Source organism: Miscanthus floridulus, unplaced genomic scaffold (genome assembly GCF_019320115.1).
Source record: "Miscanthus floridulus cultivar M001 unplaced genomic scaffold, ASM1932011v1 fs_735_3_4, whole genome shotgun sequence".
Taxonomy (NCBI): domain Eukaryota; kingdom Viridiplantae; phylum Streptophyta; class Magnoliopsida; order Poales; family Poaceae; genus Miscanthus; species Miscanthus floridulus.
This window is the reverse complement of record NW_027097184.1, coordinates 1-60000: the sequence shown is the minus strand read 5'-3', so window position 1 is coordinate 60000 and position 60000 is coordinate 1. Positions and strand designations below refer to the sequence as shown.

General features: G+C 44.7%; 2 protein-coding genes, 1 long non-coding RNA gene and 1 pseudogene across 8 annotated transcripts; 2 read left to right on the top strand and 2 right to left on the bottom strand.

Moving 5' to 3' along the window:
• Positions 1 to 7840: 7840 nt before the first annotated feature.
• LOC136532880 (uncharacterized) lies at positions 7841 to 10329 on the top strand (annotated as a pseudogene).
• A 951-nt stretch (positions 10330 to 11280) lies between these two features.
• LOC136532877 (uncharacterized) lies at positions 11281 to 15908 on the bottom strand. 6 transcript variants are annotated; one of them, XR_010778347.1, is made up of 8 exons: positions 14938 to 15905; positions 14713 to 14839; positions 13300 to 13599; positions 13075 to 13201; positions 12268 to 12372; positions 12047 to 12172; positions 11745 to 11816; positions 11281 to 11493 (listed from the first exon to the last, which is right to left on the bottom strand). It is a non-coding gene; the product is annotated as an uncharacterized lncRNA (long non-coding RNA). The 6 variants fall into 6 exon arrangements; XR_010778348.1 differs by having other exon boundaries at positions 12268 to 12366; XR_010778346.1 differs by having other exon boundaries at positions 12268 to 12335; positions 14938 to 15904.
• Positions 15909 to 19428: 3520 nt separating this feature from the next.
• On the top strand, positions 19429 to 34321 carry LOC136532879 (mitochondrial uncoupling protein 5-like). Its single transcript, XM_066525459.1, has 3 exons — positions 19429 to 19749; positions 24018 to 24092; positions 33374 to 34321. The coding sequence occupies exons 1-3, from the start codon at positions 19429 to 19431 to the stop codon at positions 34283 to 34285; spliced, it is 1308 nt and encodes a 435-aa protein (XP_066381556.1). The 3' UTR covers positions 34286 to 34321.
• A 2611-nt stretch (positions 34322 to 36932) lies between these two features.
• On the bottom strand, positions 36933 to 58717 carry LOC136532878 (uncharacterized). Its single transcript, XM_066525458.1, is given in 29 exon segments — positions 36933 to 38106; positions 38323 to 38661; positions 38742 to 38924; positions 39017 to 39271; positions 40589 to 41345; positions 41429 to 41550; positions 41979 to 42095; positions 42464 to 42494; positions 42673 to 42992; positions 43083 to 43142; positions 43235 to 43795; positions 44427 to 44624; positions 45618 to 45788; positions 48302 to 48444; positions 48583 to 48976; positions 49358 to 49990; positions 50394 to 50681; positions 50778 to 50963; positions 51033 to 51503; positions 51589 to 51689; positions 51763 to 51833; positions 53210 to 53332; positions 54155 to 54230; positions 55302 to 55408; positions 55410 to 55477; positions 55479 to 55706; positions 55708 to 57248; positions 57356 to 57549; positions 58592 to 58717. Coding segments are annotated over 28 exon segments (8445 nt in total). The 5' UTR covers positions 57504 to 57549; positions 58592 to 58717; the 3' UTR covers positions 36933 to 37353.
• Positions 58718 to 60000: the final 1283 nt, after the last annotated feature.

Genomic DNA, 60000 nt, shown 5'->3' with positions numbered 1-60000 from the left:
TCCGAGGGTCTCCACATAAAGATGTCTCTATTGGCATAGAGGAAGTCAGCAAACATGCTTTCCTATTTGTAGGAAAGTGTGGTGCCAATGCACACCATTTTACCCTCGGAGCCACTAGGGTCTATGAGGACCTCCTTGGTGCCCTCTATAGGCTCGAAAGACTCGGCCCACCACTTAGGGTCGGGCGCTTCATTGATGACCTCCTCCCTGATGGCCTCAAGGTCTTTGGAGGCGACAATTGCTGCGGCATGTTCGCAGCACTCGACCTTGCACTCATAGACACACTGAAAGAAGGTGCCAATGGTGATGACCCCGCATGGACCCGACATCTTCAACTTCAGATAGGTGTAGTTGGGGACGGCCATGAACTTCGCATAGCATGGACATCCTAGGATGGTGTGGTAGGTCTCGTGGAACTCAACCACCTTGAAGGTAAGGTTCTCCATCCTATAATTGGTCAGATTCCCAAAGGTAACAGGCAGATCGATCTACCCAAGTGGCACGGCACGGCCTGCTTTCCAGGCATGATGCCATGGAAAGGCATCCCAGTCGGCTAGATGCGTGATCCATCGATGCCCATGGCGTCGAGCGTTTTAGCATACATGATATTGAGGCCGCTGCCTCCATCCATCAACACCTTGGTGAGCCGCTTCATGCCGATGATCAGGTCAACCACGAGCGGGTATCTTCCTAGCTGTAGGACGCTTTTCGGGTGGTCGGTAAGATCAAAGGTTACGGCGGACTCCGCCCATCGGAGGAAGGAAGGCACGGCCGGTCGGTCATATAGACCTCGTGGCATGTAACCTTCTGGTGGCGCTTGGTGTCGCAGGCCATAGACCCTCCAAAGATCATGAGGCAGCCATCCAGCGTCAGAAATTCATCGTCCTTCCCCTCAGCGTCGTCTGTGGCCGACTTGGGTTCCTTCCTATGCTCTCCCATGTTAGAACCTCTAGACAAGAATCGCTTCATGAGAATGCAGTCCTTGTATAGGTGCTCGATGGGGAAAGCATGGTTTAGGCATGGCCCTTCGAGTAGCTTCTCGAAGTGGTCCGCGGTACCCTCAGTGGACTTCCGACCCCCCTACGGTCGAAAATGGCCACGAGCGAGCCCTCACGCCGCTACTTGTTCTTCTTCTTGTTGGGGCGGTTGGAGGCATCTTTGCTGACGTCCTCATTTGGCTTTGCCTTACCCTTGGGGCGGTCGAAAATCGTCCCGACCGCCTCCTTGCCCATGGCATGGCTGGTGGCGATGTCAAGAAGCTCCCTGGTGATTTATGGGCCCTTACATCCTAGCTTGTGAACTAGGGATGACAGGTGGTCTCAGATAGGAAAGCTCCTATAACATTAGCGTCGGTGATGTCAGGCAACTCGTTGCACTACTAGGAGAAGCACTGGATGTACCGACTAAGAGTTTCTCCAGACTTCTGTCGGTAGTTTTTGAGATCCCATGGGTTCCTAGGACATGTGTATGTGCCCTAGAAGTTTTCCACGAAGATTTCTTTTAGATCCACCCAACTTTGGATTCGGTTAGGCGGAAGGTGTTCCAACTACGTTCGCGTTGAATCGGTCAGAAACAATGAAAGGTTACGGATAATGAAATTGTCACTATCTGCTCCACTGGCTTGGTAAGCAAGTCGATAATCCTTGAGCCATAGTTCAGGATTTGTTTCCCTGGAGTATTTTAGGATGTTGGTCGGTGGGAAGATGACGTTGAGGATGTGTCGACCAAAGGCCTGAGGGCCCGGCAAGTCAGGGCTCAGGCTTCGGTCCTCGCTGCTGTCGTAGCGTCTGCCACGATAAGGGTGGTAGCCGCGGATAGCCTCCTCCCTCTCATTGTCACGGGCACGCCTACAGGCATCCAGGGTGTCGCGCGCGTCATAGTGGAGGCCAAGACTCTCATGTACCGGGGCCACGGCGTGTGCCCTACCGCCTCGCTGTGCCTGGTGGACTGACACGTCCCTATTAGGTCACTCTGACGGAGCGCGCTGGCTGGCGCTAAGCTCGTGTCATCGGGACAGTGAGTTCTCAGCCTGCTATGCCACCGTACGCTTGAGTAGCGTGCGAATCTCATGATGGGCCCGACGATCCTTGGGCGTCGTAGGACCCGGAAGCCCCTAGAGCAAGGCTGCCACGATAGCGATGTCCTGGCTTGCTCAGGTGAAGTGTGGGAGGGCTTCGTCGTCCTCGATGATCCTCCGGTTCACGTCGCGGGCCAAGGCGCGCGCACGCCCACCGTCTTCGTGGTGCTCGATCTCTCACTCGAGCTCCGTGCGTTCCTGCTCGAGCTAGAGTCGTGCTTTTTCGAGCTCTCGGTGCCACGCCCTCAGCTGCTCTACCCGTAGGCAAGGTGGGGCCCCTACGTCCCTCTCGACCTCGTCGTCGAGGTCGTCTGTTGGGGTAGCCGCTCCCTCATGGATGCTTTCGATGTATCCCTTGGGGGTACCTGCCATGAAACATTCTCGCGAGGGGTGATGGCTCTCCCTGCTGGAGTCAGAGTCGGAGGGTGACTCCGATTCTCCCGCGAGAAGGTCGTGGAAAGATTCCACGACGTATTCGGTCATCCCCACGAACTCGTCGTTCGTAGGGGATGGGGGCGTGCGTTGTGCCACAAGGTGGCCGATGGTCTCTGCGGCATGGCGCAGACTGAACGGGGCCGCTGTCGGGGCGCTCCGGATGAGGTATTCCGGGGAAAGCGGCTCTCCTCCGGCAAGCTGTGTCATGACGTTGGTGAACGAGAAGGTGAGGAGGCACAGGTCCTCCCGGGACGGTCGGGGTCCCAGGAAGGCAGCGAACTGGCGTTCTAGCCTCCCGTAATCGAAGCCGAGGAGCTGGTCGCTCCCGGGGGCACGGGCCTCCGGTGCGTGCAGCTGCAGCTCCTCAAGCGCCTCGGTGATCGTGTCGAGGCCGGCGGAGTGGAGATGCTGGATGGCGGCTGGGACCTGCGCCAACTCTCCATCCGTCGTAACGATGAAGTCCAGGTTCTCGAAGCGCATGTGCACGCCCGGGACCTAGCTGGCGCCGTGACTAGCCATCCGATGCCTGATGTGGACGTCGAGACGCGCAAAAAGCCCCTACCTAACACGCCAACTGTCGGTGTTTTCGGACCACCGACGAGTAATTTTGTATTTACGTGTCTGGCTCTGATGGTGAGGGCATAAGAGTTTATACTTGTTCGGACGGAACGTCCCTACGTCCAGTTCGTTGCTGTTTGTGTTACCGGTACTTGGTTTACAGTAGAGGTTACCTAAATCTCTGATAGAAAAAGTAAACGGACGCTGAAAGCTCGCTTGCGGCTCGATTGTGTGCTCGTGTATGTTGGATCCCCGGCGTGTTGGATCCCCGGCGTGGGGCGCCCTGCTCGTGATTTGTCTGAGGGTTCTAATGTTTAATCTCGCTGGGCCATAATCAGAGTGCATGCTTGATGCTGTAGCGGACTAGTGGCCCTGTGCCCCTGTGTCTGCGTCGAAGTGGGGAATCGTACGGTCTGTTTAAAATTAATATTTTTGTATTTTATCTTATCTTATTATCTTGTGCCTGTAGCCTGTCGGAAATGAGTCTCCCGTGGACAATTTTTTTAACAGTGCCCACTTATATGTAGGAGACTCTTTGTGTCTCGTACGTGTACACAAATTATACTTTTCTACTAAAATATACTACATCCGTTAGCAAAAAAAAAATGCAATTATGAGATGCGTGTCGATCAAAGAAACTCAAGTTTGATCAAGTTTATAGCAAATATTATTAGCATTTATATCTCTAAATAAATTTATAATAAAAATATATTCTATAACTAATCTAATGGTACTTACTTTGTATCATAAATGTTTACACTTTTTTATATAAATTTAGTCAAAGTTTAAATTATTTGACTTCTCAAAAAAAAAAAAGAATTGCATTCTTTCGTGGACGGAAGGAGTAACTAATTTGTTGGGATACTTTCCGCTAAAATATAACTAATTTGTTGCGATTTTATTCATGTGGACTATATTAGTTGTTTTGCATTTACAATGTCCATTACTTCATCATTCATCGAAAGAATGCAGTCTAGCATAGTACTCTGTCAAAACATCTCGAGTTCGACTAACTTCATATAAAAAATTATAAATATTTATATCAGTAGATTTTTTCATCAAATATATTTTGGTAGTATACCTATTTTTGGATTATAATTTTTGGATGGCGGCGGGACCTGCGTCAACTCTCCATCCGTCGTAACGATGAAGTCCAGGTTCTCGAAGCGCACGTGCACGCCCAGGGCCCAGCTGACGCCGTGACTAGCTATCTGATGCCTGATGTGGACGTCGAGACGCGCAAAAAGCCCCTACCTAGCACGCCAACTGTCGGTGTTTTCGGACCACCGACGAGTAATTTTGTATTTACGCGTCTGGCTCGGATGGTGAGGACATAAGAGTTTATACTTGTTCGGGCGGAACGTCCTTACGTCCAGTTCGTTGCTGCTCGTGTTACCGGTACTTGGTTTGCAGTAGATGTTACAAATAGGTGATGGAGGAAGAGAATCCCAAGTCTCTGGTGAAAAAAATAAACGGACACTGAGAGATCGCTTGCCGCTCAATCGTGTGCTCATGTCGTACTCTTACGTTCAGGGGCGGATCTAGCGGTGGGGCGGGGGGGGGGCTCAAGCCCCCCCTACCCAAACCGAAACAGTGCAAATTACTGTAGAGCCCTTATAAATTTTTAGGCAAAGTTCTATAGTATAGGAGAGGCTGAGACTTAAGATCGAGCAGCAGTGTTGTTCAGTCCCCCTAAAATATTTTCTAGATCCGCCGCTGCTTAGGTTGCATCCCCCGGCGTGGGGCGCCCTGCTCGTGATTTGTCTGAGGGTTCTAATGTTTAATCTCGCTGGGCCATAATCAGAGTGCATACTTGATGCTGTAGCGGACTAGTGGCCCTGTGCCCCTGTGTCTGCGTCGAAGTGGGGAATCGTACGGTCTGTTTGAAATTGATATTTTTGTATTTTATCTTATCTTATTATCTTGTGCCTGTAGCCTGTAGGAAATGAGTCTCCCGTGGACATTTTTTTAACAGTGCCCACTTATAAGTAGGAGACTCTTTGTGTCTCGTACGTGTACACAAATTATACTTTCCTACTAAAATATACTACATTCGTCAGCAAAAGAATACAATTATGAGATACGTGTCGATCAAAGAAGCTCAAGTTTAACCAAGTTTATAACAAATATTATTAGCATTTATATCTCTAAATAAATTTATAATAAAAATATATTCTATAACTAACCTAATGATACTTACTTTGTATCATAAATGTTTGCACTTTTTTATATAAATTTAGTCAAAGTTTAAACTATTTGACTTCTCGAAAAAAGAGAGTTACATTCTTTTGTGGACGGAGGGAGTAACTAATTTGTTGGGATACTTTCTGCTAAAATATAACTAATTTGTTGCGATTTTATTTATGTGGACTATATTAGTTGTTTTGCATTTACAATGTCAATTACTTCATCATTCATCGAAAGAATGCAGTCTAGCATAGTACTCTGTCAAAACATCTTGAGTTCGACTAACTTCATATAAAAAAATTATAAATATTTATATCAGTAGATTTTTTCATCAAATATATTTTGGTAGTATACCTATTTTTTCTTCAAGACTTTTTTCAAACTTTAGATCGTCCGACGGATGGGAGAACTATAGTTGCTCCCTTTTTAGGACAGAGGCACTACGTGGTGACGCTTCTCGTACAGTTGTACTGGTTGTTGTGTTTGCCTCAGTTTCATTCTCCATTTCGCTGACGAGTCAAATTTTCTAGAGGCAGTTTGGATCCTATGAATTGAAATCAAGATCTATAAAGTGCTTCTCATCTATATCTCTTATAACGCTAAACTCCACTACAAGTTTTATCTCAGTATGCAAGACATCCACGTCATTTCCACTACCTATCCACATCACCTCCCACTAATAGCCATTTCATCCCACTAATTCTCAATCTCTTAATGCATGTTGTTCACACCATCTCCATTAAGCACAATTTAATTTCAACATATCGGAAATATAGAGGCGTTCATATATTGCTATTTGTTTTGCCATTCATTCGCCTTGCCTTCTCTAATTCGGGTAAGAATGGATGTAAAAATATATAGGTTTAATTCATACATGCAAGAATTTTTTATTTCTAAGAAAGTTTCGCAGCAACGCACGGGATATCCTTCTAGTTTATTATCAGACTACTTTCCAAATCCTCTTATTTCCCGGGAACCAAACAAAGTCCTAGTTAATTTGGCCTATCCACTACAATATTTGGCTACTCTCTCTGTCCAAAAAATACCTTATAGGTTTAGTCCTCTAAGTTAAATCATCATAAGAGTTTATAGAGCAAACTATTAATATTTATGACACCAACTAAATATAATTGGTAACATGAATATCATATTTTTTTGTAAATTTGGTCAAAATTACAACCGTTTGACTTTGACTAATAAACCTCTAAGATCATTCATTTTATTATGGATGGAGTATTTGCAAAGATTTGACATGGGTAGTTGGGGTTCTCTCTAGCATCTCTCTCTCTCTCTCTCCTCTCCGAGCACAAGGAGAGGATATTTTGGGTTTCACTTGCACGTGAGACGCAGCCGATCCGATGGCGCGGAGCATTTTGGCTTTGGTTTGGGCTTGGTGCAGTGTGTGTTTGGGAAAGGTAGGAATAGAGGTGTAGACTCGCAGGCAGAGTACTAGTAGCTAGTAGGGAGAGGTGGTGACTATTCATGGGCCAGGCCGTCCTCGGTGCAACCTGCAAGCACGCTGCTACTCTAATTCGGCTCGTGCCTACGTGGGCCTATGACGGATCGGTGACACCGCACGGCTGAGTTCTCACTTCACTTCTCTCAGCTTTCTGGACAGGCGGCGGTCAAGTTGCATGTGACCATTCTTTTCAGTTTCCAGGTCACACTACCAAGTTCTCACAAGGAAAAAAGGGAAACGCTTGGCTCCAAATCATAAGCAAAGCAAAAAAAGCTTCCGACACGTGCTGCTCTCCTTCTCAAGTCATAGTCCATTTTAGTTCCATTCATTCTAAGTCAAACTCATCAAAATTGACTAAATTTGTAGAAAAATGCGTTAGCATCTATTACAGCAAATTAGCTCCCTTGAATTCTAAAAAAACATGTCTTGATGATGTATTTATTTGAACTTGTACATGTGAATATATTTCTTCTAAAATCTTAGTTAAACTTAGAGAAGTTTGACTTAAGATAAATCAAAGTGAATCATAGTTTAGAACGGATCACTCTCGAAGAAACAAACGGCGTGTTCGCTGGTTGGTTTCTGGGCTGGTTTGGACTGGCTGGTGCTGGTTTGTTGTGAAAGAAAAACACTACTGGCTGGTTGAATAAGCCTGGCTGAAACCAACAAGCTAACAAGGTGAAAGCTAATTCAATAGCATGCTGCAGGGTTTCCGGATAAATTAATTAGTTTTTTTTAAATGGTCTACCAGAAGGGTATTATCATTTGAAGCAAAGTTATTGTTGCTCGCGATTTGGCTGAGCATTCGTATTTAAATATAAGGCCGTGAGAGCCTGTTTAAGTTAAAAAAAAAGAAATATATTATTATTATTATTATATGAAGGAAAGGGAGGAAATGCACGAGACCCATAGCACGTCACCCACCGAGGCGAGGTGTACCTGGGCCGAATCCTCGTAGCAAGTATGAGAGACTCAAAAACTTTTTTTTTTTTTTATAACAAGACTCAAATTTTTTTGATTCGGGCATGTGGCCCACGAAGAGAGAGCGGCATTAGAGGGCCCGAGGCCCGAGGGGGTCTGCTTTGCCTACGGGCGGCCATCCGACACCTGTCCTGCATCGACTTTCTTCAGACTCCACTCTCCCCACTTCGCACACCTTTCCTCCCCTCGCGCGGCCGGTGGAGCGCCGACGGGCGACGGCCACGAGCCCACGCCCTCCGTGCTGCGGCGAGGACTCGCTCTTCTAAGGTCTGTCTTTCCGCCCCCTCAATTTGCACGCTCTACTTATACCTAGTTATCTTAGTATCGATGGGTTCGGCCTTGTAGATTAGGCCACTCTGGTTCCTGTCCCAAACCTAGTTCCTGAGACCGGCTGGTTCGCCGGAGCCGGATTAGGTGGTGCGCTGCTGGTGCGCTAGATGATTTTGGTTACCTTGATTGGTTTGGCGCTTGGGGTTGAGGGCCGTTAAGGAATCGTCGTTTTGTGGTGTTTTGATCTAGGACAGATCAGTGAGGGATTGTGCAGAGAAATTAGCTCTAACCCCTGGTGAACAGTGTGGGGTGTGTTATTTATTGCTAAATTTCTCGAATCATGGGGAACATGGTTGAGCGCCATGACAATGTTTCAGGTACAACATTACCGTGAATTCCTGGCTCCTACAGATGCTGTAAGATTGTATAGGATTGTTTAGGTTATGTTGAATTGTTGTATAGGATTATTCGGGGTGCATACATATGTACAGTTCATTACAGTGTGTTTCTATTGGGATTTATCTTCTTATTCGGGTTGCATACAGATGTACAGTTTCATTGCAGTGTGTCTCTATTGGGATTTGGGACCTAGCATTAGATTGCATTGGTGGAACCTTTTTTTTTTTGGGACTTGACATAGTACTGCATTTTTTTTATTTGCAGGAAGCGGTAATGGAGGAAGAAGAGGAACGACATCTTCCACTAGACATCATCTACACGATCCCAGAATACATATCCGATCCAGTCTCACTAGCGTGAGTTGCTTCATCCTCCAAGTTATGGCGCTCAATCATAAAAGAGACTGCCTTTCTTGATGGCCTCGTGACACGGCACCTCAACCGGTTTCACCTCGTCCCTCCTCCTTGTCTTCTTCTACCAGGACAGCGCTGAGGCTCCCGACCACCTGTGGCAGCATCACAGGGACAAAAATCGCTGTTTGGCACCGAGCTTCATGCCCACATCTGAATTGTTACCATTTGCTGGCTGCAAAGAGGGTTACAATCCAACCAGTCCACTGTCCCTTGGCAATTTCATTCAGGGTATTAATTCAAGCCTCAATTTTTATGAGCCTGTTGCATCCCAAGACAGCTTCCTGGTCCTCTGCCATCACTCGAAAGACGCCGAAGGTGATCCCAAGCCAGATGTGGTATGCGTATGCAATCCTCTCACCGGTAAAGTGTTTCATCTTCCTGGCCTTCCATACAAGCCACCACACCACTATGCTTTGCTTGTCACTGATGATATCAACCTCGATGGGCGGATGACCCAATCCTTCCGACTGGTCGCCATTTGGAACATAGGAAAGAAGTTTATCTATGTGTACTACTGTTCAAAGAGTAGAGCATGGTGGAGGCCTGCAGGCTTCCCTGATCTAATGGCTGGCCTGTTCCTAGTGTCATCATCCCCAGCTGCTGCTTCCCATGGTGCCATCCATTGGATCTGCGGGTGCTGGAGAAGCTTGGCGCCCAGTCATGTTGTGACGCTACATGTCGACGGGGAAGAGCTGTTATACCTGGAGCTCCCATCTGAAGCAAAGCGCAACAAGACACCGTTGCTGGCAAATTCTGTGGACGGGGGCTTCTGTTGCTGCTCATGAAGGGTCTTCACATGTTGGTGTGGAAGCATAAAGGTACTGGTACTGGCAATTGGGTTCGTTCTGAGACGATCAATATGACAAGTTCCTTGCCGATGTGGGTGCTTAAGATGCATGCCAGCGCAAAGATCAGATTAGAGATTTTCCGAGGGAAGAGTGGTGTGGTGGTGCTATGGATCGAGGGGGAAGGTCTCTTCACGTTCAGCCTTGGCAATCGGTCAATGAGGAAGATCGACAACGAGCATGTCACAAAGAAGTACCGGTTCTGCCCAGATGAGATCGATTGGCTATCCTGTCTTGCAGTCACAAACCTTGTCATCGATGGCTCGCTGTCGCTTGACACAGAAAGGGAAAAAGCTCAATGCAGATGGCCATATAATGTCAAGGTATGAGTTACATATGGTCTGTCAGTGGCATGTCAATGATGGCTTCTGCATTACATTTCTAGTTCCATGACAAGAGTCTACTGATTGGAGGACAAGATGGGGTTACCATATGATGTGTGAAAAAGAGACCGCTGCAACGGTTGATGTATTTGCGGGTATTGGCGGGTGGGGTCACTTTGTTCTAGTAGTGGGCTTAGTTTTGTGCTATTCCTTTTAGTTTTATACCTATATGTCAGCTCGAAGCTTTGTAAAATAAAAGGCGGTTAAAGTTGATAGCTGGTGGTTAGGTTGGTTTGTTCTGCTCGTGCGCTAAGGCCTAGTGCTTTGTGAAAATCAGTTTGGAACTGAATTAAAAGTTTAAAACAGGTGGTGACTTCTGTAATTTTGTTGCAATTAAGTAATGATGAAATCCGTTTTACCTGTCCAGGGAATTACGTTTGCAGTTGTTAGCACCAACTGTTTGAAACTTAAATCTTGTGGTACTCTCGGTATCATTAGATTCTTTCACATCACTGCGACTGTGATTGGCTGATTGCATGTACCGAGGTAAGTTCTGTGCTGCATCGTCGTTGTGCTTGGTTAACTCTTGACTCTGCATCCTGGTTTATGATGTCAAGCCTTGGTTACATATGGCCTGTTATCAGTGGCATGTCAATGGTGGCTTCTGAATTACGTTCCCAGTTCCAGGTAAGAGTCCACTGATTAGAGAATGTTTGCTCCAATACAAGGGTAGATTTCTGATTTTTAGATCGGTTATTACGTACCTGTGCAATTGAGTACCTCAGTCAGAGTCATATTGTTAACTCTTCTTTTTGTAGCTAGGCTGTTATAAATTTGTCTTCCTTTTGTAGCTAGGTTGCTATAATTTTGTCATGGACATGAGGAATTCTAAAACTTTATACTCTATGTTAACCGTTTTAATATGGATGGTAAATTTCTTACACCCATACTTTTTTTCTCTCACTCCCACTCTTATCGTTTTCATGGGTGGCAAACATCAACCCACAACAGAGTCTGAGGCCTTAGAGCTACAAAATGTTCGCTGGTGCCATATATCATTCATATGGTGCCCTAGCCACCTAAGCAGATATATCTGATCAACGGGTTATGTTTTCATGGGTGGCTAATTCTGTACTCCCATGCTAAGGGCGTGTGGTTCGCCTTCCACCTTTTTAACCTTATAAAAAACTAGTATAATGTCCGTGCTAACACCACAACTTTATCTTAGGGATCCACCTGAAAACAACCAATGATTTTTTTTCATAGTTCAACTTTTACACAATTGTATTTGAGCATGTCTATAATCCGAGAAACACTTTTGCATAAGAAGGCATAGTAAAGTTATTTATCATATTAACCATTTGAGTTACATTCTGCCTAAGTCCTTAATCATAACTTGGAGATTTTTAGAGAAGCTATCAAAACATTCGTTTGCACGACTCTTCAAAATATCCGCTAAGAATTCTATCCTCAGTGAAGTTGATAGTTGTACATGGCAGATAATAAGCTAAATTATTAATTTCCTCGTCGTAACAGCTCCTGACACCTGTCATTCATAAATCGTACCCATCAGTAAAACTCACAAAGAGCAAAAGCAATGGCAGCGGCGATCCTGGTGCTGCAGGCCGGGCATCCAGCAGGTGCCCGCCTCCACCATAAATCAAGTAGTGTAGTCCTAAAAATTATAGACCAGTCTAAAAATCATTTTTCAGTAGTGTTTAATAATTAGATTAGTATTAGTAATTGTTTATAACTAAACTCTAAGACATGAAAGTCATCAGGGATCAGAAAACTCACATAACCATGAGAGATGGCAGCTGTGAAAAGACATCAAGAATTGAGCCCTCAAACTTATTGTATGATAAATCCCTGAAAATATATCAGAATTCAGAAACACAAATTTATCTTCACTGACTATAATTTACTGCAGAATTAACGTGACTGAAAACATGTAGTTACAAATACTCGAGTGCTTTGAGTTTGACAAAGTAAAATGATACATCCCCGTTCAACCCGCTGAATGAAAGGTGTATGTGTAAACATCCAAAAGTTCAGATGTCATAATTCAGACGACAGTGCTGTTTATACTGAAAGCAAACCTGCGATGTTGGTGATATCGCTTAGCGCATCTCGTGTATCTCCGGGCGTAGACATTGCAAAGGACCAGCGAGGATCTTCAGCCGGCAGTAGCGGCGGGCAGCAGGGTTTCCTCCAAGATAAGATAACTGGGTACAGATTTAAGTGAATATTTGGTTTGGCACAGAACTAATTTGACATTATGTGTCAAATAGAAATTTAACAGACTCGTAAATTGGCATACCTTGCATCAAAATTAAGCCGGAAACATATGTTATCTGTGTTAGCTATAAGCTGTGCTAGTAACTGAATCTGTAACCAGAGTACCAGACAGAGCACATGACTGGAACTTCAAAGCATGAAAGTCAATAAGGACCACATAGTAGGATCTTAAAAAACGTGCAAGAGAGGTATATCTTTTTCCTCTTTCCTTCTGCTTATTTTTCTTTTATATAGACAGACCCCAAAAGTGAGTACTGATACGTAGCTCAAGCATTCATCGTAGTCATGCAATGAAATTCAGAACGATTAGAACAAACCAGGATTATTGATCATGGGATAGTTACTCTTGTCCCATCTGAATACTGAACTTTTGGTTTCGGTAAATTGAGTTGTATATAGAATTCTATAGTACCTCAGTTCACAAATAAAAGGAATTCTGACATTTGCAACACATGAATATTATTTAGTATTTTTTTATATCAGTCAAGTTGTAGTGTTGCACACCGGCACAGGTACATATTGATCTAGAATGAAAAAATATTGATGAAATATGGTAATCCTCTCTGTTTTTAGCTAGAACTAAAACATTATAAGAACATGTGAACTGTAGGCATATAGTTGGCACTTAGTTTACAAAAAAAAAACAGTTTTTTACAGGTTCCTAACATATCTACAGCTCCATCACAAGAATCATTTTCAAAATAAAACTTTAACATATAACATCCATTCACCAAACTCGGAGATCAGAAACCTGACTGCTATCATAATTCCTAAGTACAGAAGACATATGACACCAAAGAAACTCCGGAAAAGAAAGAGGAATACTTACAGTGTTTAATGAAATGCTCGTGAGACAGACTCTCAAGCAGTTGCTTCAAGGCTATATTTTCTAAGTCTAACATGATATTTTGCTGTCCGAGAAAATTCATTTAAGCAGTTACTTCTATCCCATGTGTCTGCAATCATAAAAATTTAAAAATTGTATGGGATGTTTAAGGTTTCTAACTCATGCAACAAACAACTAATATGGTTGGTTTCGGGAAAAAAGGATTACATGTAAGGGCTGAACTCTTCTCTCGAGCTATGCAATATACTGGAGCAGGTCGTCCAGCCACGACGACGCCTTGGGCTTGTTGAGAAGGTTGTTCGGCGACGACGGCTACTCGTCGGCGAGGAAGCTCTCGGACGACGTGCGCTGGTAGCTGTGCCGGTGGTGCGCGTCTCACGGCCGCGCGATCGGGCTAAGATCGGCGTGTGGCGCTGGCGCCGCTACCAGGAACAGGCTCCGCGGCGAAGCATCGCCTGCTTCTGCAGCCTCCCGTTCGCCATGATGGCCTTGGCGTGCTCGCCCAATCTGGACAGAGAAATTGTGATAGAAAATGGTGAGAAAAAAATCCCCAAGATTTGAGAATCCATAGCAATTAAACTACCTCTCCGAAAAGTTAAAATTCAGGCGGGATTGTTGCAGCCCCAGCCACAGATCTCGTCCAGGAACCACAACATGTGCCAAAAATCGAAAACTTACGACAAATTCGCATTAAGGACCTTATCTTCCTCCTCGTCGCGCTCCACTCCCTTCCACGTCGTGCCGCCCTGTGGCTGCGCCGCTCCGACGCCGGCGGTGGCTCCTCCACAGCCCAGTCGAGCCAGCACTTCGCACAGGGCGCCTAGCTCCTCGCCCGCGCCCACCGCGGCCCCCAATCCCTCGGTCGGCTCGCATCGGGAGAGAGGGAGACAGAGATGCGCGCGGGGCATGGGTAAAGGGCTAGCAGCCGCCGGGGCCCATCCACGTCAGAGGGCGGCCACCGCGGGAGCCTGGCGGCGCCGCCGCCGCGTGCAACCCTAGAGCCCCGCAGCCAGGCCCCGTATCCTATCCGCGCGTGCCTTGTGTTTTTTTCGAAAAAAGGAATAAGATTAGGGGAGGTTGGAATCGAATGCGGCGTTTCATTTTTTTCGGTGTTCCCAGGCTTCGATCTCTGGTCGCGACGTGCGTGGGGCGCGTTGAAGCCTACATGCGTGGGATGGAGGGCGTGGGGTGGGAAGCTTGGGGTGAGAAGCCTAGCTTCCCACATCGAATCACGGCCTAATTTGTCTAGGTGTTTTATTAGCCCTTGATTTTAATGGAGACGAATTCCTATATATATTTTCCTGGGTGCACAATGGTTGGAGGCTCTCAGCGGGAGACTTTTTCCTAGGAAGACCTAGTATAATTTTAATTGGTCCATTATAGTAGAGATGTGAACTGTAGGCATATAGTTGGCACTTAGTTTACAACAAAAAAACATTTTTTTACAGGTTCCTAACATATCTACAGCTCCATCACAAGAATCATTTTCAAAATAAAATTTTAACATATAACATCCATTCACCAATCTCAGAGATCAGAGACCTGACTGCTATCATAATTCCTAAGTACAGAAGACATATGTCACCAAAGAAACTCCGGGAAAGAAAGAGGAATACTTACAGTGTTTAATGAAATGTTCGTGAGACAGACTCTCAAGCAGTTGCTTCAAGGCTTTATTTTCTAAGTCTAACATGATATTTTGCTGTCCGAGAAAATCCATTTAAGCAGTTACTTCTATCCAATCTGTCTGCAATCATAAAAAATTAAGAATTATATAGGATGTTTAAGGTTTCTAACTCATGCAACAAACGACTAATATGGTTGGTTTCGGGGGAAAAGGATTACCTGTAAGGGCTGAACTCTTCTCTCGAGCTATGCAATATACTGGAGCAGGTCGTCCAGCCACGACGGCGTCTTGGGCTCGTTGAGATGGTTGTCCGACGACGACGGCTACTCGTCGGCGAGGAAGCTCTCGGATGACGTGCGCTGGTAGCTGTGTTGGTGGTGCGCGTCTCACGGCCGCGCGATCGGGCTGAGCTTGGCGTGTGGCGCTGGCGCCACTACCAGGAACAGGCTCTGCGGTGAAGCAACGCCTGCTTCTGCAACCTCCCGTTCGCCATGATGGCATTGGCGTGCTCACCCAATGTGGACAGAGAAATTGTGATAGAAAATAGTGAGAAAAAAATCCCCAAGATTTGAGAAACCGTAGCAATTAAACTACCTCTCCGAAAAGCTAAAATTCAGGCGGGATTGTTGCAGCCCCAGCCACAGATCTCGTCCAGGAACCACAACATGTGTCAAAAATCGAAAACTTACGGCAAATTCGCATCAAGGACCTTCTCTTCCTCCTCCTCGCGCTCCACTCCCTTCCACGTCGTGCCGCCCTGCGGCTGCGCCGCTCCGACGCCGGTGGTTGCTCCTCCACAACCCAGTCGAGCCAGCACTTCGCACAGGGCGCCCAGCTCCTCGCCCACGCCCACCGCGGCCCCCAAGCCCTTGGCCAGCTCGCATCAGGAGAGAGGGTGACAGAGATGCGCGCGGGGCGCGGGTAAAGGGCTAGCAGCCGCCAGGGCCCGTCCGCGTCGGAGGGCGGCCACCGTGGGAGCCTGCGCGCCGCCGCCGCCGCATGCAACCCTAGAGCCCTGTGGCCAGGCGCCGTAGCCTGTCCCCGCGTGCCTTGTGTTTTTTCAGAAAAAATGAATAAGATCGGGGGAGGTGGGAATCGAACGCGGCGTTGATCTCTGGTCGCGACGTGCGTGGGGCGCGTTGAAGCCTGCGTGCGTGGGATGGAGGGAGCAGTGTGGGAAGCTCGGGTGAGAAGCCTAGCTTCCCACATCGAATGACGGCGATCCGATTTGTCTAGGTGTTTTATTAGCCCTTGATTTTAATAGAGACGAATTCATATGTATATTTTTTTAGGTGCACAATGGTTGGAGGCTTTCAGCGGTGGACCTTTTCCTAGGGAGACTTAATATAATTTTGATTGGTCCATTATAGTAGAGATATGCGCAAAAAGAAACATGAAGACAATTTTTTTTTCAAAGTTTGTCATTTACAAAGAACATGGTAACTGATAGAACCGGTTTTGGCCGGTGAGGAAAACATATGCAGTAGGCAACAAATGAATGCAAATGGAAATCTAGTTGCACAGGCACACAATATTTTTTTGAGAGTATGTTACAAATCCACACATATGAATGTGAAAAGGAAAGAAAGGTTCAGAACCAAACCAATGATAGAATGTATCAAGTTTTAGATTTTTAAATGCTCTATTCCAGGTTAAAGTTCTTTTCAGAAACCTTGAACTTGTAGCAGACGTGGAGCTGTAATCGGACGCTGATGGAGAGTAGGTTCATTTTTCTCCAACACCAGTGAGGCAGTGAGCAAGGAGCGAGAGCAGGTTTACCCCTGGCACTGTGGGGCGATGCTGCCCTGGGCGTGATTTTTTTTTTCAATTTAGCCCTTTTTTTGTTTCTCACAAATAGATCATTGGCGGAAAGAATTCAGAAAATGAACCCTTAGCTCGACGCCATTGATGCTGGTGCCAAGCTAACACGTCTCGGTGCCAGCGTCCCTGGCACTGAGGTCCTAGGCTCGGTGGATGACATGGCAGGGAGCTCGGCGCCAGTCACTATAGCACCGAGCTCGGCGCCGTAGATCTTAGCGCCGAGCTTGGCGCCTACCTATGGGCCCCGTGTCTCTCTTCCTCTCTTCCTCTCCCTCTCTCGCCCGGGCAGAGCCGAGCCGAGGTTCGTCGCCGCCGCCGCCGTCCGCGCCCATGGCTCCACCGGCCACCCTCGCCCGCGCCGCGCCGCGCCCGCGCCCGCGCCCACACCACCGTCGCCCCAGTGGCCGCGCCGCGCCAGTGGCCGCACCACCGCGCGTGCTGGCGTGCCCGCGCCCGCGCCTCGAGGCCGCCTAGCGCCACCACGGCCGCCCCGAGGCCGTCCCATGCCTCGCCACCGCTGCCGCGCCGCGGCCATTGCCCCTCCGCCCGTGCCCTAGTCCCCTCGCCGGTTCCTGCTCCCGCGCCGTGCCCTCTCGTCGCCTTGGCCTTGCCCCACCTTGTCGCCCTCCACCACCGGCCTTGACCGCGGCCGCCGTGCCTCCTACGTCCGTCGAGCCGGACTCGCCGTGCAGAGCCCTGGGCATCCCACGCCCGCCGCGCGCCACCGCTGTCGTCGGCCGCGCCACCGCCGACCCTGCCACCTGCAGCGGCCGGTCGTGCCACCGTCGGCCCAGATCGTCAGCTTGACCCACGCCCATCGTCCGCTGCGACTCCATCGACATCCATGGATCAGTCGTTGGAAAGGTAAAAATTTTGAATATACAATGTACGTACTTAGTTGGCATTTGTTATTTACTAGTTAATGTGATGACTCAGGTAGTTGATTTATTTAGTGATCTAGTGAGATATATATGTAGATAGATAGAAACATAGATACATAGGTACATAGATATAGTTAGATAGCTACTTAGATATGTAGTTACATATTTAGTTAACTAAATATGATCTAGCTATTTAGTGAGTACACTGTATATACATACGTAGTTATTATCTTATTTACTTAGTTTGTAGTTAGAAAGTACTTGTTAGGTACTATCTATCGTCTAATTTGGACTAAAGGACATGTATTTCGTTACGTGTTTGAACTAGATGGACAACCTAGTGACCATATATCATGGAGGCACCGTTGAAAGCGATCGCTATGGATATATTGAGTTTGTTGACATGCAAAGCGTGCATGTGCTATTCAATGATAGGCCTTCATTTAGTAAGATGGTTGCAAGGGCTCGGGGGGAGCTGTATTGCCTTGGAAATGATGACATTGCAGTTGATGGTGTACTACACCTAGGTTGTCCTCTCAACATCTTCAGGCGAATGATCTCAATTAGTTGTGCAGAACAGTGGGAGAACTATGTGAGATCAGCTATAAAGAGTCAGCTGCAATGTTTGGACGTGGTTGTGCGTCGGGTGTTAGTTGATCCCATCCCTTATAGGTTTACCCCAACAATGGATCAGCAGACACACATCGACCCTCCCGTTCCTGAACCTTATCTGTATGTGGAGATTGCACCTACGGTTCCTGATGCTCAATTTGCCCCGAATGTAGTAGTTGGAGATGGTTGCTAGACTCATGTTTCTATGGCAGATCCTCTTTATGAGATTCCTTTGACACAGAATCATCCGAGTAAGTGTCTTAACCGCATGGTTTTTGGGAGCTTACCCCATTCCTTACATCTATTTCTTTTATTCTTTCCTCATTTCTCTACTTATCTTGTAGGAGACATTCCTGAGAATATGGATGTGCCCCCTGTTGCTGCGTAAGTGAACTTTGGAGATGGATTCCGTGGCTCTAATAGTGTTGAAATTATGCATGAATCGGAGCCATATGAGATGGCTAGGGCTCTTGATTCTGATGATGATCGCCCTGTTGGAGAGCTGACAGAGAGTGATGTTGAGATGATGAGGCGTATCTTTCTCGGCCACCGTGATCCTAGAGTTCACGAGTTCAGCGATCTTGCTCATTCCGATCAGGCGTTTGCAGAAGGATGTGATGATGAGCTCTTAGAAGCTCATGAGGCCGGTCCTAACATGGTAATTGAGAATGGGAGGGTGTTCAATGACCTCCCTGCTTTGAAGAGGTAGTTGTAGGCTTTTGCAGTGATACGAAAGAGACCTTACAAGGTATTTGTAACACCTCGGTGTTAGGCCAGCATTTAGACACTACAAATCATGCATATCATGCATCATCAAGCATCCTAATCATACATGCCTAATCATATAAATAATAACTGAAACACTGCTTCGAAACATACGAAACATGCTCGTGAAACATAAATGTTGCATACACTTGTTTAGGGTTGTTTTTGCCCAAAGTATGTTTGCTAGGATTAGTAAAACATGTTTGGCTATGATTGTAAATCATCTAGAATTGTTTAGCATAATTTTTGGAGCAAGGTTTGTATTTAAATTATTGCCAAATTTTGCTTTAAAAATAATTCTCCAAAATTAGGGTTTTGAAGTAATATTGAGTTTAATTTGGTAATCAAAATCTATTTGGAATTTGACTTTGGTCATAAAAGCAAAGTTGTAGATATTGAAAAATGGAACAAATTTCATTTTTTCACCAATTTGTGAAAATGCTTTTAAATGGCTCAAAAATGGGAATTTAATTCTGTTTATTTGGGAAATAAAAAGAATTTTTTTTCATTTTCGCTTAATAGGCCGCCGCTCCGCTTCTCGGCCCACGACCGAAGCCGGCCCAGCGAGCCTCCCGCAGCGCCGCGCGCTTCGCCTCAGCCTAGCCCCGCGCGCGTCTGGCCTGCCTCCGCATGCGTCGCGCCCGTTCCCACTCGCCGTTCCGACCGCGGCAGAGCACGCCCGCCGCGTGGCGGCCATGCACCGTCGACGCCGCCGCGCGTCGCAGCCAGCCTGTGTCCGCTCCCACGCGCCTGTCTACACCTGCCGACCGCGCTACACTCCTCTCCACTCCATCCCGCCCACTCTCTCGCTCTCCCGTGCTCGCCCCTCCTCCCGCGCGCAGCAAGCTCGCCACCGAGCGCCACCACAGCCCGTCGGGCGAATTCGCCGCTCCTCCTCCACCACGGCCAGCAATCAAGCGCCAGCAGCTCCGCCTCGCTCTCTGGCACTTGGTGCTCGCGGTTGTGCCATCTTTTGAGCTAAGGTAGAGCCTCCTTAGCGCTTCGCCGCCATCAGCCATGGCGTCGTCGTGCTCGGCCATCATGGAACTCCCCCTTCCTCCCTTTCTCCACCCTGCCTAGCTGCCTGCCTACATTCGCCAACTCCTCGCGAACCTTATGCGCTCGCCTGCTTGCCCTGACCCGACCGGTAATGGCCGCCGGCCCGCTGGCCGAGCCGCGTCGCCGCGACATCTCGGCGCCGGCGTGAACTCCCTTCGCTCGGTCTGAGCAGGCCGAGTGTGGTCGTGGGCCAGCTGGTTCCCACAGGCCGGCCCAGTAGCAATAGGGTGTTTCAGTTTCAGTTTTTTTCTTTATTATTTGAAAAGAGAAATGATTTGGAAAATGTTTGGATACTCAAAATTTCTCCAAATCTATTGAAATAAATTTTGCTAGGTTCCTTATCACCAGATCTACTTGGGAAAATTATTGCATGTCATTTTGGAGATACTTTTCTGTAGAACTTTATTTAATCATGGATATTGCTGATAACTTGAAAAATGTGTAGAAAAACCTATAAGCTTCAGGAAAATATGATTTCTAAGTTTGTTAATCTTCTTATGTAATGTACTTTCTAAGAAAAATATGTGTCATGCATGTGCTGTAGAAAAATTTTGAGGTGTAGTTCAAGTACCTTTAATGGCTGATTTTTGTTATTTTTGCTAGAGAGCAAAATTTGTATAAAACATGCATGTGATAATTTTTGTACAGTGATTGTATGCTATGAAGAACATAGGAAAAATACTAACTCTGTTGTTTGACACTTTTCACAGTACAAAGTATTTTCATGTTCATTATCATGCCATAGCTTGTTATTTTTGTGTAGTCTAATCCACTCATTCAAATACCATGAAAATCTGATGTTAGACTACTTAGGGTAGTACTGTGCTATGGTAATTTTCTAAGATTTTTCTAAGCAATAAAAATAGATGTTACTATTCAAACCTATTATTAATTAGGGTTTAATCAAGTGTTGCTTTATGTGTGATTAAGAAATTAGTGAAGCTTTGGTGTATCTTTGAAGCATTTAATAAGATGTGTTGACTTAACATATTAGTAGTAGAAGAGAATGCAGTAGATGACATGTGCTTGTAGTATATGTTCTTGGATGATGTTGACTACCTTGCATTCAAGCATATCCCTTGTATTCATCTCATCTGATGCACCGATTGCATAAGCACTTACGCACATTGCATCATACAGGATCGCAAACCGAGAACCCAGTCATCATACCCGAGGAGCCCGAGGAGCAGCTCGAGGTGCAGCCGCAGGAAGTGCCCGAAGCCGACGAGGAGGACATTGAGGAACTTCCGGAGTGCCTCGATCACCGCCCGAGCTCCTTCGAGAGAGGCAAGCCCCGGAGCATTTTCTCCCGGTTTGCAATTATTAATTAAATGCTTTACTTTAATTGATACATTATGTTCAGGAGTTGTTTACAACCGTTGCTGCATTATACATTGTCTACCTTTGTTATACTATATCCTTGTTACCCTGGTATCCGCAGTCGAGTCAATGCTTAGCTGGCTTAGACCGGTAGAAGTCGGGTGATTTCCTGTCAACTGCGAGCTATAGGTGGTTACCTGGATCTGCTTGGATGACTATGAAGTTATGGTATAACTAAGTGTTAAATGAAGTTGAGACCGGACAGAGACTTACAGAGTTTTGGACTGTAGTGCTTTCTGTCTGTGTTGATTAAGGACCGACCGTTGTTGGGCCTCGAGTCATGTTGAACGCATGCCTTACATTTAGCTGGCCGAATAAAGTACCTTTCGACCGCGAAGCTAGGAGATTATTCGGGCCGAGTAGATTGCCCGCAGCGCACTATGCCGGAGCAGGTGTGGTAGGACACGGGGGTGAGATAATAAGATCAAAGTGCAGTCAGTCGGCCCCCGTGTATATGTGGTTCCTGGCAAACTCGAGATTCCTGGATAGTTGACTCGGTGATCAATATCTCACTTTAGCGGGTGAGTGAGGTTTGTGTAAGGAATAAATAACCAGCTGGTTAGGAATCAATTTGAATCGCCATCGCTCCTGGATAGTGAGCACTTGACTTGAGTGACTTCATCGTAGTAATGTTGATGGAACACTTGGACAGTTATAATGAATATGACATTATGGAAGTTGTTTAATGATCATTGGTTATCATTATCTGCTTAATCACATGTTTGCTCTAGTATAGGTGCAAATCTAGTCGACAAGTTAATAACAATTCACTTGACAATAATGCTTTTAAAAAGGGTCTTAAAATGCTAAAAATGCTTCTTTTTGCAAATGAGTCAGCTACCCTACTATAAAGCCCTTTATAATCCTTGGTGTCACTTATTTTCGGTTATGTCGGGTAAGTCTAGCTGAGTACCTTCTCGTACTCAGGATTTTATTCCCACTTGTTGCAGATGGACAGATGTATTACGGCTACTGTATCAACTGCCTTTATCCTACGATAGGTGATGCTTAGGACCATGGGCATGGTCATTCCTTTCGTTTTGTCTGATGCTTTTGTTGGAGATGATCATTTGCTGGTACTGTATTTGAACTCCGTGTGAGTGTGTGTGGTTTGAACAAATGGCTTCCGCTACTTTTATTCGAACTTGTTTTGTAATAACTATGTTTAAACTCTGATGTATCTGAGATGCAAACTTTTATGTAATATGTGATGGTGACTGCTAAACTTATTACGATCTTGGCTGGAATGAAAGTTGGTTTGAAATCCTTCGTGATTTTACGGACTACCGGGTTATACGGGCTTAAGTTTGCTAAATCATCTGCTCTGGCGGATGATTTTTTTACTTAATTTCGTATAATTGGTCGGTTCTGTTACAGTATTGCATTCATATGCGGAGCGCCGTTACACAGTTGTGTGTGACAAGGAACACTGTCCATGAAGGGTTTGTGCAAGGAAGCAACAGGTAACTAGAAAATGGAAGACCACAAAAGTTGTTGGGCCACACAATTGTGCTGACCATGAGCTAACACTGAGACATCGGCAGTTGACATCTACCCTTATTGCCAAGCGGTTGATGGGAATTTTACAGGGAGAACCCAACATGAAGGTGAGGACAATTATCAGGACCGTTGAGGCATTGTATGGATGTTATGTGATAACTTATGGTAAAGCATGGAGGGCTAAGCAGCGAGCGTGGAAGATGATATATGGGGACTGGGAGGATGGGTATGAGCAACTGCCAGTTCTTTTCAATGCAATCAAAGCGGTGAATCCAGGCATGCATTTATGAGTACATCCCAAAACCAAATGCATGGAAGGATGGGAGGCAGATATTCTTTCGTGCTTTCTGGTGCTTCCCTCAGTGTGTCGAGGCCTTTAGGCAGTGTCATCCTATCTTCTCCATTGATGGTACGTTCTTGATTGGCAAATACCAGGGCACACTTCTTATAGCCATATCATGTGACGCAAACAACAAGTTGGTTCCTTTGGCATTTGCTTTGGTTGAGAAGGAGAACGATAACAGTTGGGGATAGTTCTTGAGGCTAGTCTAGATACACATGGTTGGGCCTAACAGGGAGGTTGGCGTCATATCTGATAGGCATCAGGGCATACTTAATGCCGTGCGAGAGCAGATAGAGGGGTATGCACCTTTGCACCATCATTGGTGTACTCGGCACCTTGCTGAGAATCTACTCTAGAAGGATGGTGTCAAGGGTAACTTTGATCTGTTCCAGGAGGCTACTCGACAGCTTGAGAACAAGTACTTTAAGGAAAAATTGGAGCAGGCCAGAACCGCATCAAATGCAGAAGGTAGACAATGGCTCACATGTTTGATGAGGGATTTAGAGAAATGGACGAGAGCTCGCGATGCCGGTGGATGGAGGTACGAGTTTCAGTGCAGCAATATGGCAGTCATTCAATAAGTTGCTATTGGGGATACGTGGTATGCCCGTGAATACAATCATTCAATTCACATTCTATAAGCTTGTTGCCTGGTTCAATGATAGACACGCCCATACATTGTAGTTGCGGAGTGATGGAGAGATATGGGCTCCGAAACCAAAGGCACACCTAGAGAAGGCAAGAGAAAGGGCTGGTATACATGAGGTTATATGCTTTGACCACGCCACAGGGACTTATCAGGTCGAGCATAGGGGCGGTACAACGTCCGACGGCGAGGTCCGAGAGTCGAGGATATATGTGGTTGTCCTCCAAGATTTTAAGTACACTTGTGATAAACCAAGGCTGTACCACTTTCTATGTTCTCATTTGGTGGCAGCAGCTAGGCATCGCAACTATAATATCGAGAGGAGGATACCTCACAAGTTTAGTGTCGACATGCTTGAGCACACATGGAGCCCTCGCTTCGTGCCTTTCTAGGCCCCTGGAGAGTGGCCTCCATATGATGGGCCGAAGTACATTGTGGATCCAGCTTACCATTGGAACAAGTGTGGATCAAGGCAGAGGACGAGGCACAGGATGGTTATGGATCAGATACTCAGAAGAACGAGGCGTGGGAGAGGAACTCCATTTGTTACTGACCCCGAGCAATACGAGTGCGACAAGTGCGGTAGACTTGGCCATAATTCATGAAGTTGCCATCGGCAGATTAGTGAGGTGCGACTATTGGTTCATTTTATTATTTTATATTTATCGTCTTCATTTAATGAATTATGCATGTCTCTTTTTATGCTTGTATTTGTATCAATTACTTATACATTTCTAAGTTTATGTTTCATTGTATATTGAAATTCGAATTCATTCACTTTTTTGTAGGATGGAGCAATTCCACCTGCTCGACCCGACATACGAGGCGACCCACCGAGGACGTCTCATAGCATTGGGGCAGGTAATAATCTATAAGTTTTTTTCAAAATTTGGTGAGCGTACATGTGTTCGTGAAGTAACAGGAGACTGTTTTATTCGATGCAAGATCTTTCGCTCCTTCGTCCTAGAACCCACAATGGGTTCTTGGACATGCGGTACGATGATAGGTACACTCCTTTTCTGCAAAGAGCTGGCCTGGATGTTATCTCTTTTCAGGTTCGTCGTGGGTTGCCTAAGTTCAACTCAACGGCCATAACTGCGTTGGTTGATAGGTATTAAATTGAATCATTGCCTCCATTTATGACCATTTGTTCATGTGATTGACTTTTTGACAATTAATATTGCTTTGTCTTAAATATAGGTGGTGCCCGGAGACTCACAGCTTCCACATACCTTTCGGGGAGATGACAGTCATGCTCCAGGACTGTCAGAAGAAGCTAGGCCTAAGGATTCACGGCAACCCAGTCACCGGCAGTGCAGGTTAGAGGGCTGGAGAGCACGGGTGGAGGCCTTCCTTGGGCGTGAGCTTGGCGAGCAAGTGGCTCGCACTTCTGGAGTTCCCATCTCCTGGCTACGGGAAGAGTTCGCACAGTGCCCTAAGGAGGCAGATGAGGAGATCAGGTTTGCTAGCTTTTTCCATGTCTTGGCATCATCCTACGGTTGTATAATACATATATTGAGGGATAGAATGAAACGCTAAGTGATGACGATTATTACGTTCAAAAATCCGACTAATATACACCGAATCGATGCGAAAAAAACTAGGAGGGGAGCGAAGATACCTTGCTCTCGAAGATCTACGGATTAAATCAAGGTTTTCAAGGTCCAATATACCGATTCGTGAAGTGGAGAGAGAGAAAACCCGAGAGGGAGGAGAAAGAAAAGGAAGAACGCTCGGGCAGGAAGGTTGGGCCGAGGTTAAATGGCAGGGAGCTCGGTGCCAGTCACTCTGGTGCCGAGCTCGGCGCCAAGATCTAAGGCGCCGAGCTCGACGCCAGAGTGACTGGCGCCGAGCTCTCTGCCATGTCATCTACTGTGCCTAGGAGCTCGGTGCCAGAGACGCTGGCGCCCAGACGTGTTAGCTCGGCGCCAGCATCAATGGAGCCGAGCTAAGGGCCTATTTTCTGAATTCTTTCCACCAGGGGTCTATTTGTGAGAAACTTTCAAAAAAGGACTAAATTGTAAAAAATTCGGCCTTGGGTCCCTTTCATCTTGAAACCTTGGCAGTAATAGCTGCCTTGCCCGCTCTTGGGTCTGCACAAAAGAATTTAAATCGACTTTTTTACCAGACCATGAAAAGAATGTAACTGCCATCAATTCCAAAATGATAAGAATATGTAATAGCGAAGATTACTCAATCATGCATTTGGTACCATATGGCCTAATATTGTTGAAATAGCTAAGATGGATTAGTAAATAAAATCATAAACCTTTCTTTAAAAAAGAGAACCCTTATCTAGTAAAGTAATGCTGCCAAGTGTGTATATGAATCCCCATGGTTGCAAGTCCGCTATAACATGAAGGAACTGCCCCCAAAATTCAGCGGCCCACAATTGACGCATTTTGCTATTTTGTAGCAAGAATCTATTATGAAAAAGTGACAAACTGTATTTTCCAATGTCAGATATGGTATCCATGATCCTACCACAAATCTAAAGATGTGAAAGCAATTTGCTGTTGTTATTGTTGTTGTTGTTGAAAGCAATTTGTTGAATGAAGCATTGGAATAATAGGAAAGGTAAACCTGCTGGCCATATACTCTGAATAAAGTGTCAGGCTGTGGGCATCCTCCGTGTCTTCCTCTTCTTCCTCAAAATCATCCTGAAGTGCACTTCTTCTCGGTTGAGTTTCAGCATATGGGCTTTGCACCTTAGAGCTGAGCACGTATGAGTGCACCTGAGAAAGAGCCCATCTGTTCAAACAATCCAGAAAATGCCATACATGAAACAAAATTGATTTTTTCGAGATTTTTTAAATATGAGCATGCCAATGTAAAATGCCAAAAGCAAAATAATTTTCAAGAGCATGCCGTTGACCCACTGAAATTTGAGTATGCCATTATGACAATGTAATCTGGACAGATGGTGGCAGGAACGGAGGGGCTATACCTGAAGGAGCAATGGCAGGATAGGTCGCCGTCGTCCACGGCCGGCCGCCGTCCTGCTCGTACGGCCATATGCCACGACGGAGGGGCCGAGGATGGATCCCTTGTCGTGCTGCCGTGCGGGGGCTCAGCAGCGGCGGAGCGGCGCAGTAGCGAAGCTAGAGCCGAAACGAGGGGGGTGCATTACTTTGGTACTACATAACCTTATATGCACATATTTATATGATAAAATTCGATTTTTTAAGAGTCAAATGCATCAACCGTCTTTGAATTGTCTACATAGGTTCAAATGGTGCAATGCACATTCCTAAACTTGTAAAATGGTGAATCGTAGGTCTATTTCTGTACTACCCGACCACTGCGGTGCATCACTTAACAAGTTTAGGGATTTAGAAAATGTGTTTTTCAAAGTTTATGGACATGAGTGACATCTCTTGACAAGTTTAGGGGTCATTAGAACATTTTAACTTTTTTTCAAAGTTTGACCCAAGTGACATTCCTTGAAATGTGTGTAAAGTTTGTGTATAGAAAATTAGATGTTGACGATTATTTGCCACATAATCAAATGGCATTAGTGATCCAAATGGCATATTACCATGACCAACCCATTTAAAATAAACTTTTATTGAACTTAATAGTTTGACAAATCAAGGCTATAATATAATCGGAGCTCCTAATAATTATGAAATATTGAAAAATGAATCTCAACTTAGGGTCTGTTTGGATCCTATAGGTTAAGTGGCTAACAACTTCTAGCTAAAATTTTGCTCTAGTTCATCCAAATAGTAGGGCTAATTTTTAACAAGCCTTGACTAGTTGTTAGCCCATTAGCGAAGGATACAAACATGCTCTGGCTAATAGTTAGATGGCTAATTTTTTAGCTAGCTTCTTAGCTCGATTAATAATTAGTCTTAGCCGATCTGAATAAACCTCACTATTCTTTTGTGTACTTGGTATCGAGGCTATCTGTACCTCAAATGAAAAAAAAAATCTCCACAATACAAATCTGATCGCTGGTTTATATCTATTCCTATGATAGAGATAATCTGCAAACAAGCAATATTTACTTGTTTGGCATTGTTCGACTCAAGCTTTCATGCTACCATGTTGGCTCGTGGGGGGTGCATGAACCTTGATTGAGGGGGGTGCACACATGGTGAATATGAGATGGTTAGTGCTAAATTTCGTTTTTGTTGTGGGTGCATTTGCACCCACTAATGGATACGTAGCTTCGCCAGTCTCCTCTTTGGTAATAGTTACAGACTATTTTCTCTAAAAAAGTAGTTACAGACTTAATAATTGTTGAAAATTGTGATCCACAGCAGTAAAACTGGTGTATAGCAGCACAGCCTTGAAACAAGTTGCTAATTGATGTACTGTGCCTCCTCTTTGGACTTGGATGCATTGTTGATGCCTTGCGCTTTTGGTCTTTTGTTTGTTGAATGAATACACACCAAATTTAGAATCTTGGGTCGGCACACCCTAAGCTAAAATTCTAGATACGCCTTCGAGGTATATCTAGCAGTGTTCATGATACGCTATATTGCTAATTTATTTTGTGATCCTACCATGGATTTTTGCTGACGTGTTGATCACTATATCTGCTTGCAACTTTGCTAGTGAAGTAGTTACCCTTTGAATTGAAATTCATGCACTTGTTCACTGGATGCAGGCCCCTCAACAGATGTGGATCTTCGTCAGCACCCTCATCGGGGGGAGACCATCCGTCTCGAGGTTCTGGGTTCAGACACCATCAACGTGGTGAAAGCAAAGATTCAGGATCGGCACCGCCCCATTTATGATGGGAAGTGGCTGGACGACAGGCATACTTTGGACCATTACGAAAACCACAGTGGATGCAGCCTCATCCTAGATCTCAACCGCGGAGAACCATCACCCTTGATGTCCAGAATACAGATACCATCAGCACTGTCAAGGCTATGATCTATTATATGGATGACATTCCATTGGACCAGCAACGCCTCACGTTTGATGGCAAGCAGCTGATTGACGGATGCTCTTTGGCTTATTACAACATTGGCAGGGAATCAACCATCTGTCTGGCACGGATGCAGGTGCAACTTATCGTGAAGAACCCCAGCGGTGGCAAGCCACTGAACCTCGAGGTCGCCCCATCAGAAACCGTTCGCAATGTCAACGCAAAAATTAAGCAGCAGTTCCAACTCATCCTTGATGACCAGCTCATGGAGGACTCTCGTAGTTTAGCCGATTACAACACTGAGAACCAATCAACTCTGCACCTTGATCTCCACTTCCAGAGCGGCACGCCGATGCCGATCTTCATCCAGAGGCACGGCAAGGAGAGAATCAGCCTTGTGGTCGCGAGCTCAGATAGCATTAAGGACATCAAGGCAAAGATTCAAGATAGAATCGGCATTCCCTCTAACAGTCAGCTCCTCACCTATCATGGGAAGCAGCTGAATGACGCATTTACGTTGGCTGATTACCACGTTATGAACGAATCAGAAATCAAACTTGAAGATCACTTGGGCACAGGGATGCATATTTTTGTGAAAGCTCTTGCCGGCGAGATCTCGATCCCTCTCAATGTGGACGCATTTGACACAATCAGCGTGATCAAGGCAAAGATTCAAGATAAGCAGCGTCTCATGACTTCCCACAAACGGCTGGAGGACAACCGTACTTTGTCCGATTATAACATCAAGGCTGGAAGCACTATCCAACTCAAACTACGGTCATGGAGTAGCATGCAAGTGTTCGTCAAGGATCTGAGGGGCAACACCATCACTTTTGAGTTCGAGAGCTCAGATACCATTGCTGATATCAAGGAGAGGATTCATTATATGCAGCACATTCCCCCTAGAGAGCAGCGTCTCATCTATGCAGGGAGGCAGCTACAGGACGATCACACCCTTGCGGACTACAACATCTCGAGATATTCCACGCTGCATCTACTACTACGCCTTCGTGGTGGTCGATGAGATTGACGCCAAATTGCTGCCCTTCTCTTTCATCAAGTTCTAGAACATGTGTGGTAGTAAAAATAGTCCAGAGTATTTGATAAGAAGCACTCTCCTGTGTAGTCGTGTTGTACTTTAATTGTAAGTGTTACATACAGTGATTCATACAATATTCCAGTTTGGTTTGCTTCGTGTTATATATGCAGCCGGTCATGGTTCTTGTCCCTAATCTAGTTGCTCAGATGCTGCCGCCGTCCGTGGTGCCTCTGGGCTCTAGCACTTTCTTTTTACTTTTTGTAAAAGAAAGATTTTATTAATTTTCAAGTGTAATAATACATCATGGTTAGCATGCCTCTGAGTCTTGAAAAAGTTCTTACGGCATCTGCTTGATAAGAAAGAATACACACTTTTTTTTTTAAAAAAAAACGGAAGCGCTAGCGTCCGGATGTCCGAGCCTGAACTTCGTTTCCGGCGTGCTTGCTCTCCGTGCCCCCTTAATGCTAGCACGCCTCCCGTCTCCCGTCCGCGCTTCGTTTCCCACATGCGCCGCTTGCGCTCCGCCCGCATGCCTCCACGGCCCTGCGGCACCAGCGTTTTGCGCGCCCACGTAGGGCCCGCACTGCCCCGGACGTTGCCCGCACCGCTAGACCGCGCGCGGGAACCACTCGGCCCCTCCGCCTTCTGTGCTCACTCAGTGGCGCCCCAGCAGCTGCTGTAGGTGGCTGCGGTATGTGGGTCCTATTGCAACATATGCATCACCCAATCTACTTTTGAAACATTTAGGGCATTTGAAACATACGTCTGAAGCCTTGAGACACTTGTAAACAAATCAAAATACTTGAAAACCATTGCAAAACATACACAACATCCAGATGAATCACTTGCAATATATGTGTGAAACATATGTAACATCTAGAAAAATACACTTGCAACATGCGTATGAAAAAACAGATGAAACATTAGAAACAAAAGCTTGGAACATACGTGTACAAGCATTGCAACATCCTCATCTACTTTTGCAACATCCATACGAAACACAACGTACCTATGGAACATGTGAAACACTTAAAACATACTCTTGAAACATGCGTTGTTCGCCCTTCTTCCGAACGACGCAAAGTTCGGCCAGCCAGCAGCTGAGGATAGTGGCGCGACCTGGCAGCGGCCAGCTGCGCCTGCGCCTGGCCTGGGCCCGGCCAGCGATGGCCACTCTCTTGGCCGCCTAGCCACACGTGGCGGCCCGTGGCCAGCGCCTGCGAAGCGCTCGATGAGCGCTGTGGAGAGGGAGGAAGGCGGCTGCCGGCGCTCGGATACGGTGGAGATAGACGATGGAGGAGGGCGCGGGGGAGGCAGAGAGTGCGGCGCCGGGGAGCGGCGTGGAGAGGAGCGGGGCTCGATGGACGGTGCGGGCATCGTGGCGCAGTGAATGACTTGGCGGCGAGGAAGAAAACTACATTTGTTATTTTTAGATGGACCATTAGGGGAAGCAGGCCAGGCTAGTCCGCAGCCTAGGAAGCCAGCGTCCGAGCTGATGGACGATAACTCAAGCATTACCGTTTAAAAAAAGACATACACAACACAGTCTAGTGATACTCACTCCAAATACTAGAATGTCGATGATGTTTTTGGAAGAATATGCCTTTGGTCATTCGTGTCAAGTGTTGCGAAGTCTCCACAACCAAATCCGAGAATATACTTTTGGCCACTGCTCCGAGTGTTGCGAAGTCTCCACAACCAAATCCAATGAATCCATGCTTCTGAAGAATAGTCTATGTAGTCAGTTGATAAATGAGTACGTAACCTTAAACTGCAAAGGAGAGTAATCGTCTTGTTCGCTTAGTTTATAAACTGTACTTTTTCAATCAACGAACAATAATTTTTTCTCACAACAAATCAGTCAACAGTATTTTCAATCATGGCTTATCAGCCAAACGAACATGGCAAATATCTTTTCAAAAACTAAATTATTGTTGTATAACTAAATAGACCAACAAGTTGTGACCGTTCCTAACAAAGACAATAGACTTCAGCACTATGCTAAGCCCTTGTTTAGTTCCAGAAATTTGGATTTTGGGTTACCGTAGCACGTTCGTTTTTATTTGGCAATTAGTGTTCAAACATGGACTAATTAGGCTCAAAACGTTCGTCTCGTAATTTCCCACCAAACTATGCAATTAGTTTTTCCTTTCGTCTATATTTAATGCTCTATGCACGAACCGTAAACATTTGATGTGACAGGTACTGTAGCACTTTTTTTGGATTTTGAGGTCCAACTAAACAAGGGCTAACCTCTTAACCAAGTGCTAAATAGATGTGACACGCTATGACAAATACATAAGCCTGAAGCCACCAGTCTTACTCCTCTTTGTAACAAAAGCAACAAGTTTTGGTACCTTATACTATTTTAGTTGGGCTATAAATTATTTTTTGTAACGTAGAACATTCAAATAAAACTGTTCGATCGACCTTAGAACATGGAAAGTTCTTGCCTTTCAAAGGGGCGAAACTGAAACCCCTATAATCGGCCCATTCGCTGATTGGTTTCTGGACTAATTTGGACTGGCCGGTGCTGGTTTGTTGTGAGAAAAAATATTATTAGTTGACTGGTTTGGGCTGACTGAAACCAACAAGCGAACAGGATGAATTAGTGCCTGAGCAATATGCTGAGACGAGTGATTCCATAAAAAAAATGTTGCGGTGAGACTATTGGGCAGACTAAACTGAGGCCCAATCTAGCTAAGTCCTTGTTTAGTTGGATCCTAAAATCTAAAAAGTTGCTACAGTACCTGTCACATCGAATGTTTGCGGCCCGTGCATGGAACATTAAATATAGACGAAAAGAAAAACTAATTGCACAGTTTGGTGAAAAATTACGAGACAAACGTTTTAAGCCTAATTAGTCAATGTTTAGATACTATTTGCCAAATAAAAATGAATATGCTACAGTAACCCAAAATCCAAATTTCGCGAATTAAACGGGGGCTAAGCGAAAAGTGCTGGGCTCGAGCTTCCGAAGGATGGGCCCACGGATGAAGTGTTTGTTCGAGGGGAAAAAGGAGAACAAAAGATAAGGCAAATTGTTTTTGGGCAAGATTCAAGAACCACGTGTTACTAACCGCCGTCTTCTCTTCCCCCTCTCACCGGCGCGGCGATTTCCTTCCACGTGCGGACGCCCGAGATCACCTCCGTCCTCTACTACTTCTCCGCCCAGGTATCTCTTTTCTCTGGTGGTCCTCCCACCAAAGTGTAGTGCGCACCCATCTTACTAGTTAGGTTGATGTTTCTTCGTTATAGAATTTTCGTCGATTAGGAGTGACATTGACTGCTTTGGTTTTCTAACCTCTGGATTCGTAGACACTGGTTGAGGATTGGATTCTGCTCGAAATTAGCCCTAGCATTGATGCTGGATTAGTTTAGGTATTTTGCGCCTTGTGTTTTTGGGTTAACATGACCGTTCGTTGTTATAGTTCTAACAAAAACGCTGTTATTTATCCAAGTTCGAGTGTGGCTTCTTTGTTAGTTGAAGTACAGATTAATATAAAGAGCATGTCTGTAATGTTGCAGGGCAATTTAATTTATTGCCACTTTTACGGTTGTCACTCCTCCAGCTGCCAGCGTTAAAAGTGCTCCTACGTATTTGCCACTGCATGCAATTCGCCTCCTACGGATTTACCATTTTCGTCGACATGTCGTGCCAGATGCACTCACCAGCGCGGAAGGTAGCCTGGGAGGCCTGTTTGGGCCTGACAAATGACCTTCCTGCCGCTGGACCTCATCAAGGTCCGCATGCAGCTGCAGGGTGAAGCCGCCACGGCGCCGCAGCCAGCGCTACGCCCGGCGCTCGCCTTCCACGCCGGTGGCCACGCCGTCGCGCTCCCGCACCACGACATCCTGGCGGCGCCGAGGAAGCCGGGGCCGCTGGCCGTGGGCGCGCAGATCCTGCGGTCCGAGGGCGCGGCAGGGCTCTTCTCTGGTGTCTCCGCCACCATGCTGCGCCAGACGCTCTACTCCACCACGCGGATGGGGCTGTACGACATCCTCAAGACAAAGTGGACCCCGCAGGACAACAACGGCGTCCTCCCGCTGCACCGCAAGATCGCGGCGGGGCTCGTGGCGGGGGGCGTCGGCGCGGCCGTGGGCAACCCGGCCGACGTGGCCATGGTGCGGATGCAGGCGGACGGGCGCCTCCCCCTCGCGGAGCGCCGGAACTACGCCGGCGTCGGCGACGCCATCGGCCGGATGGCGCGTGACGAGGGCGTCCGCAGCCTGTGGCACGGGTCGTCGCTCACGGTGAACCGCGCCATGATCGTCACCGCGTCGCAGCTCGCCACGTACGACCAGGCCAAGGAGGCCATCCTGGCGCGCCGGGGCCCTGGCGCCGACGGGCTCGCCACGCACGTTGCCGCCAGCTTCACCGCGGGCATCGTGGCGGCGGCCGCGTCCAACCCGGTGGATGTCGTCAAGACGAGGATGATGAACGTGAAGGTGGCGCCCGGCTCGCCCCCGCCGTACGCCGGCGCCGTCGACTGCGCCCTCAAGACGGTAAGGTCAGAAGGGCCCATGGCGCTGTACAAGGGGTTCATCCCCACCGTGATGCGCCAGGGGCCATTCACCGTCGTGCTCTTCGTCACGCTCGAGCAGGTGCGCAAGGTCTTCAAGGGCGTCGAGTTCTGAGACGATCGGTGCCGACGACGAAGATGATGACGACAACCGCCGCGACGGCGTGGCCACCGGCGTGGAAGGCGAGCGCCGGGCGTAGCGCTGGCTGCGGCGCCGCGGCGGCTTCACCCTGCAGCTGCATGCGGACCTTGATGAGGTCCAGCGGGTGCGTGGAGCAGCCGGCCACGATGGAGGCAATGCCGCCCTCGACGAATCCCTTGACACCCATTGCTTGCTTGCTTGTCGCCTCGGTTTCCTCCCTCTTTTTGTCAGGAGGAGTCAGGGAGAGACGACGGATCGGAGAGCAAAGAAAGAAGAGGAAGGAAGGCCAAAATCTAAAAAACGGAAGCTCAAAGCTTAGCTCGAGCAAAACCGAAACGAAAACCAAGGGGAGAAGAGGAAGAAAAAGGTTGCCTGGCCCAGGAAAGAACGTGAGGTGGAGGAGGGGCAGTATGGTCATTTGCCACGTCCAAATCGGGTTCTCAGGCTGCCTTCCACGCTGGCGAGTCCATCTGGCACGACACGTCGGCGAAAATGGCAAATTCGTAGGAGACGAATTGTATGCAGTGGCAAATATGTAAGAGCAATTTTAACGCTGGCAACTGAAGGAGTGGCAACCGTAAGAGTGGCAATAAATTAAATTGCCCAATGTTGCAGTATATTTATGTGAATCCAGATTCGCATTGTGGATTCAACGATACTTTGGGTAAATTAATTAATATATAATAGTTATGTTTATATTTACTCTCGCCTTAGGGTTATGGTCTGGTAAGTATAAAAAATAATTTTAAAACCACAACTTCAAGTATCTAAAATCTTAAATTTTTCTCCAATATATATTTAAGATGTAGTCTACCACAACTTTAAACACGCGTGTGTCGCACGTGCATGGCTACTAGTATAAATAATAACTGATTAATTGACACATGTTGGATCCACGTCTAACGTACAGTCAGCGCGTCACGCCAACTTATAGCGTAGGTTAGACCACATTTGGATCGAGATGATACCACTTGCCAAGTTTAGAGACCGGTGGTGATCAAAGTTCAGGGACCGGGATGACACCCCGATCAAGTTTAGGGACCTATGGTGATCACCTTGAAAGTTCAGGAACCGGGATGACACCTCCGATCAAGTTTAGGGATCTATGGTGATCACCTTAAAAGTTCAGGGACTTTAAAAGTTGAGGGACCTAAATGCCACCGTCGGCGAGTTCAGGATCGCCGGTGAATTTTGCTCCTTTCTTCCTTTCTTCCGATGACACGAGGGCCCATCACGTGGCATAATTGGAGAGGGGTTGGTGGCAATAGCATTGGCAAACAGAGCTAGTGTGCCAGCGACGGGTGCCGGCGGAAGTGGCGGCAGCGGCACTGCTACTAGATAGCTACCCTTTCGTTTTCGAGAAAGAACTCATGGCCGGGGTAGTGAAGGTGGTTATGGTTGGTGGCAGTGGAGCCGCGGAACGGAGTTGGTTACGCAGGGTTGCATGCGTGACAAGGAACTTGGAAACGGCAGGCGAAGGAGGAAGGAATGCCGCAGCCGGGGAGAGGAAGCCGAAAGAAAGGGAAAAGGGGGAGTGCATGCGGATGCGGTGGAGGGGAGTAGAAGGGACGCAAAGCTGCCGAGGTGGAGCGTGAGCTGGGTTCGTGCGGTTGTGCCACTCCCTGTGTCGTGGGCGCTGGCTGAAAGGCGAGTGCACTCGAGAAGGTGGCGGACTGATGACAGGGCGCCTGAGAGCGGGGGCACTGTGGCGCGGCCAAGGAGGGGACGGGACTTAGAACCAGTTTGGCACAGCTCTTGCGTGCTCCGGCTCCGGCACTGTTCACGCACTGTAGCCAGAGCCGCAGGAGCTGCAAAAAAACGAGCTCCGCCGGCTTCGTGAACAGTGCCAGTGAACAGTGACGACGAAAAAGAAGGAGAGAGAAAAACAGTTTCAATGAACAGTGTTGCTACAGTATAGGAGAGAGAAAAACGGCTTCATAAACAGTACCGGTGTGCATGGAAGCCGGAGCCGTCGGAGCCGAAACAAACGAGCCCTTAAAATTTTACTCTGAGTGCTTTGGTTGGTGTGGGTTACTACTGCCCTGTAATAGCGGCGCCGACGGCACACCTGCCAGCGGCCGCCGATCAGTTTTGCAGCAGGCGCGTCGGTGCATGGTAAGGCCGCTTTGGTGCCGGCGGACCTTGCGCGGACAGCGGCGAGCGGCATGCGGGGACCTCGCGCGGACAGCGGCGAGCGGCACCAGCGAGGTTGCGGCGAGGCTACCAGGGCTGCAGGCAGGAGGCAGCGACAAGCCGCACGCAGAGACAGCGGCGAGCGGCGGCAAGCCGCAAGCAGGGACGACCTCAATATCCTGGAGTATACTCTTCTTGCTGCCGTTATACATTCTGTGCAATAACGTTGACAGATTATTTCGTGGAGCTTTACGTGATCGCGTGGCATCATTGCTGGGGCAAGCGCGTGAATAGATAGATCATCAGCATGTCGCGTCACATCCAATTTGAACAACCATGCTTATCTGTCGTCTTTTTGCTCTGTTTTCTGCGAGGAATGGCAGCTCAAAAAAGTTTTACGCTTTCGCCGAACTGCTTAACTTGCGTGTTGTGCGTGAATGGCAGGTGTTCCAAATCATCACGAACATACATACAGCAAATCAGTGACCTATAATGACAAGGCAGCTAGTGCTCACTTGCAAGACAGAAAAAAAGGAACAAAAATACGGGGTGCATCTTCGTACAACAAAGTTTTGGACCAACCCAACTCAAAATTTAATTATTTGGGTACGGTAAAAAAAATTACAAGCATCCATTATATCATGAGTGAGAAAACACCTGCCGGATGAAGCTGCAAAAATCCGACTTCTGCCGGTTTTTCCACTCAAACTGCTGTACATACAATCAAAAAAATCTTCCATGGCATCATCGATGAGAATCCAAGTCGAAGACTACATCCAAGCTTGACTGTCAAGATGCCGAACCAAAGAAAGCTGATACATATAATCTCGCAAGATTCACCTTCCTTTCAAGATAGCCTAACTGCCAAAAAGTTCTGAACCCAATGCATCAAAAAGAAAAGGGAAATATTACATGAGAGGAAGGTATGCCCCGCCATGGCCCTTCCTTAGGATCAGTGGGCCAGCATTGTCCGGGACTTTATCCAAAACTCTATTGCAAATGTCAAGGACATCAATGAAGCCTGTCGCCAGAGTTGCCAACTGCAGCCTCAGCCTCATGTCCCTTGTTCTACGCAGCAGGCTCCTGAATGATCTGCCAAGATGTTTCACCCACTCTGCAGGCAAGCCTCCAGGTGAAAGCCAGACAGAGAAGTGTGATTGCTCTCCCCTGGCTGCCACCTCCGCCCTGTAAAACCTTGCAAGCTCGAGAAGCATTGGTGGCTGCAGGGGCAGCACTGATACAAACTCAGCCACGAATTGCTCGATTAGATCCGGCTTTAGCATTTGATTCCAAAAGACTGGAGCCCATTCTATAGGTTGATTTATGTTGTATGCTTCAGCAACAATAAGAGCTTCCTGGAACCTAGATTGTTCCACAAAAATTCGCCGGGCATTGGTCTCCGAAAGACCAATCCACATAAGATCAGGTATTCGGATCTGAAGTGACAGAAGAGAAGCACGGGCACAAGCACGATGTGTTCTTTGGCCAGCATCAATAGTTGAAAGAACCTCAGCTGTCTCTACAAGGTGATGCATAGCCTCAAGAAGCTCATCATTTCGCCGTTCCTTGTCATATCGAGATAACCAGCTGTTCATGTATTGCTCTGCACGCAATTCAAGGAGAGAAGCAGCCTCATGCTTCATGTCAAAGTGCTTGTATACCTGCATTAGACACAGACATGATAGAGTATAAGGAAACAGAAGGTTAACATTCGTAGTGATAATGTCTATACTGATGATCTTTTGTGATTAATAAATGATTAAATTCTGTTTGGCAATGTGTTAAACCTACTTTTGAACCTACTGTGGGTTGTGGGTTGTCAGATAGTAAATAGATTTGTAGTAGTAACAAGAGGTGGGGGATAGGGGAAGAGAGACCATAGAGAGAGCGTCATCATCATTCGGGTTAAACTGTTTCAGTGATGTAATAACAGCCATCCTAAATCCTCGAACCGATGCAGGCGTCCCTGTGGCTGTGTCAGTGGCAGAGTACTTTTGAAGCAGCAACTCCAATTGGCCATTCTCTACAAGGATCGAAAGAATGAAGCTCAAGGAATGGAAATTGCTCACTCCAGTGATCAAGCGAGCTAAACAAGAAAAATCCCCCTCTGAAACATATGACTCCACTCTATTTGCTGCAAATGTGACGAGAACATCCACTCCATCAAGACAAGAAGATGACACGTAGAAGTGGTGCGACAATATTAGGAGTTCAACCTACAATGACATTTCAAGACAACTTAAGATGCGGGAAAAAATGTTGAAAAGCAAAACAAGGGATCAGAAGATACACCAACCTCGCAAGCATGTGGTACTTCATGTCCAGTCATTACCAAACGCATCAAAGCATGGCCAATTTCTGATTCCGATGGACATAGTTTTGCCCACTTTAAGAAGTCACTTGATCTCCACAATAGAGGTGCAGGACCCTCTTCCTTTTGGGCATCCAAATAGCCTCCACGATGCGCGGCTAAAAGCCCCTGGATTGAAAGCATATCATGTAACATAGCAGTAGCACTGCAATATCACATACCCAAAAAGTGTACTGTTAAAACCTGAGCAATGAACAGACCTTTAGAAACGAATCTGCTAGAATTCTGGCAATGCTAGATGCAGGCATGATGTGTGTCTCCACCAGAAATTTCGCTTCATCAAAAGAATCCTGGGCTTTCAGGGAAAGCAACTGTAGAAGTTCAATTGGCTGTTTCTCAAATGCTTCAGAAAATGGGAGTCCCAGTAATTTAGCAGTTCGAACAATTGCTATTATTCTCCTAATAAGAGCTCGCCCACGGCCCTCACCACATTTCACAGCTAGTATCTCCATAACCTGAGATAAAACATCATTCTTATTTCTGGATCACAGTAACACTTATTAACAACATTTTAACATACATGGAGTGATGAGCATGGACAAAATCAATATCATTTGCATCAATGATTCAACTTGAAGCACTACCTCACACTATAGGTAATAAGGAACAAACATGTAATCAATATTCAATAACCAACCCCAGGTCTAAGAATAACTGTGTCATGATCATGATCTACGAATCTCAAGCAGATAAGGCCTTGTTTGGTCAATCTGGAGGGGATGAGGGGGACTTTGACTTGTAGGGGGATTTAATCCCCTTCCAATCCCCACCAAACTAAACAAGGCCTAAGAGATTTCACAAGCTTGTTTAACCAATAGTCGCAAAAAAAAAGGCTTGTTTAACCAATAAGTTCACAGAAGTAATAAATGAAGTTGCTTTGCCTGATATCAGATTGGTTAGAACCAGTAGCTACCTAACACTTCACAAATAAGTTGCTTTGCCTGATATCAGATTGATCAGAACCAGTACCTACCTAGCACTTCACAGCCAAGTACATTTCATGATACAGCCAGAACTACTTTGATGTACTAAGCAGCTTTGATGTAACAGAATATACAAATCGACCTGAGTTGCACCAACACTTCACAAAATGTAATGGATGCAAGTTTACACACCACCATGGATTGCAAACCTATGGTAGAAGAGAATTATTGTATCACAGCACAAAATGTTTTTTTTGTATGCTAACATCTTGACATAACATCAATAACTTTACAACTATAGTCACTAGCCAATAATTAACAGGAAAGGTGATGCGAGTGCTTTGGATAGAATTATTGTAAATTTGTTATCGCGCATAAAACATTGTAAGCCACATAAACTTGAGAAAATATTTCTTTACACATGCATCATTTAATCGCTGTTCTCACTTTCCAAGGATATGGTTACAATAATATAATGTTACTCCCTCTGTCCTAGTATACAAGGCGTAACTACCTCTTGTCCAAAGACCAAGGAACGTATTTAATTCTCTCGTACTACTGCATGGATGCACGCGCGTCTAGATGGGAGAGAAAGAGAGCACGCCTTGTATTATAGGACGAATAAAAAGTGGTTACGCCTTATATATTAGGACGGAGGGAGTATAATAGGGATAGTTCTATCTAGATAATTGTTGAACAACACCCCAGAATAACCCGCACCACCTGGAAGAAGTGGCAAAAGCATTCCATTATTTTGGTGTAACTACTCATGTAAAAATGGAAATTTCCAGGTGCTCACAGTTTCTAACAGAATCAGTGTCATAAAATGAACGAGATAAATAACCAGACCTGTGATGGGCTAATCATATTGCAGCTATTTGCTACTTCCAGTGACTGAAGTATCGAAAGAGCCTGTGTGTCAAAGCATGACAAACTGATCTCTCCACTACTGCTGCTATTGGCAATTCTTAAAGCAACATCAACAAGGACAAGTTCTTCAGGAATATATGATGGAGACAGCTTTTGTTGGAGTTGCTTAGCAGCAGTTATTTGCCCAAATTCCAGTAAGGAGAGCACAGCCTTCTCCATATCTACAGGCCTAACATTTTGTTCCCAGCCAGATAAAGATGCTTCCATTTTTGCAAATTCCTCTTCAGAAAGTAAATTTCTAGCTTGTTCTCCAATCTTTGAACTATGAAAACTGTTAGAATTGTTATCCAGCTCGTTAGTTCTACTTTCAATATTGTCATTGGCCCCTCGTCTAAGTGGTGAATTTGTTTTCACCCTTCGCTTTGCTCTCATGTTATTTATTGTTGTTGAAGATGCTTCGCTGTTAGACTCAAAGAATTGCACATGTTGGCTTGATAAACTGTCCCGTGTGCCATTCCTTTCTGTAACTTTCATGTGCGGCGAGCTCATATTACTGTCTATTTTTGTGATGACATCAGCAGTCTGTTCTATAATACTGCTACTGTTTCCAACAGCTATGTTTTGAGCAACAGCAGAAGTGGCAAATTCACCATCAGCCTTAGATTGACTCTCTGACTCAACAGCCAGGAGCCACACCCTAGTCTCAATTTCCCGCAAAAGATGAAGAGGATAGACCCTGCAAAAATGGAAGTGCTAATCGGCAAGGAGATGATACGATTGAGCACAATGTGAACATAAATAAGGAAAAATGAAGCTTACGGAGGGGATTTAGTCATAGTTCCACTTAGCCATTGTAGAGAGAGCAATAGTATTTCATGAAGCTCTCGTGCTGGTATCTCTTTTCCTACTGCTTCGGCATGCTTAAGGAAAAATAATCCAGCCTGCATGTACGGCGAATGAACATACAATTTAGTGATTTACAAGGATAAGGGAAAACAAATACTCCCTCCATTTTAGAATACAAGGCGTTTAGGATCTGAGGCAGTTTTTTTTTTTACAAGGCATACTACATTCTCCAAGCATGCATCTATGGGTGTTCCTAATATGCCCTTATTAATGGATTAGCTTTCAATGGAACTGAAAAGCTGCCAGCAATAAACGTGGTCTAACAAATAATGCAAGCAAGATTTTCTCCACACATGCAGCAGCTAGATGGCATTGATCATTTCATGTTTGTTTCTTTGGTAGAAAGAGGAAGGCTACTCTCATCTTAATGCCTCCTTAATATATGTGCATAGAACTAGGACACCTTGCATTCAAATGGAGGGAGTACAGCGTTTCTGTGCATTATACTTATCGAAAAGAATACCTTAAAAGGAGGGAAAGAATATCTCATAAAGAGAGATTGGCAGTGACCCCACAAGGCTGCACGTTCTTGTGGGATATCCCAAAGAAACTCCTTCCATTCAGCAACCATAGCTTCTGCCTACACATGTCCCGCAGATGGATGTCAGCATAACATAAGAAGGCCATACTGAGAATGTCAAAATGTAGTGATGAATGTTAATTATGTAATCCTCAATTGGTTCATGGTGATTAAAAAGATGGTTTTGGGGGTATACGGACGATACATCACTCCGTAGCTGCACATGATTGACCTGACTCACCGTAAATTCCTTACTGTACACCAATGGCAATGTAGTATAGTGATCATGATTGGTTGTGATTCTGTTTTTTTTTTTCCATTATTGTGCATGCAAAACTCATGTCAAGACAAAAATGGAATATCTATTTTTTGTTAAATAAAATAGTTTATTAAATATCAGGTGGACAAGAGTATATTGGTGCACATACACACAAACTAATCTCATCCATCAGATTGAATCTGAACCAGGGAATCCCTTCATGATGTGTTCACTTTTAAATTGGACGAAATCCAATTGAGCCTAAATCTGCATAAGAATAAGATAGACGAGGGGATTTCCCACTCACTCAGGCCAACAATGAAGCATGTGAAATATTGTTAGCAAAAAAAAAAAAACATACTATGCTCAAGTTATTACCTTGCGGCTGTAATCTCAAGCCAAACACTTAAGCATGAGAGAGGAGTTACATCTGGAAAGCATGAAGCAATCATGGCAAGCAAAGACCACTGCATTTGTTTTGCTTTAATCAGGAGTGCCTCCCCAGGGTTTTTTTGCTTTTCACAGACTCCAAGAATGCAGAAAAGTTCCATGGGATTATTGCCATCAACAGCAGAGAAAGATGAATAACTGCTTCCTGAAGGTATATTACCAGATGCTTTCCTTCTAAGTGACATCATATTTTTCAGAACAGTCAGTATGTGAGTCCTCAATCTTGAATCCCTGATCTCTTTGGCTGCCTGAACAGTGAACAAAACACCAACAGCAATAAATTACTATGTGGTATTTGTAACTAAAGTTATGTGGTACAAAGAAATAAAAAAAATTACCACTTCAATAACAACTTCAATAGGAAATCCAACTATCTGAGCTTCTGTTAAAAAGCCAACCTGCCAAAAGGACAATTACAATCAGTGTGGGAACTTATCTAAATAACCAAAAAAAAAAACCATAGCAACCAAGAGAAGAAAAAAATTAATACCCAATCATTGTCATTGGCCAGTAAAGCAAGATATTTTGTACTTAGTGGGAGATGGTGTGCCTGACAGAATTCAGTAACCAAATTCCAGTGTTGACTTGCTTCATTCTGTTGCGATCTGTAAAGAGACGCATTACCAACACCAGTTAAAAGCCAAAATCCACAAGTTTTATCTTCCTCCAATGATGGCAAACTTGCTTTTTCAAGGTGCTGCAGAATAGCAATAAGAGGATGTTGTGGCTGTTCCTTCTTGGGAGCCATAGAGGTTTGAGTCTGCTCCAAAACATGCAGATGATCAGATTGGACATAATCTTCAGCTAGTGCTCGAGCTAGAGCAGGAGCTATGCCAGCTCCATGAGACTGCACATGAAGCTCTGGGGCCCTTTGTGAAGATAGATCAGCATGTTTATTTTCTTGAACTGACTTGTAGTAGGAAGAGATGCGTCGTAGTGCAGCAATATCTAAACGAAGCATGTTGGCACAGAGGCCACAAAGTTCCAACAAGAATATACAGGAAGCAACTAGAGTCAAGTCCTCAAAGTTTGTAATAGCTAGTGGAGCCACCTGTTTTGGAGAAGAGAAAAATGATAAGAAAGTGACACACACATAAAGAGACAAAGCATCAGCCTGCCACCTTCATATAAATTTATGATGCTTCAGACATTACGAATACTACTCAACAGGCAATATATTCGTAAATATTATGACAATATTGTATAAGGGAATAATTTTATGAATAAAATATTAGTATAACTTTTACTCAGTTCGTCACATATTTACTAATATATGGATAATCGAAGTTCAAAACATTTGAAGAAACATTGCCCAATGCAACATAATTTATTTACAGAGTAAGTGGAGAAATGAAAAGTGTATTCCTAAATTAAAAAAATGTACAAAATTTTATGAGGTTAGTATGATTATGACTTTATGAGTGCTATGGTTCTCCATATTGTATCAAATTCAGAAGTGGAACTAAACCTTGTCATCATTTCCAGGAAAATAACTGGGATACTGCCACTTGGTAAGTCGCAAATGGACAATATATGCTATGGACAAATTTGTATGACTATGCTTATCCGTAAAGCGGAACTCAGTATTTCAGTAATGCTTCAGATGCAATGCAGAAACTTGATGGATACCGACAGCATGAACAGTCATTGGGTATAAAATCAATTCAGGTGAATGGACATACCGATATAAGAATTGATCGTTCAGCTTGACTTAGAGGAGCAAGCATCAATTGTACATCTGCTTGAACATTAGACTGTGCAGATATCACTTGACGTGCACTAGCTGATTTCAACTGTGAAGCCCTCTTAGCAATAAGATGCCTGAAAGCAGCTAGGGCTCGACCACGGTGCAAATGGTGTTCCACTCTCACATCTTTCTCCTGAAGAGAGGAATAATGAAAATGCTAGTTTAGACAGGAAGGTCACGATACTTTTTTTTTGAAACAAAAGATCACAATACTATAGCACAAGTCAGGGAGAAGTCGGGCATAAACTTGTAGGATTTATTAGCTTCTGGAAAAGGTTAGGTGAGAGGAGTTTAAGATTACGGAGATTGGTGTTTTTGCCCCTACTTGGAAGGTCAATTATGATTTTATCCTCGTCTTTTCAACTTTGCGATTTTACCCTCATTTTTTTAATCCTGAATCTGAAGCCACTGTTTGCCCTGGTTCTAGACTCTGTTAACCGAAGGACGAATAAATGAATTAAATAAAAATAATAAGTGCAAAAAAAATTAAATGATAACCCCTGACCTCATCCTAACCCTCCCAGCTTCCACTGATGGTTGATTAACCATGCACAACTTGTTGAACTTTGCTTAGATTTGAAATATTTGCAATTTTATTATGTAAAAATTCTTTCAAAATGCTGTCCAAATATTTGATGCCAAAATAGAGGTTAAAATCAGAGAGTACTCAAAAACCTAGGGGCAAATTTACATGGGAAAAGTAGTCTTTTGTAGCTGAACTGACACCGTTAACTCCTCTAAACAGAGCAGATTAAACTCTGCATTCGTTTTGAAAAGGCAGGGGCAAAATTGCAAGGTTAAATAAATGAGTGCAAAATCACAATTAGACTCCAAAATGGGGGTAAGAACACAAGCCCCTTAAGCTTATGCTCATCCACTGTAGGCAGGCTTATGACATATGCATAAGGCATCAAGAAGCCAAGACATTTGGAGGAGCTTCATGGCCTTAACTCTAATACAGTTTTGCATTCTCCATTGTTGTCCTAGTACACATATTAGCATATATCCAAGATAATCTAGAGCTAAGTATTCGACTTTTAACAGATAACAGTATAACATGTAAAGAAGCTGATGTGAGATACAAAAACAAAGAAAAAAGTTTCCAAGATGAGCAAGATTAATGTACCTCAAGGGAAGAATATAATTCTTCTTCGACACTTTTTTGGATCGATGCTTCTAAGGACAATGCATTGGCTTCAGTATATCCAGTGGAATTGTATATATAATCGGTGACATTGTGAGTGAATAACTCTTCAGGTGATGGGACATTTGATAGAAGTTGCATTCCAAAAGGGCCCTGACAATAGATCATGGTGAAGAAGAAAAGTGTAAAAGATTATCCCTGCTACAAATACAACTGGACAATAAACATGTGCACATATACAAATTAAGACAAAACTAGAAGTGAAGTAATTCTCCTGCACATTCAAGGAAAAAGAAAGAAAAAAAAGTGAAGTTAGCCTGGAAATTCAAACACTAATATGGTTTCCTTCATGGTTAGCCAATAATTTTTACAACTGAATTACATTAGGACTTCTAATAGGTCAATAGAATGCATTCGATTGCACATAATGGAAGGGGGATATATTGTGTTGTCAGGCTTGTCCCAACTATCCTTCAAAACATGGTTAGATAACTACCGTGACAACATTTAGTCATTTACAACAAATTACATAACCAAATAACCACATCACGCCACATGTCAGAATTAGTGAACAATTAGGTTATACATTTAAGAGTTAGCTGGAGTATCCTCTTTGCCTAAGCAACCTTCACAATTAAAATCCATACAATTTCAACATTTGCAGAGGAAGATTTTGCATGAACTTGTGCAGAGCTCTAGATATACTACATGAAGCAAGAGTATTTTCTAATGACTCAAGAACTCTCATGGTTTGAGAGTTTCAGCTAGAGTTGCTTTATGGGACATGCAGGAGAGCTGTGTATCATTATATTAAGAAGAAAATGGGGTAAGAACCCAGTACTGCAACCTGATCTTATCTCCTGGTGCTAAGTGAGGTAAAAAGGTTGCTTTGTATGGGATTATTTACCTTTTTTCTCTCTACTAGTATAAAGATATGCAGCTCTCCTGTGTGTTCGAGAAAAAAACTGTATTTTACCATTTAGGCATTTACCAAAACTTTCTTACTACACAGTTTAGAATATGTCTCAATATGGTTGATTTTTGTCAAATGCCATAAGGAAATCAGGAATAAAATCATTTCCGTTCTTGGAGGACTTTGGTGAGGACCTTGGACGATCCCAGGCCCATATAAAGCAAAATCAAGATTGGGGAAGAAAAAAACATGCAGTGTTTTTATCCATATTCCACCAAGGTACTTTGGAATATGCTAATAAGTCATTTCCCAGAAGAAAATTAGGAACCTTAACCACGTGGGAGAAGAACCAATGATTTTTGTAAAAAAATCTTATATGCACTTGTATTCATGTAACTATTCCTATCCGTTAGCCCACATGTTTCTCCACATCAATCCAAAAAATCTCAGCCCAACTCGGCAACTCATCAGCCCAAGAGGCCAACAGACCAAAGTCGCACGTTCCACTGTTCCAGCCCTCCAGAATTGCCCGTTCCCCATTCCTCAACCTAACCTAGATACACCGTACGCGACACTGCGACAACAGCAAATGGTGGCAGGTGGCAGGCGGCAGGCGGCAGCGTGATGGGTGGGCAGTTCAGCGTCGGAGGCTCACACGCTTGTGCCTGCGCGCGGGCTGAGGTGATACGGCACTGGCCGCTGTCGAGGAGCGAAGGAAGGGGAGACAATGAGGCGGTGTCATGGTGACTGGTGAGCAGTGGAGCTGCATCAGTTAGTCATTTGGCAAGTCTACGACAAGGGAAAGCAGGCAATGCCGATGGCCGCACAGGCAAGGCAAGGTATGCACATTGCACTCCATGTGTTTGATGAAAATTCCAAACTCAAGTCTTTTTTATGTTATTGTAATTTCCTTTCCTATTTTGTAATCTTTCAAGTCTTAACTATGAGATATTTCTATTATGCAAGTTGTCAACGTATTGTACTTTGGTTACTATTATGGATTTATGGTCATTGCCTGCACTTTTGGTTATTCTTATGGTCTTGTGATCCTATATATATTGCATTTGCACTGCACAATTTTTTACAATGAATACCAAGGTGCAAATTCCTGGCTACACCACTAATCAAGGGCATAGCCCATCTCTTCTGCCACTGGCTTGGGGTATACGCCTCCTGGCTGCCACTCCCAATGGTACCTCCCTCAAGCAGCCACCTCCCTCCCTCTCTCCTAATTCTCCCCCAAATTCACATGGTAATCTAGAAGCATAACACTCTAGCTTTGTGTTAAGAGAGGGAGGTACATAATCCTTTATGGAGGTACTCACACAACCTGCGAGCACCGAGTTTAGACCAGGAGGGCAGCCTGTGACCTCAAGGCTCTACCAACTGAGTTATAGCTCAGTTCTCAGAAATAATTAGGAACAGCAAGAAAGTTTTTTGTACCAAGTAAGTTGGTGTAGGCCTGAATAAAATTAGGAGTGTTTCCCTAAAGAAGTCTTGTGACTACTTATAGACTGTTACTCTGTTATCACTTCACTACTTATATTTCTAAAAAGGGTAGCTACAGATTCACTTACACATAATAATTCAGCATCACAAAGTCTAGATTTATGCATTGAAAATCTAAATTTAACTGATGCATTTGGCAGAAAACATTTGGGCTGACGGATTTTGGGCTGACAGATATAGAACAAAACACATCAGTAAATTATACTGTGTTAACTGAAATGTGCCTTCCAAAGAAAAGACAAACCTGCTCAAATAATTGAATTAATCTTCTAATAGACTTTGGGACCCAACATGGAAGCATTTGCAACAACGAAGTGTCTCCTCCAGCAGAGGAAAAAATGCTATAGCGCCATCTCAAGTACTCTGAAATTGATCTTTTTCCAAACACTGAAAAAACACATTTCTTTTCTTAGCATAAGGAAATAATGAATGGTCATTTTTTCTTCTCAAAAGCAGAGCCATTTTTTCTTCTCAAAAGCAGAGCTTCAACAATCCGAATATAGTGTGAAGTTTTTGGTTGATTACCATTACCAGCAGAGTAGTTTAAACACCCATATTCATCTTGGCCAAAACAAGAAGAAAAAAGGGTTTTCCATAGCGTTGGAAATTGCTGGAGACAAGGAGCCAGGTTCTCCAATGTGCACTGGGAAGACGAACCACTTCTGTTCACACTTCCAGTACATATGGATTTCTGAATTGGTGCTGAAGCATACATCAAGGTAGCTAGTGCAGACATTTCACCAATTCGTTCAGCCATATCATCTACTGTATACAACATTTCATCTATCTCAACAGCGGTAAGACTACTATTACTGACCGTTTTCTTTGACAAATTCCAACAGGCATTAGAGAATGATGCCTCATACTCATGACCTTTCATCCTGGAGAAGAGCAACCATTGTGCCCACTTGCAATCACCCTGAAAATATCCGCAGCATAACAACCAAATCAAACAAAATTACATGTATAGTACTAAACAGGAACATGTTGAGCAAATTAATCTCTGGTGGTTACAATTAAACTTAACCTTCTTATACTTTTCCAAAGGATATTTTAAAACAGAGTGTTTACATGTAGATTGAAGGGGCTACAACAGTCATAACTTGGTCCTCAAAAGATATAAATTCCAACCATGCTATAGCAAATTTATAGTCCATGTTCTTTTTTTTTTTTTTGAACATGCAGAAGAGTCGCATACAATCATTAATAATAAGAAAAGGTTTGAGCGAATACACATTCACACCACACAAAAGAAAAGAAGACGACCACGACTACTCAAGGTTATAGCACCAGAACTTACTGCAGTTTCTTTGAGCAAACGGATACAATCCTTTTCAGGAGCCAAATTACAGATGTCCAGATAGAGGTCCAGTAGATATGGCAAGTTATATTGCACACAGAAACGTATAATTAACTTATGCAGTGCACCTTCACGACCCTGGTGATGAGCATCATCTGGCATCTCTGAAGCAAAAGATGTCGTAGAACATTCTTCCTTTGAACCAACCTTTATAAGTATGCCAGCACGAGCAAGCAAAGGTATAATTTCAGTAGTACTTTGCCAGTACTCTTTCATAAAGATGTGTTTCTTTGCCAATTCCAGCTGCATTACCATTCGAATATATAACGTTGATTCATGATTGCACAAAGATCTAAAAACTTTAACATGTGGTATCTCCATACAGACTGGTTCAAGCTCTTCTGAGTCACATATGTACATGCTGTAATCAGGGAGTGTTAAATCAGAAAGAGTGTTGGCAGGGGCTTGTAAACTGTCCACATTTACTCTAATAATCCCTTCTGAAAGTATGCTACTGGGAATCATGTCCAGGAGTTTGCAGACTTTCCCGGCATCATTATGAGCAACAAAATATTCAAACTGAGATTCCCATGGGATATGAGCATGTATATGATAAGGCTGGTCCAGCAATATCTACAGAACATATAATAAGAATCATGAATCCATAAAATTACAAGTAATCCAGGGCCTCAATCGGAATTTGGCGTGCTATAATCATAACAAAAGCATCATAAAAAATAAATCACACCCCAAGGCACATTCCCATGGAAAAAATAACGAAACCAAGAGAAAAAATCTGGTATTTGTAACAGTAGATCGTATGTGGTATCAAATGCCCCTGCAATGGGTCAAAATATGCAGAAATCAATTGGGTAACAAGAACTCTTAGTTTTCTCACTTTTTTATGGCAGTTTGTACAGCTCATGCAACAAGATTTTTTTCCACGAATTTCTTACATGAGCTACAACACATGGTTCTTATCAGAAATAGGGCGCAAGTAACCTATCAGTAAGTTAAAACGACAATCATGACTTACACGGTCCACAGTTCTCTGATCCCACGCATCGGACCATACAGCAGCACAGGCCCAATAACCATCAGAAATGTTGCTACCAGAGAACTCCTTAGTGTAATCATTAATGTTCACCCAAGAACCAAGCACTGCTCCATCAACATCACCACATTCAATAATGGGGTGGTTGCAAATATGTAGAGCCAATACAGGTTTATCTTCTCCTGGCAGTGTAACAATTTTTGCAGCATCACGAATGACATTCTCCCTGCAAAAATATGTGTCCCAGAAGCTGCTGCTCGGGTAGAGCCGCTTTTCCACAGAGGAAAAAAATTGTTGATCAGTATTAAGCTAAATTGAAGTGTTAGAATTTGTAAATAAATGAGCTAAAGCATGTGTACAATCAACCTCAATTAGTGTTATAGTTTCTAGCATCTTCCACTCATTTGGTCTTATGTACCCACGGTTCTTCATCTCGTCAGCAATTTGTAGCCTTAGTGACCTCCTGACAGTACCTTGCATAAGTTGTCTTAGGTCTGACTCTACATCATCTCCCAGCCTTTCTAGTGTTGCTACAGCCAATCCAGTTTCACCCTGCAAAGTACAATTGTCAGAAACAGCAACAGGAACACATATTTTACTAGACTAAGTGTACTAAATTACCTTCATCAACAGATCATACACAATGGATCTTCCAATTTCATGAACTTCAGAGAAAGCATCTCCTGAATCATCATTGGAGACAAATTCCCTCTGGCGCAAAAGCTGCAACTGAAGAACTGCCAAAGGTAGGCGACCAGACTGCAGTGCTTCTCTGACTACAGTTTTCAAGTCAAAGTTATTCATTTCCCATCTGTTAATCATCTCCTTGATATTTCCTTGAATAATTTGTCTTCCAATTTGAGTAGTCCCTTTATTAGTATCAATGTCATGGAGAGCACTAAGAGATGACTCAACTGGTGTTAGAGCTAACATGCTGTTGCTATCAGGAACCAACACAGGAGCTGACTCTTGCCTGTCATAAGCATCTAAACCACCTGATGGCCCTGATGAAACACCATCCACTACAACTGGAAGCAAAGAATCATTCTGAAATACTTCTGTACCTATTTTCAATGAGTTCTTATCATCTCCCTGCCACAGTATAAGCACAGCATTAAGCAAATGGTCATTTGAAGACAACTATAAACCAATATAAGCAACAGTGTCGTCACTTTACCGTCCGAACAGAATTCTGATTCTTTGCAGAGATTCGGCTCTGGATACTTCTTATTACCATCAAAAGGAGAGCCATTTCATGAAGCTTTACTGAATTATTATCTGGCATGTCAGAGGCATAAAGAGAATAAATCTCACATATAACAAAGAAAATAGTACAATAAAAAGGAATTACCTGTTTTTTGCTTTTGTAGCCCATAACATTTGATCATTCTTGTTGCAAAGCGGACAGCTAAAACCATTAACCTGTTTTCACACTGTAAGCTTACAAATTACATGAAGCTAAAAGTGTGACACATAGCAGACTACATTAACACAAGGAAAATAGGACAAAGGACACAAATCATGCATTCATGCCTCTTATAGTATTCCTAAGGGGGTGTTTGGTTTGAGGAATGGGATAGTCCATCATCTTCTCACTCCTCACTTTATTTGTTTGGTTTGTGGAATGGAATGAGTTGGTCCATCACCAGCTAATTTCCCGACAAACTAATAATTAGTATAAGCAAGAGGAATGGAGTCATTCCACCAAATTTGAGGGATGGACGTATCAATGTACTGCACTGCAGCTTTGAGGATACAAGGCATTATGTTGTTGGATCTGTCGCACCCTAGCACAGGTTTTTGTTTTGCAGGCTAAATTAACAAATGGCATCCTAAAAAAGCATTGCAAACTGGCAGTGGGTGTCAAAACATGCTTATGTTACACTAATATTGCTAGTAGAAGTACGAATGTATAAAATCATTGCGAACCCATTCTGTACAAATGATATTTCGAAATATCATAAATAGTAATGGCTTATATTTTAAGTATTTAGTATCTGTAAAGTTCCATGACCCAATTAGAGTGGCTTAAATGGTGTAGCCCCATCATAGGTTCAACACATGCACCCCCCCCCCCCCCCAATACACCCACACCCACACGCACACCCACAAGAAGGTTGCGACAGTTGTACAGGTGTTCTGCGCAGGCTTGAGCCTACTACAGATGCATTCAGCTTCCATTAGCCATTCCTCCATGACTCAGCCTGCTACCAACTTTCTACGATGCACCACTATTTTCAGACCTCACAGATTAAGCACTGGTTAGAGGGAAGTAAAGTTTTATCTTCATATAGTTCACTCGTGATGAAAAACAAAAATACATGTGAGCAAGTTCTGTTGCTGAATCTTTGCTACGCATTTCTCTAATCTGTTATATAGTAAACTGCCCATAATTGTACCAAGTGTCGACTTCATGATATTCCTTTTCCTTGCTGAAACAGCATGTGACAATTATGAAAAAACGAATTCAACAATTTTATATATCTTTGGAACAACAACAACAACAACAAAGCCTTTATATATCTTTGGAAGTGGATAAAATTAATATAGCTGTAGTGAAGGACTGATGTTGTTTAAGTTGTGAAAGAACATCAAATATATGATCTTATAACAGTAATCCGCATTATGATCCTTCTGACCCAGGCTAACCTACAAAGTTATTATTATTTAACAGATAAATGTAGACAACGGACGAAATGTTTCCACGAGCCAAATGTATTTCAAAAGACAAACCTAACTTATCAATATAGCTTATTACAATGACAAGACAAAGATCTTATCAGGGAACTAAAACATACTTGGATGACACCGCAGCTTCATTATCACTTCCAGTCCTACTAGATAACCGATGAATAGATGCCAATAGCAGTTGCAAGACACCTTCTTCCGCAAGATTGACCTCAGCGAGCAAATTCAGTGACCTAGCAAGCCAATAGCGTTAGATATCCATGCATACAGAAGATAGTATTAATGGTTACTGCAAATTCAAATAACTCTTCAATAAAAAAAGTAGACTAAAACACAATAAAAGCATACTTGGTTACTTAAAATAGAAAAATGGAGTTAAATGCATGAGCAGCCCCTGAACTTGTCGGTGCCACTTAGGTCCACTAACTTTAAAAATGCATTTCTAGGTCCCTAAACTTGTGAAGTGGCTCACCGCAGGGGTCGATATGGTCCAGGAATGGACCTGCGTTGCACCATTTTACAAGTTTAGGGATGTGCGGTGCACCACTTAATAAGTTCAGGGACCCAAAAAAATATGTTTTCGAAGTTCGTGGACCTAAGTGGCATCCCTTGACAAATTCAGGGGCTGCTCATGCATTTAACTCTTTAGTAATCACCAAATACATGGCACATGGCAGTATAGACTATAGAGGAAGAGGACAAACCTCTTATGATCAGAAATTAAAAGCAAAGATAAAAAAATCAACCCTGTTTCTGGAATACCACAAGATTATCAATAGATAAGCAGACTGAAAAAGTTCATCATGTACAAATTCATATTACCATGGAAATAATTTGCACGATATGAAATATACTCCAAAAATCCAATATTCGGACTCCAACATGTAGTAATAATACATAACAATTATGAAGACGCACCAAAAGAATAAACTGTGCAAATAGTCCAAAAACAGATAAGAAATAGGACTTGGGGGTGGTGCATATATAATGTTAAAGCAAATCATGAACAAATGAAAGAGAAAGTGCCAGGACAAAAAGAAAATACAGGGTCTTACTGCTCTAGATCACCAATCATTGAGTAATGAAGGGCCAATTGCAGCCACCGTAACCTAGAGAATTTCAAATCCCATCCTGCCAATGCAATAAACGAAGTTAGGGCACATGCTGTTCTAAGAACTATGTTTGTCACAGATTTATTAGTGTCATTGTATCATCCACTTAAATTAGATCCTGGAACGTGCATAACCATCACTGACAAATAGTACTCCCTCCATTCCATCGTTTTGGCTTTTCTAGGTACATAGCTTTTGCTATGCACATAGATATATGCTATGTCTAGATACATAGTATGTATCTAGAAAAGCCAAAACAACTTACGATTTGTAATGGAGGCGGAGGGAGTAGTAGTAAAGACATTGGGAAGAACATCCTTGCTTGTAGGATATCTCTCCAGAACAATAAAGAGCATAGGATCTTTCAAAAAAATATTCATTACTGGTCAGGGTCTACCACCTGAAACACTAAATGATTCAAGCAAATGCTGAATAGCAGTCGCCAAGTATGACTAGTATCATCCAGATGCAAAATCTTACAATGTATGCATGTCGAAATTAATACCTTCACAGATATTCACTGCATTCAAGTAACATACCATCTGGGTGTCCTGGTAGCTAAGCCTATAGAGGGTTTTGTTTAATTTTGCATTTTCTCCCTGGAGGATCACACCAAGAGTTTGGCGATGTATCATGTACATTTTGTTTTCCCTTCATACCTTATTAATATGACGATGGGCAGCTCTTATTCTAGTTTGAGAAAAAAAATGCTAAAATTATCATCGCAATATGCCACTGAATAACTCCATAGCTATGGGTATACTGTGGATTCAAGAGTTATTCAGTATCATATAGTACATTTATCTAATCTAATAACTAAATCAAGCCCAAAAAATGTAAAATCCATGAGAGATACTTCGAGGGAAATTGAGTATCCAGCCATGGTTCCTTCATAAATTATGTTAATTAGATACAATCAAATTAGACATAACCTTATGAAAACAAATCCATTACTAAAATGTCCAATGAAGTGAAGACAGGACCACAGGATAAGAAAGGCAACCAAAATACTACAATGGGACTGGGACCCATCCATGTAACAAGATGCCACACAAATACGAAAACAAAAGGCAACTGAAAGAAGACACACCATTCTCCCAACAGAGCCTGTCTGCTAGTGCAGGCCCTTCATACAACAACGCTCTATCCAGAACTTCTATTTGCCAGGTTTTCCAGCTTGTTTCAGATCTGTCAACAGGATAATAAGTTCAGAGCATTGCATGTACTACCAGTAGCAGGACCCGGTTGCCAAAATTTGATGGTGTCACCTATGAGATGAAAAGGACGATACAGAAACCGGAGGAAGGACCACAGAAAGACCATACTGGGTAATTAAATACAGATACCCCTGGCAGGAGCAAACAACAGAATCTCCAACAAAAGCAGAATCCTTCTGAAATGGAAGCATTTTGTCCATAAGACCAACATCAATATCTCCTTTGCCAAGAAAAGATGAATACATAAGCAACTCGGAATGAAAAATTTTGACATGCTCAGTTTCCATCCGCAATAGAACCTTTAAAAATCCTAGTTAGTCCAAGTGGAGACAGGCTAATTACATCCTGCTGTGATCTGCATGGAGGAAGAATTATCCTCCTTAAGAAACTAGAGGAATTTGTGTGAGGATAAGCTACCCCAACTTTCATCTGCCCTGTAGTGACAAAGCCACTTGCCCAGCTGTCCACTTCATTTTCATTGCATCTATACTTTCTTCTTTTTCTAGGCCTGGCAATAACAACATCGGTTTTCCCTGAGAACTCAGGAACCAATTTGGCTAGATTAAGTGACCCTCGTATGGACTGATTAGTACAAAATGATAGACTTCCTATCTCATGACCAGCAGCTTCCCAGGTAGAAAAACAATCAGCAAAATGATTCATAACAGGTAGATCAAAGATTTCATGCACATTAGCTTTGAAGTTTAAGATGTCATCCGCATAGAACACATACACTACTCCAACCTCATCTACAACAGCAAGAAGACAAGAGTATGATGCCAAAACTAACCGCTTAAACATTCTGCCAACAAAGTTCTCAACAGGGATATTTCCCCCATCCAAATTTGTCACAATGGGCATAGAGCTCCTCAGAGGCATCTCCAGGTCTGTTCTGCACTGTTGAAGAACACTGAATGACGTCGCAAGACCACCAGTTTTCACGTTCCAAATGGCAACAAAACCTGCTGTATTAAGGCAGGCAAGAAACACATCTGATAACTGAAAATCAACCCATTTTGAACTTGGCCTAATACCATCACATGCATCCTGAAGGTCTGCCACAAAGTTCCACTGCATACCCCAGTGGTTTAGCTCCAGAACAGCAACCAAAATGCACTCTGCGTTGGATGGATGGGCCTCACAACTTACTGATTCGTTAGGAGTCAAAACTAAGCCGATCAAATAACCTGAAGAGCTAGACAGAACTTTTAGACACTCCCACTGACAACTGCATGATGCTTCAGCCACAGGTAAAGAACTAAGGAAACTTCGTGGTGATTCACTGCCAGTTTCCGGCATAGTCTTCAGAGAACATTTGCTATACCAAAACTTCAAGAAAGAGAGAGTAATGTCATATATGCTAAAGGATACCACTTCTGCTGAATTAGGTAATAAAGATTTCATGGGAAATCTGGCTTGGTATTTTCCATTAGAAACAGACGAAGTGATTGTAGTCAGGAAAGAACAAAACCAGTTTTTTGGACCTGACTCACCATCCTCCAACACTGCACATTCAGTAGGGTGCCACTCTTTCCACTCCCCATGCAACTCTTTAGCATCAGACGTGGAATTAACTGCTAGTGTGCTTTTGTGAGAACGGCAGAATGCATGGACTGTGATAGAAGTGTCACTAGATACCACAAGAATTTCATTAAAACTTGAGTCATCAAAAGCATCAGAACAGTATCCCCATGCCAAAGACTTCACTCTCGGAATAGTAGAAAGCGTTTCGAAGACTGCCTGAGTACAGGTATCTGAGAGAGCTCTATGTGACTCAACTTGTGATGGGTTGACCTCAGCAGTTGCCAGGACAAGATCCCCTGGATTGTAAAACCATGGTAGAAAATTTTAACAATATTACCAGTACACCAAGGACAAAGGCTCCAACATGATCAATGGAGAACAATGGATAGCGATAAAGCCTTACCATGTTCTGAGAGCAGTCCAAAAAGACGCCTTGTTGGAGATATAAAAGCCTCTCGAAATTCTGATAGTTTGAGATGGGGTTGTAACACCGTCCATCTGCATAACTGTAGTACACCAGGTCCATCATCTATCTGACGAGATGTGGACATCGTTCATATGCTCATCAACTGCTAATGATGGTAACAAGTAACATTGCTTGAAAAGAAACCAGAAAATAGAAGGAATTAGACAACAGCTGAACATAACATGGAAAGGTCATACAGAAAAGGAATGTAGCTCATTATTAAATACATAGAAACCAAAGTCCAAACGAATGTGCTTCAAAATGATCGAGACACAGAAAAGCTCAATAAGGTACTAAGGTTACTTGTTCTCTTATTTTTGGAAAAAAAAGATCTTTGGAAAAACTACAAATTATGAAGTAAGTGGGCATTTAAATAGAAAACACACATGATGACTGCTAATAATAATGCTAAAATTTGACAAAATGCAGTAGTTAATTAGCTTGAGGACAACAGACATAGCCAATAGGAAGCATTAAAGAATACCAACAATCCAACATTAGTACTCAGTAACGGGACAGTGTTCGAACTCATACCTATTTCAAGCTAAAGCCTAATGGGATGTGAACATTGTTTAGCCTATGAGCAAGCTGAGCAGGAGGCTGCCTACCAAAACAATGGTGCACAAGGTAGTATACAGCTACAAAACAAAGTCTATGTATGATCCCCAGCCAAAACTACTCAGTGAACCTAGAGATTACTTAACTTACAGGTAAGCAATGGGCAGATGAAAGGGTCTGCCATCAATAACAGTTACCTAATTGAGACCCACACTTCAGATGAACTCCTCGTTTTGAAACCCAGTTCAGCAAAAAAAAAAAAATTGGGTCTAAGAAGGAGCAAGCGTGCTGCGAACACATGCATGCTACTCGAGATAAGCCTAATCCCATCTCGAACTATCCAAACTCCACAACCAACCAAATTTCCAAACACCCCGCGCGCGCACGATTAGCGAAGAAACGGGAGTGCCCATCAAATGAGCCAGCCCTAGCTGCGAATCGCAAAGCTTCAGGAATCAGGACTCGGATCCAGCACCGACCAAAACCCCCCAAACGAATTAAGTCCCACACTGCAACGAGCTGGCACGCAGCAGCCCGTGGGATCGCGATGCGCCACGGGGGGGAGAGGAGAGAGGGCGGCGACGGGGGAAGAAGGTGAGTGCGGCGAGTGCTCACCGTGCAGCCGAACCGGGGAGTGGGCGGCCGCGGAGGTGAGGTGGTCGCCGACCAATCACTCGGTCTGTCCGCCGTCCGCGTCTGTTGTCCTCTCGCCTCCGCTTCTGTTACGCTGGTGGCTTCGGCGTGGGACCTCATGCCAGTGTGGGCACGTGCCATCACGTGAGGTGAATGGAATTTTACCTTGGGCTGGAGATCTGGATTTGATGGAACGGCCACGGCCTTTAGGCCCAACGAAAGGGAAACCATAAGAGTGTCTCCAAAGGACTACCCAAACCGTGACATATCCGCATTTTGGATACTGCACAGTACTTTTACGTGGAAAAATCAACCTCCAACGGACTACCCAAACACAGCAGCCATTTTGCGTCTGATGAAACACGGTACGCAAATTTGCGTCCTCTCTCGTTCCCTTTGCGTCTCCTCCACGCAGGCGGGTCCCACCACCACGAGCTCGGGGACGACCGGAGCCGGGGCGGAGCTCGGGGACGACCGGAGCCGGGGCGGAGCTCGGGGACGACCGTCGCCGGGGCCGAGCTCGCCCGCGCCGGGGCGGAGCGCGCCGGGGCCGAGCTCACCGGGGCGGAGTGCGCCGGGGCCGAGCGCGCCGGGGCGGAGTGCGCCGGGGCGAAGCGCGCCGGGGCCGAGCGCGCCGGGGCGGAGCTCGCCCGCGCCAGGGCGGAGCGCGCCGGGGCCGAGCTCGCCGGGATAGAGTGCGCCGGGGCGAAGCTCGCCCGCGCCGGGGCCGAGCTCGCCGGGACGGAGCTCGTCGGGGCCGAGCTCGCCGAGGCGGAGCGCGCCGGGGCGGAGCGCGCCCGCGCCGGGGCCGAGCTCGCCGTTCTGCTTCTCTTTTGCGTCCTCGGTTGGAAAACGGGAGTTTTGGCTGCCTATCCATTCTACTGTGTGTGACCCAATCTACCGAATGCGTCTCACGTTTAGGTCTTCCTCGTTGGAGACAGTCTAATGATATGGCTCGGGTACGTCCGGACGTGGCTCATCCTCTCACGTGACTTCTTGTCCGGATCTAGTGGGTCATTCTCGTGTACTTGCCCGCATCGCTCATGCCCCTCTGCGTCGTGCGTTCCCACTCGCGGTCGTAGGACAGATTTTGCCCACACTGCTCTCGCTTGACGTCGCCCCCGCCGGTACTCACGGCTTCCTTCACCGTTGTGCTCCATCCATCTGTCGCAGTCACTATCGAGATCCGTGCTATCGACGAGCTCCGCAACGGCGACGTCAACGCACTTCGTGGCATCGAGCTCCTGTGCCGGTGTAGAGCTCCATTCGTCCAAGCATCAAGGTGACATTACGCTTACGCTAAAAGCGCATGTTGTAAGCGTGTCGACATAATATCATCGGTAGTCCTTCGAGGAGTATCCCACGAAGGTAGATTGATCGGCAGAGGTGCG

Excerpts from the sequence above, each read along its gene's own strand:
- LOC136532879 (XM_066525459.1), top strand. The coding sequence starts at position 19,429 with ATGCGTCGCGCCCGTTCCCACTCGCCGTTCCGACCGCGGCAGAGCACG. Across the intron at positions 19,750-24,017 it reads GCCTCGCTCTCTGGCACTTG|CAGCTAGGCATCGCAACTAT; the intron begins GTGCTCGCGGTT and ends ATTTGGTGGCAG. Across the intron at positions 24,093-33,373 it reads CGACATGCTTGAGCACACAT|CCGCTGGACCTCATCAAGGT; the intron begins GGAGCCCTCGCT and ends ATGACCTTCCTG.